Source organism: Vulpes lagopus, chromosome 20, assembly GCF_018345385.1.
Source record: "Vulpes lagopus strain Blue_001 chromosome 20, ASM1834538v1, whole genome shotgun sequence".
Taxonomy (NCBI): Eukaryota; Metazoa; Chordata; class Mammalia; order Carnivora; family Canidae; genus Vulpes; species Vulpes lagopus.
In genome coordinates this window covers 18,980,230-19,052,318 of record NC_054843.1, presented here as the reverse complement: position 1 = coordinate 19,052,318, position 72,089 = coordinate 18,980,230, and the positions used below count along the sequence as shown (strand labels likewise).

Here is a 72,089-nt window from a genome sequence, read left to right as displayed (position 1 = left end):
TGAGTCTCTTGACGAGGAGGGTTGTTTTGCTAGGGGATCTTACCTGAAGAAGCAGAATAAGAGGAAATCTTTCCAGTAGGCCAGTTTGGGGCAACATGTAATATTGAATCTTTCTTTGAGGTCTTTCTGACACCACATTATCAGTCGACATAAACTGCTAAACATCATGAACAGTTTCACCATATATGTTGAAGCAGAGGCTGTCGGTGGAACCAGATTACTCAAGTCATAAAAGGTATCCAGGATTCATCTGCTTTTCTCATCGTAAGCAAGATTGTTTTACAGTGTTGCTGACAATTCAGTCCTCTCTTCTAAATAGTTATTTTATTACTAATGTTTGATATCCACTATAGAGAAGATGTGGGACAATTCTAAAGTTTCCTAATTAATGTGATCAGTTAAAATTGTCAAAAGTTGTAAATGTCCCCTGTCTAGCTTTAAAACTGCTATGTTCTCTATTCCTGCAATGCATCTACTTCAGTTACACACTCACAAATACATATCTCTTCTGATTTTTCAAATGTTCTTTTTATCATAATTCTATTACCTTCCATTACACAATCATCGTACCCTTTAAATTTTACCTTCAATCTTCTATTACTGTTCTTTTATCCTCAGCTAAGGATTACAATTCACTGTGTGCCAGTTTCGAATAACCCAAAGGACTCTGTTTATCTGCCCTCAGCCATTCAATTTTATTTATTATAGATGCAACTGGGCTACTCTGCTGAGGATCAGTTGTTGTCTTATCCAAATTCCACTTTTAATATTTAGCTCCAGGAATCATTGATGGAACTTTCACCACATCAAACCAACAATAGTTTATCAAATACCCTTTCATCAAAGTTTTGTCTGAACTTCTCTCTCCAAAACTTTCACTTATTCAAAGCTGCCTTTGACGTATTGATACGAGGATGTAACAAGCATTCCTGCTTGTGACCCTACTCTGTATCATGCTCTCACTCTATAAGCACCAACGGTCTTTAGATCAAACTGACAATCAAACTGTCTAGACAAAAGAGGCCTCACACAGTGCTACTTTAAAAAAAATAAGATTTATTTGTTTATTTGAGAGAGAGAAAGTGAGAGAGAAAGCACTTGAGCTTCTCTCCCTGCTGAGCATGGAGTCTCACTCGGGGCATGATGCTGGGGTCAGTCTCACAACCCCAATATCATGATCTGAGCTGATATCAAGAGTGGGTCATTCAACCAACTGAGCCACCCAGGTGTCCCAACTCTTTCTTAATGGTATGAAAGCATATAGAACAGGAAAAAATGCTGCATTCACAGCAACAGTATATTGGATCTTGTAATGTCCAAAGAGAGCTTCCACAAGTCCTCAAGTCACTGAGGTTGGGACACACATGGTCACGAGAGAAACCTGAGCGCATACCAAGAGCACCAATACAGAGAGGAAGCCATAAACTCAGGGAACCTCTTGGATCTCAAACCCAGCTAGTGATGAAGCCTCTCAGAAATACCAATTAGAGCCAATTTTTTGGCACAGCCTGAATCTTATTACTTTCAATGCATTTCTTGATTTAAAAAAATCTCATTAATGGGCACAAGTTCACAGGTACATGAGCCAAATTCTCACTGATCTTGAATTCCTTAAGAATCATAAGAAATATTCTGTTAAGGACTTGATCCTTAGGCAACTCTAAGAAGGATACATAATTACTAGAATCAGTGGTTAACCAGTTCCCGCCACTAACTTGCTTGACAATTTTATTTATTTATTTATTATTATTTTTTTGCTTGACAATTTTAAATATCATCTTTGTTGTATAGGAATTTGCTAAATGAGATTAAATATATTTTTTTCTAAGCAATTCTGCCTAAACCTCCGTAAATCCTTTCACTCTGCATACTTAAGCATATTCTTCCCCTCAGAGAATAATTCTAGTATTTAAAAAAATTAATTCACCATCTCTTTCCATCTTACACTTCTTCATCTTTCATTACTCACATCACACATCACACCTTTAATATTTCTCCTCTAAGTTTTTGGTTTTTTCCCCCAGTAATTGCCAGTCATTGTATATTTACTCCAAATCATTTCTTTTGCTTGACTCCCATTCTCCTTATCCATGTCTCAATATTGAACATCTCCCTAGGTCAACTAAATAATTTTCCTTTGGGCAGCCCGGGTGGCTCAGCTGCTTAGCACCGTCTTCAGCCCAGGGCATGATCCTGGAGACCCGGGATTGAGTCCCACGTCGGGCTCCCTGCATGGAGCCTGCTTCTCCCTCTGCCTGTCTCTCTGCCTCTCTCTCTCTGTCTCTGTGTCTCTCATGAATAAATAAATAAAATATTTTTTAAAATAATAATTTTCCTTTAATGATTTATTAACTTTATCTTAACAAAGGTGATGTTTTTCAAAAGCACACTCAAGCAGACGGCATCCACCCATAATTCTGAGGTACTTATTTCTGGAGTCCTGTAGCAATTCGAGGTCTCTCTGGTGCCTTCCTCAGAACTTTCTGACACATCTTCCTACCTTCTCCTCTGATGCAGAGAAGAAAATTTCTATATTGATCTTCTTCTTCCTGACCAAAGCAGAACTTAGAGTACCTCCCACTCCAGGATGCGGAAACTGCGAAGCTAAAGGATATACATAGATTAGATTGGAATTGGGGAGAAATGACATTGCCATATTCCTTGCCATATTGCTGTAGTCCTAGCTATATATTTGCTTCTTTGATCCTTAGAAAAATGTCAGAGTCCTGTGCAAGTCGAGCATCTATTAGAATGCCTGGGTAGTGTAGTTGCTGAGGTGACTGACTTTTGGTTTGTTTCAGGTTGTAATCTCAGGGTCCTGAGATCGAGCCCACCTGAGGCTCCATGCTCAGGAGGGAGTCTATTTGGATTCTTTCTCCCTCTCCCTCTGCTCCTCTCCCCTGCACTTGCACTCTCTCTCTCTCTCTCTCTCTCTCAAAAGAATAAATAAATAAATCTTTTTAACAATATTGAGCATCTATTTCTTACACAAATATGAAAAATCTATAATTTTATTTAAATCCCCATAAGCTTTAATGAGTCAAGATATTTTGCTGTGCAACTGAACATGACCATATTTGATGTGTAGATCATTCATTTTTCAATGAAATATTTAAATTATGGTAAATAATTTGTAAAGCAAAGCAGAAGAAAAAGATCTTTGAATCTTTTTCTTTAAAAATTGAAACACTCAAGTGAAACATTTAAATAGTTAGGCTTATGGGGTGCCTGGGTGGCTCAGTCAGTTAAGCATGGGACTCTTGATTTCAGCTCAGGTTATGATCTCAGAGTCCTGGAATCTAGCCCTGGATCCAGCTCCATATTCACTGGGGAGTCTGCTTGGATTCTTTCTTGGATCTTGTTTTAAATGAAATATCCTTCAGAAATATTAAGGCTTTAAATACTTAAAGAGAAATTTAAAATATGGTCTAAGTTAATCAGGTAATAACATTGTACAATAAAATATTAGTTAAGCTAATTAGATAATATTAAAATATATATTTTGTCTAAATAATTTTTAAAAAATATTTGAAATAATAATATACACTTATCAGTAGCATGGCTTTGGAATCAGAGAGATCTATGTTTCAATGCCAGGTTTATTTCTATTTTTGTGCCCTTAGACAAGTACTTCCTTCATATGGCCCCAATATTCTTACATATAAATTAGAGGTAATGATTCTACATTAAATGGTAGCCCCTCCTTCTTTGTCCCTAATCCTTCTCTCTTCTCCATATCACTAAAAGAAAGAAAGAAAAAAGAAAAAAAGAAAGAAAGAAAGAAAGAAAGAAAGAAAGAAAGAAAGAAAGAAAGAAAAAGAAATAGCTATTCGGTTGTAACAAATCCTTCTTCTTCTTCTTCTTCTTCTTCTTCTTCTTCTTCTCCTTCTCCTTCTCCTTCTCCTTCTCCTTCTCCTTCTCCTTCTCCTTCTCTTTCTTCTTTCTTCTTTCTTCTTCTTCTTCTTTTCTTTTTTTAGATTTTTAAATTTATTTATTCATGAGAGACACAGAGAGAGAGGCAGAGACTTAAGACAGAGGGAGAAGCAGGCTCCTGGCCTGGATTGGGATCATACCCTGAGCAGAATGCAGACGCTCAACCACTGAGCTATCCAGGCATCTGGTAGCAGATTCTTAAAAACACAACTGTTCCTTTCATACAGAGAAAAAAGTAAGTAATGTGACCCTTTATTGTTTTCCTTTATCATGTAAATGGTTTGAAACCAGGCAACAGATAGTATTGGAACATGATATTTAATTTAAGGAATACAAAAATCATCTCCACCAAAATCCAGATCACTGATTGCTCTAATGGATACAATTATCTTAAGAAACTAACTAGGCCGATGATTGAACCATATCACTAACTTAGGTAGATAGCTAGAGTATGGCACTTTTAATAATTAGTCAGAAAGCATACATATGAACCCATATCTTAATTTGGGACTAAACCTAGATTTAAATCTCAAGGGTCTGTCTTTTTTTTACGTATAGGAGAGATTTTTTGAAGGAAAATTGCAACACGTTGAACTATATAAAACCTTAATTTTCACTTATACAGTATAGAGTTGATATAACACAGACAAAACATTTTTTTTTAAATCTAGAATGAACAAAGTACTGCACAATTTGATCACTAAGTCATTAGTTGATAAGCAAACCTCACAAAACAACTTCATATTGGCCAAGGCCAACAACACCATGTACAACATATTTGAACTGATGAATTTCAAGATGCTGAAAATAAAACACACATGTACTTTGGGAATCCCTAGTCCCAGAAAAAGGGTGATGTGAAGTCAAATTGAGTCTAAAGAAAGACTATTGAAAATAATGAAATGTCAAATTAGCACAATGTGACTACTTACACAGACATTACAAACTATAATGATCAAACACAGTGAAATGAACTTTAACAATTGGATTAAAGAATAAACTATATGAATTTCTAGCTAAAAGAAATATATGGTTCTTAAAGTCAGAAGTATCCCCAAATTTTTCATACAAAATAGGAATATCTCTTTTCATGAAAAAAATATAATTTATTTTCTGACGAATACCAAAGCAGCATAATATATTCCCACAGAATTAAAACAAAGAATAAAGCTGCATTGACCTAAGAGAACATCTATTCCTGACCAATAAGCTTGTGCAGTGTGCATCTTCCAGGGCATATTGAAAGATAGTAATTGTTCCAGTATGTGGAGACTTTATAGATTTGTGCCATTTACTACAATATATGTAGATTTTACACTTTCTGTATGTCCATCTTCTAACATACATTTTGGAACATTGCATTAATTCTGAATTTTAAAATCATATAGCACAGCAATGGATAAGCCCTACAACAGTAATTAATATTTATATCATCAATATATAGTTCCTCTTTTATAATTATTAGTAACATAACAATAATGAATTAGTAAAAATGTATCATTTGTTTAACTGGTTGGAGAGAGGGAGAGAGAATATGCCATGTGGGTATGTACTTACTGTTTGAAATGCATTAGCCAAATTTCTCACAAGTTTACAGTTTCCATATAAATAACTTTATTTGATTAATTATGCTGTACCACTACAGAGTAATAGTATTTATTCTCAAATTATTACATGATACACCAGAATTTTCAGCTATAACTGATGTGATTTAAAACAGTTCTCATTCTTCCATTTGAACAAATTTAGATGAATTTTAAAGAAAGCAATACACTAATGTGCAAGATGTATTATTTTTTATGTTTCTTTTTATTTAAATATGTTGTATCTTGTTCTGCTGTACAATCACAAATAGGATCCCACCCTCTATTTTCTTTAAAACCTCCAATTTAGATCCCATCTCAAAGGACTCATGAAAGCATATCCTTTCAAGATTTTTTCCTTTTCCATTGGCTCACCTGTGAAACTCTATGCTTAAATTCATTTAAGTAGGGGAAAATGTATATAACAACAAACAGATATAAAATCCTTTCTTTTGAGATTAGAAAAATATTCTGCCAATTTACTGGTCATAATTCTTGTTTTATTTTCTGTTTACACACAGGAAGGCACTTTGAAATAAGAGTCTGTATTTTCCTTGAAAATGAATATTAGCTGTACTTCATACCATATCTTGGCAGTCGGTAGACAATTTACAAATGGTCTGTTTCTGAGCATGAGAGATAACAGGAATCCCACTGGGACCATTGTACTATTGGCCAAGCTGATTTGCTCACAGCCAAGGGAGACGAGGAAAGACAAGTAATGCAGTAAAATTTCAAAAAGTCACACAACCGAATAGATAATCTTCTATGATTTTATGCATTTAGAAAGGTATCTTTGTTATAAATGTAATAATCGTTTATTATAAGTATATTGATGTGAATATGAAAATGTATGCAAGTATGTACACATAAGCAATCTTCACGCTCTAATCCAACACGTCCCACCACAAAACTCAAGAAATAATCACTTTTTAAAGTTTAGCGAACATTTGTGCCAACTTTGTAGCTTGTCACTGAAGGCGCTAGGGAGAGGGATAGTGGGGTTACTAGACAGATTTAAGACAGAGATCACACATAGGCAAAAAAATATACAATACAGATCCTCTCCTCACAGGATTTAGGTACCTGACTAATAAGGTTGCCATGAGGACTGGAGTTGGCACATGTGAACTCCAAGCATGTAATGAATACTATGTAGGTGTTTCACTAAAAAACAAAAAAATGAAAAACAAGGAACTAATTAATTTATTACATAAAGAGTATTTAGTGTACAATCTTAAACAAAAATTAAAAAACTGCTTGGAGTGGCAGCCTAAGCTCAGATTTCAGATCTCCCATTTACTGACCATGTGACTGACCTAGGGACATTCAACCACTGAACCACACAGGCACCCATAAATTATTTTCCTTATATTAAAATGTCTATTGCTCTGTGGCTCCTTCTGCTTTAATTCTTTCTGCTTGTGCCATAGAATTTTTTATGTGCTCAATTGTTAAATGAGGTTTTAGTTTGGTCAGTATCTGCAGCATGTGGAACATACATTAATATTGTATAAGTCACCGAAATCAGTTCAAATCTCTCTCTCTTTCCCAGCATTGTCATAGTGTAGTAGAAAGCTTTGACGATCCTTGGGAAGGCTTCACCCTTCATGAAATGGCCAGTCGCAAATGGATGAACTTGCAGGCTTCTCTTTGTGCCGTAAGAAACCTACAAGATTCAGGGCAGGAGTGGGCAGCCAGTGCAACATGTCCTGCCAACATCACCACCATCAATTCTTCACCAAGAGCATCATGATCGTTAATGTTCCAGTTATATTATTTATGGAGTGGACCCTTAGTTCCAAATGTCCAGTGTTCTCTGTCTGCCCTTGTCCATAATATGCTCACTTGGCCAGAACATGCTAGTGAGATTTCAGAATACCTGTGCCTTGTTAGAACACAATCACCTGTGGGGAAACAGGAAAGCAGTTATTCAAGCAGGGACTATCAGAGGCATGTGCTTGCTCTAACTCTGTTTACCCGGATTTTCTATTTGCCTGTTTGCCATCTGTTCATCACAAGGCCGACTGTATCAACTTTATTTTCTTATTTTCTCTATTTTTGATGTTCTGAGATTTGGGAGAATACAGATCCAAGGAAAAACAGTCCTTCCCAGGGATGATTCCTAAAGATAAGATCATTACAATTTGCCTATGAGCAAATCTTTCCTATACAAACCTCTTTGTGTCAACTTCACACAGCAAACCGTATTTCCCCTGTCTCCAACATGTGACGCCAGGTATCAGACAGCTAGGGAAAGCCCTATGTCCCAAAGACCTATTTGATTTTCCCATGGAAACCCCGATAAAGGCTCTGACTCAGATTTTCCTCTTGCTCATGTCCTCTGTCTTTGACCATCTGGCCTTTGCCCCTATGTCCCTGTGTGGTGTGGCATGTCTTCTCTTAAGAAATGCAAGAAATACATTCTCCTTTCTTTTTTTCTTCAGTTTTATTGGGATATAGTTGGCATACACCGCCATATAAGCTTACAGAGTACAGCATAATGATTTCACTTACATATATTGTGAAACGATTACCACAATAAATTAACATCCACCATCGCACATAGGTAAAAAATATAAATTTTAATAATTTTTCCTTGTGATGAGTTCTCTTAGGATCTAATCTCTTAATATTTTTAAAGTCTTTAGTTATACATCTGAGAGAGGGAGAGAGCATGCAGAGGGGCAAAGGGAGAGGAAGAAGGAGAGAATCTCAAGCAAACCCCCTGTTAAGCATGAAGCCCAAAGTGGGCTCGATCCCACAACCCATGAGATCATGTGCGAGTGGAAATTAAGAGTCGGTCACTTATCTGACTGAGCCACCTGGCACCCTTCTCTTAATATCTTTCAAATATGTCATACAACACCAATAAATCCTTTCAATGACCGGTGACATTGGCTTCTGCGTGTCATCAATCAATCATATCTCCATAAATTAAACCCTGGGTACAATTTGAGAACAATTCCATTGTGCCACTCCATTGTCCCTCTGCCTGCACTGACAGCTTACAAGTGGCTTTCTCACTACATACTCTCTGTATAATATATTTGTTCGGTTTAAGCAATATAATACAATTTCTGGCATTCTCTTGATTTGGATGATTCTAAATTGTGTTACAGTTAATACTGTATCACATTCTCCTGGAGAGATGACTGAGGCTAGATTGGTCTCATTTCCCCTAAAATTTCATACTAATAAAGATTTCTGGTTGGAAAAGAGTTTCTATATTCTAATATTGAAGTGAATTCAGACATCATATGCCTCATACCAAAATGCTCTCAAGAAACCACTACCTGCTCAGGGATCCCTGGCTATTCCCAGGTTGCAGTAATGTAGCCCACCTCCCCATGCACTCATATTTCTCCTTTAAAAAAATAAAGATTTTATTTATTTATTCATGAGAGACATAGAGAGAGAGGCAGAGACATAGGCAGAGGGAGAAGCAGGATCCCTGTGGGAAGCCCAATGCAGGATTCGATCCTTAAACCCCGGGATCACGCCCTGAGCTGAAGGCAAATTCTCAACTGCTGAGCCACCCAGGCGTCCCCACATTTCTCCTTTGAAGCAGACCCAGCTTTCCCACCTCCCCTGGCCCCCCAGTGTGCTCTCTCTGTTCTCCCAGGGAGTTCTATTGCACACAGCTCCTTGCCTGAATGACAGCCCATGGAGTGCACAGCTTGGGCAGCAGTACCCGATGACGTGCCACAGACACCAGACTTGACAGCAGGAGTGCAATGAAGTGCAAGTAGAGAATGACACTGAAATAAAAATGCAGGAGAAATAAGATCAAGGGCAGACAGATGGGAGCCTGTGGCTGCCCAGGTAATACGACTGGACCTAGTTTCAGGATGAAAGGAAACTTCTAGTCCCAGTGAGAAGAGAATTTTAGGGTAAGGTGAGGTAACAGAGAAGATTGGGATTGAAATTAATGTTCTTAAATCAGACTTGTTACTGAGAGCCCTCCTCGTACCCAGGATAGCAGAGTTTTTTGCGGGCATTAAAGACAGTAACTTGAATTGTATTTTTAAATGTTAGGAAAGCACATTTGCCTCATTTCATTTTCTTTGAAGTTCATCGTCATTGAAAATGCCTACTGAGACCCTGTTAAATGCATGTTTGATTAAACAGCACTAAAATTAAAATCAAGAAAAATCTTCCTCCCCAGCTAATATTTTGTTGGCTAAGCAAAGTCAGTTATTGTCTATCATTCTAATTCGGTTTTTGCCAAGCTTATTTTTGTTTCTTTCAGTTTTAATTATGCTTCCAATCCATCCACTTTTATTTACACTTATATTTTAAATCAATGTTGTAGATCATTTAAAATTACATGTTTTAAAACATCTGGTTTAATTATGCTTTCTCTCTTATTACCCATCTTGGCTGCAGCTGTTTTGCTCATTGACTGCTATCACAAGTTTATGCTGCCTTATTTTTCAATTTTGTTTTCCTCTTTCATGCAAGAAGATTTTTGGCCCTCCCCCACATACATGAGAGCAACTATTTTCTTCATTATTTTCTAATAGTTGATTATGTGTTGTACAAGGAAGAAATAAGTCATAGGGGAAAACCAACAGTAAGTGAACTCTATTAGGGGGAATGACTGTATGCTCAGCTGTGTGGTGTGGCTGTAGCTTTTACCCTCCCTGCGGGACACCACTGTGGAGGGAGCTTTAATGCAGAGAGCCTGGACCTGGGGGCACAAAAGATTGAGATGATCTCATTTGTATCTGACACTACCCAGTCACCCTCACTGAGACATAGAGTAATACAAAGAAATACTTGTAAAATAGATCCATCCAGAAATTTCCATCTTTAGAGGTACAGTTTTCTAGCTCCCTGAGCTGGCAATCTGGTACCTAAGAAGAAGCAAAGAGGTAAGAGTTGGCCATTACCTCTTCTAGCTGAGGTAGGATACATTGTTTCTGTCTTCCCAATAGACTGTTGAGTCCTAAACTCAGATGGTCAATAAGAACTTTGAGACTAAATATAGATCATATGTTGTACCCTTACATGGATACATATAAAACTAATATATTACTTAATGAGACAGGTAGCAGTACCTCCCTATTTGTAACTTTATATTAGAAACAACTCCAGTAAAAAAAAAAAAAGTCCATGATATTGAAATAACTGATACTTAGTAGTACTAAAACAGTTCAGAAAGCAAATATATAGATAGATACATATATATAATATATTAATATTTTATTTATTTATTCATGAGACACACACACACACACACACACACAGAGGCAGAGACATAGGCAGAGAGAGAAGCAGGCTCCATGCAGGAAGCCAGATATGGGACTTGATCCAGGACTCTGAGATCGTGCCCTGAGCCAAAGACAGATGCTCAATTGCTGAGCCACCCAGGCATCCCAATTTTATATATAATACTTGATCTCCATGACCACTGCTAAATTATTATAGGTTCCACAAAGTAGATAAGAAAGGTGAAATTTGAAAATATGAAGGACATGCCCAAAGTCAAAATAGATTAAGAAACAGAATCGGTACCAGAATCTGAGTCCATTGGCTTCACTTGTAGGTTTCTTTCCTCCTACGTGGCAGTCATGAAATGTCACCAGTTTAAGAGTCAGGAGGCGATTGAGATATTAATTCCAGCTCCAGCATTGGAAAATGATTTGACAATTAGAAAGTTATTTTTGTTTCTGCGATGGGATCCAAGGATTTCAATGTAAGGCAAAAACACTGGAGTCAAAAATGCCATTTCACTCATTAATACATATGTATATACATACACACATATAGGCAGACACGTATCAATACACACATACATATACATGACTGCTTTTGTATTACACATTAATATAAATAAGTTCCAGTGTTTTCATTGTTAACAGTAATAGTAAATAATCTCATAATATGATCATGCAACAAAAAGTCCACAGGGCCATGGGGATCATATTCTTATAATATTGGTGGCAAAATCACAAATATTATAATTATATAGCAATGAAATTCAAAATGTATTGATTTCATCTTACCTGCAATAGGAGAATAGGCCAAAATTTTACTTTATCTAAAAAAAAAATATTTAACATTAAGAAGAGTGAAATATTTAACTACAGAGACCAAAATTTCCAAACTTCACTGATATTATTCTGTTCATTCCTTTTTTTTAAACTAAGTCAGTTGAGGGGGCACCAGGGTGGCTGTCTGATTTCGGCTCAGGTCATGTTTTGGGGGTTCTGATATTAGCCCCGTATCAAGCTAAATCTCAGAACCCCAAAAACATGACGTAAGCCGAAAGGCTTCTGCTTGTCCCTCTCCTTCTGCCCATCCCCCCACTTGTTCTCTCTCTCTCTCTCAAATAAATACAAAAAATTGTATTTGTGTATATATATCAGTGGGGAAAATGCTGATGAATTTCTTGACCTATGTAACCAAGGGTAGGAAGTGGTATCCTACAATGTATTTTTCTATTAATAAAAATGGTGTCCAAATCATCAACAATTTCTTAACTAATTACATACCCCTTCAATTTTCAAGCCTTCTTGGGGCACCTGAGTGGCTCAGTTGGTTAAGCCTCTGCCTTCCACCAAGGTCATGATCCTGGGGTCCTGGGATTGAGTTCTGCAGCAGGCTCCCAGCTGAGCGACTGAACCTGATCCTGAGCTTCTCCTTCTTCCCCTGCCTGCCACTCTGCTTGTGTGTGCACTATTTTTCTCTCTCTCATCTCCGTCAAATAGATAAACTCTTTAAAAATATATATATTTTTCAAGCTTTCTTGTAGCTTTATCACTTCAGTGTCTTAAGTATTCACATTATAAAGTCTTTTCTGCATCCTCTGCTTTGTGGTGAGTCTTGAACACAGCTTCATTTGGAAAAATGGCCCACTTTCCCTCTAGAAACGCATCTAGATATTTTTATTTTATTTTTTAAAAATATTTATTTATTTATATATTTGTTTGTTTGTTTGTTTATTTATTATTTATTTATTTTAGAGAGAGAGCAGGGGAGGGGGAAAGGGAGAAGAAAAAAGAGACTCTCCAGTAGACTTCCTGCTGAGCATAGAACCTATGCAGGGCTTGATCCCAGGACCCTAAGATCATGAGTTGAGCTGAAATCAAGAGTCTGACGCTTAACTGACTGAGCCACTTAGGCCCCCCCTAGTACTGAATGTTCTTATTTGATATGATTATCATCATTTGGACATTAGGGGAAGACCAGTGGAGAACTGGTGTATGTGCTCCTGAAAAGCTGTAACCGAGAAGTCTTCGTACTCTCTGACATCATTAAATACATATTTTGAGGGTTCATTCAGTCTGCTTAGTGCACATCTACTGCATCTTAGTTTGGGAGATAGAATAAAAATCCATTTTCCCTTTGTATTTACCATTACAAGGTAACTAACACTAAGTCAGGGTTATTTTTCAGGCAGAAATATGATGCTTTCTCAGATAATCAGGTATATTATCAGTATTTATTGTAAATACTTATTAACATCCAAGATTTGTGTGTTCCAATGTGAAATAAACATTACAAAAATTTTAGCATATGTTAATGGCATAAATATATGTCATCAAATTACACTTAAGATGATGATACAGTATAGTGAGGCATTTCCAAATGCTGGAGAGTATTAAGCTAAGCTCCCAAACTAGGGAATTCAAATAGCAATAACAACAAAACAGCACAGTATATACAAATTAAGGAAAAGGAAGAAAATAAAGGTGAGAGCAAAAATTAATGAAGTAGGCAAAAAAATTTTAATAGCAAAAAATGCCCTGCTAAAAATTTATTCATTTTTATAAAACTAACTAATTAAGCAAACCTCTAATTACTAATGAGAAAACAGAATAATAAAAAGCATGATTGGAATGGAAAGGACACATAAAATGAGCTGTTGCAAGCATAAACTGTTAAAACATGGATTCAATGAATAACTGTATGTCAATAGCTTTGAAAATTCAGATAAATTGATAAATTCCTAGAAGAATAAAATATATCAAAATTGAAGAAATCTTTATTACAGGAGATATTGAACACCTAAATAGTTCCAAAACTTTAAAAAAATGGGCCAGCAATTAATTTTTCCTGAAAGCTAGTATATATCACATAATAAAATGTATTATATAAATATAAAATAATCTTGATACAAAAAGCAAACAAAAAAGTGGAAGAAAAGATGACTATATTTATCTCAGTCATTACAATGGATTCAAGTGTCTTAACTTAAGTATTAGTAAACTAAGTTCAGTTTATTGAACAATGAAAAAAAATGTTGATACAGAAAGATCCATGAGTGAATATCATGAGTGTAGGATTAATTTGGTATCAACCAATTGATTAAGGTAATTTCCATAATAAGAGAGATTAACAGAGGGAAATAGGATTGTCATTGAAATTAGCATATAAAGTCATATAATATTTAATAGCTCTGATCACTGTAGATGATCTTATAAGAGCCAGGGTGGCTCAGTGGTTAAGTATCTGCCTTTGGCTCATTCGTGATCCCGGGGTCCTGGGATCAAGTCCCTCATCGGGCTCCCTGCATGGAGCCTACTTCTCCCTCTGCCTGTGTCTCTGCTTCTCTCTCTCTCTCTGCCTCTCTCATGAATAAATAAAATCTTCAAAAAAAAAAATGTGGGATGCCTGATGCCTGGGTGGCTTAGCAGTTAAGTGTGTCTGCCTTTGGCTCCGGGTATGATCCTGGAGACCCAGGATCGAGCCCCACATCCAGTTCCCTGCATGGAGCTTGCTTCTCCCTCTGCCTATGTCTCTGCCTCTCTCTCTCTGTGTCTCTCATGAATAAATAAATAAAATCTTTAAAAAAAAGTTGATCTTATAAGAGATGTCTTTTAAGAGACATTTGCATAAAAGCTTAAGGTAAAATTGGACTAAGTGGTCAAAATTCCAATATTTGTTCAAAGACATTAAAAATGCCTAAATAAATGCAGAGAGAAAGAAAGATATAACATGTTCTTGTAGAGAAAAGATTTAATAGAAAGACTGACAGTTCTTTTCTAAATGACCATTAGGTTAAAGCCAGTGAAAGAAATATCACAGAGGTTCCTAGTGGCTCAGTTAAACTGCTACCTTTGATTCCCAGAATAGCGACCCAGTCTGGCTCCCTGCTCAGTGGGGAGTCTACTTCTCCCTCTCCTCCCTCTCTTTCTCTCTCTTTCTCACTTGCTCACTCTTTTTCAAATAAATAAATAATCTTTTAAAAAGAAAAAAAGAAAAATCACAGCAGGATGTTTGTGGTATGCAAAAAATGCAGGAGAAAATGACCAAGAATTAATGACATTATGCAAAAAAAAAAAAAAATAAGGCAGTCATAATTCCTCTATCACCTGTTCACATAGATTATAGAAATGTTAGGAAATTTTATTATTATTTAGAATTTTCAGTAGTTTCTGTGGTAGATATGTGGGAATAGGCAAATGGATCATTGGTTTTAAAGAGTGAGCCCAGCATCACATTAAAGAACATGTGGGAAACAGCGTTTTCCAGAACAGGTATTTCCGATAATATGGAAATGCTTAATTATCTATGAAGTTATACGAGTATGACACTAACAGTTAATTATGTAATTTGGAAATTATGTTGTTTACTGTACAAAAATAATATAAAGACAATAAGTGCTGTTGGGACGATTAGTTCTCCATATGGTAAAGACTAAAACCAGATAGTACCTCACAGTTTGTACAAAACCCAGTTCATTTACATAAAATAATTAAAAAGCTAAAACTACGAAACTCTTAGAAGATAATGCAGAAGAAGACTTATATTCTTCATAGGCAAGGATTGCAAGAAAGGAAGGAGATGGCAAAAGATAATGGAAATGTTTAATAACATGAGCCATATTAATCTTCAAAGGAAGTATGCATTAAAGAGAAAAACTTTGGGACACCTGGGTGGCTCAGTGGTTGAACGCTTGCCTTCAGTTCAGGTCGTGATCCCTGGGTCCTGGGATCGAGTCCTGCATTGGGCTCCCGATGGGGAGCCTGCTTATCCCTCTGCCTATGTCTCTGCCTCTCTCTCTCTCTGTGTCTCTCATGAATAAATAAATAATATCTTTTAACAAAGAGAGAGAGAGAAACTTCATACGTCAGGAAAATACTGTACACAAACAATTTTTACTCTGAATATAAAGAATCCTATCAGTCATTATGATAGTTCAAATAATCAGAGGTTGAGAAGAGGAGAAAGTATGAAGAGGTATTTTACAGAGTAGGAAAACAAATTGTCCATAAACATATGGAAATGTGTTCAAACTCATTAAAATCAAGAAAATAATCCAGGCCAAAATTTTGTATTTAAAATAGGTACAAATATACTAAATTAAAATATATTTACAGCAAACATTGCTAAGGATGTGTAGAAACTAGGATTTTTATCCATCACTGGTGACAATGTAGTTGATATCATTGCTCTGGATTATTTGGGAACCTCTAGAGTGTTGAACATGTACACCGGGTGTTGCACATGAAGACAACATGTCATGAGGCAAGACAAGGGAAAGGTTTCCTAGTCTCGGGGGAGGGAGCATAAACCTTCATTTATCTTTCATCGTTTAATCTGAATAGACCATAAAGAAGAAATATATAAATAATTTTATTTCTTACGGTAAAAAGATTGTAAGCAAATACGTGCAAAAGTAGATTAATGATGCACGAGTGTTGCTAGCATGTAGCACATTTTCAGTGATGCATGTATGTATTTCTTTATGGTTACATATTTTAATTCACCAGATTTTAAAAAAAAAGACCTCAAATAATTAAATATCATTTAACAACTTCAATTTATTTCAAGTCATACTCTTAGATCACTGAGTGTAACTCACTGTATATATATCATGAGCTAATAGTCTCCTGTCATACTTTATAAAAACTCACATGACAAGGCCACACATCCACAGTAATTTAATGTGGTGATATGGAATATAAATGAACCAAACAAAAGGCATTAAAAGCCCCATAATGTCTAAATTATCACAGGTGTGGTAATCTTTTCATTTTTTTAACTGTCAGAATTTTTTATGAGATCATTAAATATATGATTATCTTTCCACAATGACCAGGAGGAAATTTTAAAATTAAAAAAGAAGAATATTGTAATGAAGTATAAACAAACACAAGTAAAAGTATATCTGGTATTTAACCAACACAACATGATATAGGTCCTATCATTATTCTCATTTTATAGATAAGGACATTAAAATATGCAGAGAAGTCTAATATCTTCCTAAGTGGTAAAACTGGGCAATGTTTCTCCAGTATCCGTGGTCTAAATCTCTGTGCTGTGACACACCAGCAGGAAAAGGTAGAGAGAGCCCAAGTCCATGCTGAAAACATCCGCTAAGGTAGCAGAGTATTTCAGCTTTTAACTACCAGTGACAAGATGTAAGCCCAGATCTGTCTAATCACAAAGTCTAAGTTCTTTGCCAACATCCTCAAATGAAAGTCAAAAAAGGGATCTAAGGATGTTTGTGATCCGAACCAGTTTGGAACCCATCCAAGCACACCTTTCTTGGGCTCCCTTCAATTTGTCTGTCACTGTTGAAACTTCTATTTCACTCCAGTTGTTGCTTTCCTCCTGTCCATGTAGATACCGACTTTGGAACTCTTTGCTTCTCAAATCTGTGCTTTCTGGGACTCACACTCTATTTGTACCTTTGTCCATTCCTGGGTCACAGGCAGCCCACTCTCTTCTAGAAGCTTTTGTGGGAAGAGGCGACTCCAGGTGAAACTGTTTCTTCTGAACAAAGGTGCTTTACGATACAATAGTAATAATATATTCATTTCTCTTTTCTCTCTTTATCTCTGTATTTGTGCAACCTCTCTTCATTTAAAAGCAAAAACAAAATTTTAGGGGCTTTCTGGACGTTCTTTTTGTATGTGGCTTTTCCCATCATGTACATGCACACCACATATGCCTACCATAACTCCACTTTTCCACATTTTTGCAAAGATTATTGTTTTAATGAAAACATGTGCATCTTATATCTCTGCTTTAAACACTTCATGGTTCTCTATGTTCTACAGGGTTAATTCAAAATCTTTTTTTTATGGAAAACAAGGACATCATGAAATTCCTTACACGGATATGTTGAAGAGTAATATTATTTTAAGATTGCTGCTGACATCATCATTTGCCTACCCAATAAGCATTCATGCCATTCGCTCATAGAATTCCTAATAGACTCTAATTTATTTATTTATTTTTAAAGATTTTATTTATTCATTTGACAAAGAGAGAGAGGGCACAAGCGGGAAGAGCAGCAGGCAGAGGCAGAGGGAGAAGTGGGCAGGGAGCCCGATGTGGGGATTGATTCCAGGACTCTGGGATCATGACTTGAGCCAAAAGCAGAGGCCTAACTTACTGAGCCACCCAGGCGCCTCTAATAGGCCCCAATTTATTGCAAATAAATAGCTGTGCCTTTCTGCTTGATACCTCAGGGGAAGCTGAATCCAGTGGCTTAATTGGTTGTAGGATAATCTCCAATATTTTGCCAGAGACTATTACAGGAGTGGACTACCATCCTCCTATCATAACTAGTGGCAGTGGACTCAGAAACGTCAGGAAATATTTTCTCACATCAAGAGAGATACAAGAAGAGGTAGGATTTTAATTTTCTCAGGATATGTTTGTATCTGGGGATGTGACAACTGGAGTGAATACAGCCATCGCAGCACCAGCTGAGAATGAACTAACAGAATAGAGGCAGGTAGAAAGATGTGGTCCTTACGATGCTGATGAACTATTGGCAGAATCAATCCTGAAGTCTATCCCAGCTTAGATTCCTTCATTTAGGTGCATATGTATTATTATTAATTATGACAATTTGAGACAAAATTATTGTTACATGTAGGCAAAAACACACAAAAAAATGTATATAATAACTGAAAATAGTATATCCTGAAATTCTCAAGTTTTCTGGTGTCTCTCAAATGAATCGATCAGTGGCATGTGTTGCTTCAGGGAGAACAGCAGATTTCTAAATAGATTTTTTTCATGTTTAACAGAAATATTAGTCTTAAAGCAGATACAGTTTTATTATGAAAGCTAGGCTGTTTGGAGATTAATTTTAGCACAACAGCACTATGATCCTGGAAGACTTACAGTCTAGAGTGTATACTATAAGTCATAGAATGGGAAACAATAGAGGATTATGTGAAAACTAGGTTTTTCTCCCACTAGGAAAAGAGATAAATGAACAACTACAGAGGGGAAGAAATTTTACAGAAAAAAAAAAAAAAGAAAGAAAGAAGAAGTAATCTATAAAACCTGAGTCCCTGAGAAGGGTGATAGAAACCTGACTCCTTCTGCCTATGTCTCTGCCTCCCCTCCCCGCCCCCTCTCTGTGTGTCTCTCATGAATAAATAAATCTTTAAAAAAATAAAACTGCATAGGTGTTGTGAATGAGGTTGGCTCACAATTGAAGATATCGAAGAAAGAGCCTCCAACATCTTCATTCTGGTGATGATCACTTTTTGAAAAAGGAACAATTGAAACAAGAAAGCAGCGTAGCAAAAGTGGATGAAAAGAAATAGAAAGTTGAGGATTCCAAGGAATCTGAAGCTATTTCTGAAAGACATACTCAGCCATTGAGAGCGAGGGAGGAAAAAATAAGAAAATAGAACTCGTTGCTAAGATTCTAGCTTACTAAACTAAATGATAGGTGACAAGAAGAAATGCTTTTTAAGGGATATTGATGAGGTTGAGTGTAGTTTAGAACCTGTAAAATTGGAGGGAGAGAGACAGAGAGAGAGAGCTTTGGAGAGCAAGAAAGTTAGGTTTGGCTTCCTGACTCACAGTATAAAGTACATGCCCTATTCCTCTGAATAAGGGGTAAACTTTCATATTAATCAACGTACTTTTCTGACACCTAAGGCACCAATGTAGCTAAAGTGCACTTTTACCCAAATTGGTCAAACTAACTCAAAGCTTAAAAACATTGTTTATTCACTTGGCATAAATTCATCTGAAGTATCTAAAGATTTATTTTAATTCCTAAACATTGATATGATGACCAGTAATGACAGTGTGCATGTTTTGAAGATTTTGTTTCTTTAAACATTCTGTAATAAAAATTTGAATTTATCTGTTAAAAATTAATGACTTGGTTGTCTTTACACTCCAAACTGTATCCTTCCATTTCACCCAGTGAACTATTTTTGTCACTTTTTAAAGTAAATGTCCTTGTTATATGTCTTCTAATGATAGCCAAGAAGCAGTGATATGTAAACAGCAACGGATGCCATCTCAGATGAAACAAATGTGTGAAAGCATTTGCGCAGAGGAGACATAAAGGCCCCTTATCAGCTGCTTCGGGCAATCCTTTCCACAGGACTAATCGAGAGATAAGGCAGCAAAATAGCCACAAATAAATGCAAGAGCATGTTAAGGTGGCCTCTTGTGGTCCAATTATTTCACATTCTGTAATTGAACTCACTTAAAGACAGCTATTAGGAACTGTGATTAGAGTTTTTCTTTTGAAATGTAAATAAAGGATTGCTAACCTACTGGAATTAAATACATTTTTCTTCTTATCATAGAATGAATGTGTGTATATAGCAGCCAAACCAGTCTGAAGGAAACATTTTTTTTTTTTTCAGATTTCCGTAGAGGTGACATTTATAAATGGCCCACCAGACCTTTGTCATATGTGGCACTGTAGCCTGTGCCCATGTGGATCATGGATGAGGGGAACCAAGGCAGTGTACTATGAGAAAGAACTCAGACCACAGGAGGTCACACAGTCCAGAATTGCTAAGGATGGAGGCCAGCAGGAATGTAACCGATAGGCAGGAGAGACAGGAAAATCCACAGCCTTATTAGCATTACGCTGGGCAAACTCTGAAAGCAAAGGTAGGGAGAGGATTATACCTGTGGTCATGATGAAGCAGCAGGTCAACTTTCTAGAAAATATGTATGAGAAAAGCTATTTTCTTCTCAAAACCTGAAGAACTTATGGCATGTTGACTATAAAAAATTACATACATATATATACATATATACATATGTACATATATAATGATTAGTATGATAACTTTATTGGCTTTACTTTATTTATTTTTATTGGCTTTACTTTAAAACCATAATAATAAAAAAACCCTCTGTAATTAATTGAGTATAAAATGCAAGGCAGATTTTTTACACATATTTTCTGTAGGATTTAAAAAATACCTTTTTAAAAAGATTTTATTCATTTATCCATGAGAGATACAGAGAGGCAGAAACATAGGCAGAGGGAGAAGCAGGCTCCCTGAGGGGAACCCAATGTGGAACTCAATTCCAGAACCCTGGGACCACAACCTGAGCCAAAGGAAGATACTCACCCACTGAGTCACCCAGGTGTCCCTGAAAAAAGCCCCCCCCCTTTTTTTTTTGAAAAAAGCCCTTTGAAGGTAACTCTTATTGTTCCTATATTACCAAGGAAACGCTAAATCCAAACCGCAGATCCACAACTTTGCTCAACAACAAAAAATAAGTAATTGGCATAATACCACTTCAAACTTGGAGAAAGAACCAAAGTTTCCAAAAGTTGAAGCTCAATCACAATACACCCTATCACCCTCCTTCTCCCAGTAACAGACATAGATGTAATCATGTATGATTTTGTCCAAATTACGTTGTATTATTTATCTCACAAGATCTTGTTGCCATCTGGATCATTTACATAGCAGAAAAAATTGAGACCGTTGCTCAAAGAAATGACAATAGCTCTGAATTAATTTGTATGGATTCAGAGCTATGCTTTGGATGACCATATAAAAGAAGTCTGAGGTCACTAACCAGTGAGATGGAAATGGAACACTAAGATGTCATTTTGACAGGAAATTATGATCTTAAAATAATCAGTCCCTGCTTTGCCCTGTCTCATGAAAATATATTTAACTGTAAAATAAGCAAACCAAATAAAGAATGCTACAATGTCTTTTAAGAGAGGAGTAAATTTTGTGCTACAGATATGCTATTGAATTCCATTTAAACCACGCAGATATAAAGACACAGGTGATACAGAGATCGGTATGGATATTAATGGCAGCGCTAAAATTTTAAGACTCAGATCCACTGCAGTCAGGCTTTTTGGGCACCACTTTATCATCACTATTGTCATCCATGCAAAGTTTATGACATTAAGATAGGATCAGTAACAAGACTTAGAACAGAATCAACCTGCCACTGTCACATACTAATCACATATGCTAATACTGACCTCATAGCTCAGTAAACTCAATTGAGATGACATATAAAAGCAGCTTTTTAGAAAGTGGAGCCAAAGTATTTAGCAGGAACATTCCAAGGTACTCTGAATTACAATGTAAAACAATGCAGCACATGTTTAGCCTGCCAGGACTCTATCCATTAAATGCACAGAAGTTATTGTCAGATTAAGGTGACCTCTTTAGCAAAAGCTCTCAAAGTGATTCTATTTTTTGCAGTCCCCAGCTACCTAACAGAGTGCGGAGGATGGGAACGGAGCAGTCTTTCTTGCTCCAGAGGCTACTGAAGCACGCATTCTACGTATTGTACACATTATGTTCAAGGCAACACTCAGAACATACATACTTATTATAAAATAACATATTTTTTCACTTAATCAACTGGAAATCTAAGAAAAACAATTGTTAATATATATTTATTTTATCAAATATAATATGCATTTTATTGTATATTAAATATTTAGATACCAGCAGCATTAGCCTTACCTGGAAGCCTGTTAAAAATGCAGTTTCAGGGATCCCTGGGTGGCGCAGCGGTTTGGCGCCTGTCTTTGGCCCAGGGCGCGATCCTGGAGACCCGGGATCGAATCCCACATCGGGCTCCCGGTGCATGGAGCCTGCTTCTCCCTCTGCCTGTGTCTCTCTGCCTCTCTCTCTCTCTCTGTGACTATCATAAATAAATAAAAATTAAAAAAATTTTAAAAAAAAATGCAGTTTCATTCCCCATCCAGACCTCTTGAGCCAGAATCTGTATCTTAAACGAGAGCCTCAGATGAACCACATACATTCTATAGTTTGAAAGGCACTGGTCCATACTATATAATAGTGTGCATGTTTATACTTTCATGAACCTATTTTTCCCATCTGTATTTCCTAAGTGACCTTGTGAATAAGAAAATATTTATGGAATTTTAAAAGTTAAAAAAAAAAAGAAAGAGGGTTCCTGACTATTCATCTCCAAAGTTTATGAGGAATGACAAATTTTTGATCCACTTCTAAAAATATCCTTTGTAGAAATATAATATTACGAATTGCATTTTATATATTATTTGTTACTAATTTCTAAATTGTGCATTTTTTAAAGATTTATTCATTCCAGAAAGAAAGAGAGAGCATATATGCAGAAGGGGCAAGGGAGAGGGGGAGAGAATCTAAAACAGATTCTTCATTGAATGTGAAGCCCCACGTGGAGCTCGAGCCCACAACCCTGAGAACACAACCAGAACCAAAACAAGAGTCAGAGGCTTAACCATTTGTGTCACCCAAGCAACCCTAAATAGTGGTTTTAAATGGGACTGTAACCCTGAGAATGCACGCATTACTCAGATTAAGCATAACAGAAAAGAGAACAGGGGCACCTGGGCGGCTCAGTGGTTGAACATCTGCCTTTGGCTCAGGTCGTGATCTCAGGGTCCGGGATCAAGTCTCACATCAGGTTGTCCACAGGGAGCCTATACTTCTCCTTTTGCCTATGTCTGCCTCTCTCTGTGTGTCTCTCACAAATAAATGAATAAAATCCAAAAAAAAAAAAAAATTAAAGAAAAAGACAAGATTTTTCTCCCTTGTAAAGAAGATACCATTACTATTGCAGGGGGAAAAACTGGGCTAATGCGTGTAAAATTACAGAAACGTATTTGTGCACAACATGGTGTTTATTAAACTCTTAGTTACCTATCAATCAGATAACTCAGAGTTTTCTTTATGGTGCAGGGGATGATTTGTATAAGGATATTTTCTCTAAGGAAGCTGGAGAAGATGATTACGTAAGACAACTAGGACTTGCCGGCATCTAATTTCACTGGGCTAAATAATATGTTTCATTTGTTGTTCAAGCTTTAAAGCAACAAAATATCAGTTTGCAGAACTGGAAAAGGCCTCAGAGAGCAATAGAAGATATGAAATCATCATTCCATGTGCACTAAAGAAATTTGCCCTGATACAGTCCCTACTTCCTGATACTCATTCATATCCTAAAAGTAGTCTAAAAATTGGTTCATGATGAACATAAACATTACTGGTAAAATGGAAAATGTTCTTTTAAAATTGCATATCAGCATGTGAATTTTATTCGATTATTAGGAATACATTCTTTTTAAAATTACTTAGTTTAAAAACACCAAAAATATAATTGCAACCATTGCGTTTTATCCAATAATGTAAATTTGTGACATAATATACTATATTTTCCCACTGTGTAAACTACACCAGGGAGGCTAAGAAGCATTTTTGCGCTCTCTTAGACCACTTGGATATTATATAGGATATTAGCACTTGTTATACTGACTAATACACTGGGGACTTAGGTCAATATAGCTTTCAAAAATTCTAACTTGTGAGATTATGGCTTTAAAGGGGTCATGTTGCTTTAACTACATATTTTTAGTTATTTTCAAATAAAAACCTTACTGAATAATAATCAAATGAATATATGCTTGGACACAGATAGCTACCTCAATTTCTGGAAATAAGATGAGATATATATTTATGTAAATAAGATAAATATAATGTTACTTTTTACAAAAACATATCTCTCTATGTAGGATGGAAGCAAATTTAGGAACTCATTGCTGTGAGATGCCTATATATGTTTAATGGAGAGAAATAATCCAGATCCATTATCATGAGTTCTATTAGGAGTCCAATACTTCAGACATTTCATAGACTCAGGAACTTATTGAATATTTGAATTCTTAGAAATTTATGTGTATTTTCTACCACTCTGTGCCAACATGCTAATACATACCTAGTTTATGTGTGATTCTAATCCTTATAAAAACTTTAATGCAAATTCTGTCATTTTTATTTGATAATGCAAGAAAATTGGCTTTGGAATCAGAAATTCCTTCTTTATGTCTACTCCTAATGTGAATTCACTGCTTTGCCCATTCTGGTGATTATTTTACACGGCAACCTGCCAGAGCTTTGGGGTTTTCAGACATTTGGTCTAAAATTATTCGAGTATGCCTGCGAGAGTCTTTCTGAATGAGATTAATGCCTAAATCAATCAGTACACAGAATAAAGCACATTGCCCTCCTTCATGAGCAGGCCTCACCCAATCAAATGAAGAATTGAATAAAACAGAAGGGCTAAGAGGACCTTACCTCTTGCCTGCCATGAGCTGGCACATTTATTCTTTTCCTGCCTTCAGACTTGAGCTGAAGCATCAATTCAGTTCTCAGGCCTTGAACTTGTGGCTTTCAGATTGTACCTTCCAGCTCTTCTGGTTCTCAGGCCTTCAGACTCAGATTGAAACAACACTTATTGTTGGTTCCTCAGGGTCTCCAGCCTGGTCAACGGCAGATCTTGGGACTTCTCAATCCACACAAATCATATGAATGATATCTACAATACATGCAGCACAGAGGGGTGACCTCATCCAGTCTTCACCGTCACAGCCGTGCACCTGCAGAAAGGAGCTATATGACCATAAAGGTACTAAATAGGCTATGAATGGATGCTCTTCCTTAGGCTTGTGATAAAACATGCACTCCTCATAAGCACATAGAAAATATTCTGAGAGCACTGTTCTACAGTTGGCTTTTTGTTGTTTGTTTGTTTGTCCTGAGATTCTCATACCCAACTTCACTTTAAGTAACACTAAAGCAGGTAAAGGGTTTACTGAATGGTTAATACAGTAGATTTCAGCAATGGAACAAATAATATTCATTAACAATAGGCTTCTGATGTTTAGGTGAATATTTATAAGGAACTACAAAAATAGTTTTTATTCTCTCCACTTGTTTTATTATTATAAATTTTCTGATTCCCTATTTTAAGGTAATTATTAACTTGAGACTGTGTAATGTAATAGCCAGAGGAAACTATTTATGGCATTCACTAGCTCTAGAGAGCATGTAAAGTTTATCAATCTAAGTTTTTGATGCCTATATAAAGTTCATAAAGCAAACTATGATCTTTTCAACAAATGGTACTGGAACACCTGGACATACATATACAAAAACACATAAACAGTTTAAACAAGGAAAAAAGAACCTAGACATAGACTTTATGCCTTTCAGAAAAATATTAATGCAAAATGGATGATAGACCTACACGTAAAATTCCTAGAAGAAATCGAAGGAAATCTAGATGTCCTTGAGTTTGGTGATGACTTTTCAGATTCAATGCCAAATCATGATCCATGAAAAAAATAATGATATGTAGATTTCATTAAAATTTAAATTATCTGGAGTACCTTGGTGGCTCAGTCAGTTGAACATCTGACTCTTGGTTTTAGCTTAGACATCCGGCTCTGTGCTGGATGTGGAGCCTACTTAAGATTCTCTCTCTACTTCTCCCTCTGCTCCTCCCCCTGATCACTCTCTCTCTTTCAAATAAATAAATATATATTTTTTAATTTCTTTTTTTTTTCAAATAATAAATATTTTTAAAAATTATAAATTAAATTAATTTAAAACATTTGCTCAGAGGGGATCCCTGGGTGGCTCAGCAGTTTGGCGCCTGCCTTCGGCCCAGGGTATGATCCTGGAGTCCTGGGATCAAGTCCCACGTCAGGATCCCAGGATGGAGCCTGCTTCTCCCTCTGCCTGTGTCTCTGCCACTCTCTCTCCCTGTGTCTCTCATGAATAAATAAATAAAATCTAAAAAAAAAATCTGCTCTGGAAAGGCACTGTCAAGAGAATGAGAAAGCAAGCCACAGACTAGAAGCGAATATTTTTAAAATATCTTTTCTGATAGACAACTGTTATCCAAAATATCCAAAAAATTCTTAAAACTCAATAAGAAAATGAACAACTCCATTAAAAAAATAAGAAAATACCCCAACTGGCATCTCATCAAAGAACATCTACAGATGGCAAGGAAGCATAAAAAGATGCTCAACATCACATGCCATTAATGAATTGTAAATTAAAGCAACCATCACTACATATCGATAGCAACAAAAATGTGACACACTGACAAATGCTAGGAGGGACCTGGAGCAATAGGAACTCTGCTTCATCACTGGTGAGAATGCAAATGAGTATAGCCACTTTGGAAGACAATTCAACGGTTCTTAGAAAACTAAACCTACTCTTTCATATGATCTAGTTCTCATGATTTTTGTACTTACACAAATCAATTAAAACATGCTCAAACAAAACCTGCACATGGATCTTTACAGGATCTTTACTCATCATCACCAAATCTCAGAAGCAATGAAGACTCACTTCAACAGGTGAGTGGATAAACTGTGGTAAATTCATAAGAAGGAATAGTGATCACAAAAAGAATTGAGCTATGAGGCCACAAAAAGACAAGATGAAACCTTGAAAACATATGGTTAAGTGACAGAAGCCTATCTGAAAAAGCTACCTATGGTCTGATTCTGTGTAACATATTGAAAAAGTCAAAACTATGAAGAAAGTAAAGACATCTGTGTTTGCCAGGGGTTTGTGAGGAGGGAAGAAGAGACAAATAGGTGGAGCACCAGAGATTTTTAGGGGATTGAAACTATTTCGTGTGTTATTATAATGGTGGATACATGTTATCCAACATTTTTAAAACCCATAGAATGTACAACACAAATGCAATGCAAACTATCAACTTGAATGAATGGCAATTTATCAATGTTGGCTCATTAATTGTAAGAAATGCAGTACACTAACGTGATGTATAAATAATAAGGGGGCCAAGGGAAGGGTGAGGAGGTATACAAGAATTCCATGTACTCTCCATTTAAGTTTTATTTGACCTAAACAGCTCTAAAAATCAGTACATAATTTTTTAAAAATCTATAAATTACATGTTTATGGATTTTTCTCAATATACATTTTGTTTTCAAAATTATACTGCCACCAGAAGCACCTGGATGGCTCAGTTGGATAAGTGTCTGACTCTCTCTTTTTTTTTTTTATTTTAAGATTTTATTTATTAACTCATGAGAGACACAGAGAGAGAGGCAGAGATACAGAGGGAAAATCAAGCTCCCTGTGGGGAGCCCGATGCGGGACTCATCCCTGGACCCAGGATCACAACCTGAGCAGAAGGCAGATGCTCAACCACTGAGCCACCCAGGGGTCACAGCGTCCGACTTGATTTCAATTCAGGTGTGTGAGATGGAGCTCCACATGGGGCTCTTCACTGGGTGTGGAGCCTGCTTGGGATTCTCTCCCCTCTTCAATGAGTGAGTAACCATAATTAACCTTACATAAAAAATGTATTTTTTTAATAGAGATAACAGCACTTATTGAGGTATAAAACAGCCCTAATAACCCAGTTAGAAGAATTAGTGGATTTTTGTTACTTTCATGTTTTTTAATTGGAAGCTTCATATATATTGCTTTATATTTTTATCTCTGAAGTCTAGGTACAGAAAATTGAAAAGTAATACTAATAACTCAGCTGCTGTGTGACCATTTAATTCAATACAGATTTATCCTTTCAGTAAGAAATTATCTTAATTTCCTAATCATGACTTACTTCTTATTACATAAAAAAATAATGTATGCATGATTAAACTAATGCCCCCAGGGTTTACCTCTCTAAATTATTTTTAAACATTTACCTTGATTATGCATCTTGGCTAGGAAAATGAGAATCAATGTCACTTCCTGCAAGCCATGAAAATCAGAGTAAATAAACTTATTTCTGGGAACAGCTTACTTTCGTTTTTCATCTCAACCAGCATTTTATATTTACAAATTTTAATTTATATTATCTTTAAATTGCCTTTTATTTCCCCCATTTTATAATTAAAGTAGCTCAATTGCATTGCTATCTAAAACTGAACAGGAATTAGTAGTTTAAACAAACATATATATTATATATATTATATTGTTATATACATTATTTTATATATTTACATGAGTTTATTTATTTTATATATATTTATATATGTGTGTGTGTATATATATATATATTCACATTTGTATAATGTTCTCCTGGGGACATGGATCTGATTTTTAAAATATATATTAAATATTCATATATATGATGTATTGTATATTTATTTATTTAAAATTTAGATATAAAGTGATAGGTTGGATTCCATACCAGACTTTGAATATATTAGCATCATTACTTCTAAGCAGTTTGCTAATTACTCATAATTTTAAAATAATCCAGCTATGATGTATGCACAGACACACACACATACAAAATACATATACACACAGAAACCCTGGGCACCAGTTGCAAAAGACACTGCTGAGACTAGTTTGAAGTGTGTACTCAAAGCAGAGCAAAGAAACAAACAGAGAAAAATAATTTAGCCCTTTTATAAAATAAGAAATGCAATTTAGCAGTCATAAGGTAATCTGTTAAACTTTTCTAAATCAGTAAGGAAGTCAAGATAAGATCATAATTGGGATAATTGGGATGGCAAAAAAGAGCCAACACACATCCTTTGAAATGTGACTTTGAAGATCATCCCATTAAGAATTAGTCCACTTCCTCACCAATAGAAACTTGGCTGCTTTGATAGTTTCTTGGCCAATATGTGCCTGACATAAGTGATAATATACCAGTTTTGATCATAGTGATCAACCATTCTTACTGGCTACTGCTTTCTCTTTTAAATTCTGTTGTTGCCATGTGAACAAGCTTGGTCTTCGTTATATGAACAAGTGAGATTGTCCAGCAGACAGTCAGGATATACTCAGAAGCAGAGCCAACTAGAGGCCTTCAGCTTAGTGCAAACACATGAAGGAGATCTGCTGTGAACAGAAGTATAAGCCATTGGAGATCAGTCTAAAGTTGAAATCTGAAGAATTGTGAAGTAAAATTTATCTTATGATGATAAATCATAAGATTTTATGTATTGATTATTAGCTTGCTAGGCATCAATAACAGAAACAAAAATATAACAAAAATAACAATATGAACACAAAATACTCCAACTCGAATGCATATTATTATATTTTTGAAATAATTCACATTTTCTAAAAGTCATCTAAATAGAAGATCCATGCATTACAGGGGTAGACAGATAGAGTGGTGTATGGCTGAACGCATGGACAGATAAATGTGTGAATGGTAGGTTGATGGATGAAATAAAAAGACAAGCAGACAGAGATGATAGATACACAGGTGACAGGTAGATATAGATTTACAGTTATTTTACATTAAAAATACATACATATATACTAGAAAAATGAATCTAAAATATGATTGGTAGCTAAATCATATATAGTTTATTTTACAAAATTTAAATTGTCTTCTAATGAAATATTAACATAAAATTAATTGAATTTTTCAGTTCTGGAATCTCCCTGGATAGATATTTGCTGTCTTCTTTATCTCATATCTTCTTTATATTTTTACATTTTGTTCAAGATTCAAGATGAGTATCTCAAATTTATCTTTAAGCTTTTCTTTTATTTTGATACTATAATTTTTGAAAAATTCTTCTTGTTTTCTATTGCCTTTTGAGAGAAGTAATATCTTTTTGAAAATCTTTGAAGATATCTGTATGTCCCTTTTCTTCCTATGCAATGGACCTATTTCTTCTGAGGCCATCTTTTATTTTGCTCCTTTGCATCCCCTATAGGTCAGGTGACAGATGATTATGCATAATTAGGATTTACTGAAAAATATGAATATATATACATATAAAATAATGCATATATATGCAGACATACATAAACACATAAAAATATATGTAATAAGAATGCCCACTAAAACAGTATAATAATAAAAAAAAAAAAATAAAATAAAAAAAAAAAAATAAAAAAAAAAAAATAAAACAGTATAATATATAGATGTGTGAATTCAATTAACCTGTAATGTAAGGGCAGATTTCAAAATCTGAACTGTTAGAATCAGAAACTTACACATTTACAACTGCATGTTCATTTTGTTTAAACATTCTCACACTGGGAGGGGCATCTGTGTGGCTCAGTGGGTGAAGGCATGCAACTCTTAATTTCAGCTCCAGTTATGATCTTGGGATTGTACGATCAAGCCTGGCATCTGGCTCCCTTCTGGGTGTGGAGCCTGCTGATGATTCCTGCTCTGCCTCTTCCCCTCCCTGTGCCTTTCTCCCTCTCTCTCTCTCAAAAAAAAAAAAAAAAAAAAAAAAAGGTTCTCACATTTGGAATCCACATTCAGATGTGGCTACAGGACCTTAGTAAATTGTATCCTAAATGTGCATTACACGTTTCATTAACTAGATTAACAGGTTTTTAAAATAATTTTTCATTACTAAAAATAGCAATGTTTAAGAAATACTAAAAAGAACTGTCAGGTTGCACAATCCTTGCATGAACAGATGAACAGGGACAGGGAGTACCTAATATGAATACCTTGCATGAACTGTATAAGGATCTAACAAACTGCATATTCAAAATTTACAAAAGAACATTCCAGGTTGAGAGTCCTACTTAATCCAATTAATGGAGTATCTCAGCTACACACTCAATAAAAGGTTAACTTATCCTGCCAATAAAACTGTGTGGAAGCTACCTCAGGAGAATTAAAGCAAGTCATCACCTAATTATATGCCTTACCACAGTGTAAAGGCTTAAGAATTATGTTTCTAAAAATGGGACAATTTTTAATATTATTTTGCTAGGAGGAAAAAAATTATGAATTAAATTCTATTAAGCATCTGTTGCAAACACAGAATTGTTGATCTTGGAGTCCCAGCTAGCACTGTGCTATAGAAAACAAAATGATTAACTCCACTGCCCTGCCTGCCTTCTAGGAGATAAAAGATAAGTCAATGAAATGAAAAAAAAAAAATCACACAAGTCACATAACATTACTTCTAAGATAAACATAAAAGACACATCAAACATGAAAGGACAAATAGAAACCAACACAGATTGTTCGGGTCTTTGAAGATATGTCTTTGCAAGAACGGGAAAGTGCCTGATCTAATTGGGGACTCCTTGAGCCTCCATTAGAGCCTGAGACAAATCACTTCTCCAGGTAGATGTGATGACCCCCAACAAATCATGCACATGTAACTTCTGTGAGGAGCTTGGCAGGGGTGAGACTGCCAGCAGAGTACCCATTTGTTATAGAGCATTCTTTTCCTTCTTCTTTTTCTTCTTCTTTTACAATATAAAACATCCTAAGAGGGATTGTATTTTAAGCCCTTATTACATATTATTTTTATTATATGTTTTATCAAATTTGTGTTTGTCAGGCAGGAATAATATTTCAGATAGATCCCACTTTGCATCAGAATGAAGAATATTGCCTACAAAGCAAGGGTGTGAGAGATTGGAACAAATGCCAGCAAAGAGGACCAAGATCCTTAAAGATGAGGCTGGAATCATTAGAATCCAAGAATATTAGATAGAAATCATAATCATAATACCAAACTAATGCAGAGCATGTACCATCTGCCCAGTGCTGCCATATATACTTCACATATATTACCTGCTTTATGTTCAAAATAATCCTTTAAGGTATTAGGTCCACTGTGATTATTGTATAGATGAAAAAATAAAATCTTGAGAAGTTAAATACCTTGTTGAAATTTACGTAACAAGTACTGGGGAGTCTGAGATTGTGTCCCAGGTATTTTAAGTTTATTCTGCACTGATGATCCCAGAGTTCATGTTTAGTATATGAGCTGGACTCTGTTGGCCTCTGTGTTTTGATATCAACAGAAGATAGTTTAGAATTAGAGCTCTGACCTGACCTCATATAGTTGGTGTGTGGATTAAAGCAAACACAGAAGACAGAGTTATTCACATTATTGTTTTCGTAAAAATAAATGTTTTGAGTTCTTTGTCCCATCCCATGCTTACCTTAAGAAACAAAATTGTAGTGATTTGGTGACCTATTGTTAAGTTTTTAATAAAATCTGTAGTGCATTTAATATAAAATATTTGAAATTCTAATTTACTTTTGTTTTTGTATCAATGTAAATTTCATTTGTACATTAAACAAACATATGAGCTAGAGAAATTCATTTTAAGAACACTGGTTATTGAATTCTCTATAATTGAATAATTATAGAATTATTCTAATTCTATAAATTTTATAAAGTCTTTAAAATGATTTATTAGTACTTTCATTAAACAAAGTTAAATTCTGAGGATTATTGAAAGCTGATTTTTCTCCTGTTTTTAATGTTTTAGAAAGCTGATTTTTAAATAAGAATTTTTATAAATGCCAAATAATCTGTTTTGACATCTATTTCTACTAAAATGTTTTGTTGTATTCAAACAATGAGATAATCAGGGATAATTTTATTGTATACGCCCTAGTCATTTATTCCTTCATTCACATGAGAAAGGTCCATTAAAGACTTATGATGAAGAAGATTTACTTAATTTTATTCCTTATTTAAGATTTGCAACATTGTTATATTACAAAATAGACTCTGAACCTGGTGTTCACACCAGGCCTGTGTTTACAGTTGTAAATCACATTCCTTAGCCTTATATAAATTTCCTCCCATCTGTTTTACTTATGTAGATAATTTGTGAAATGACATTAAAACTAATAATAATGATAATAATGCTTTTATTTTGCCACCTCAAAAGCTTATTTTGATTAATGAGTCATAAGGATAAAATAATTAGTATAATACATGGGACAGGGAGAAGTTAATGTTAGAAAATTAAACTGCCTATAGCATTCTTGGGGATAACATTCTTTTCAAACCAGATCTGGTGAACTCAAATCCATATCTAACAGAACTCATCCAAATACAAATTTCCCATCCTTAGGCCAAGTTATAAAACAAAGGGCAATTTATTTTATGCATTGCAAGATGTTGCCCACAAAAGAGACAGTTAAGCCAGCATCTCGATATAGGTGTATACTACACCTGTGAATTGAAGATTTATCTGATTTTCCCTCCATGAGGCTGCTACTGATAATGAATATTCATTCTGGTTAATTACTTCCTCTAGTGCATTAAATATACTCAATCTATGGTTTCTTAAAGTACGCTATCACAATCCTAGGTTTAATAATGTTTGTTTTCAAGGTTATCAAAATTATCCAAATAAGTTTAGTCTATTTAATAAATAAAACCAATTTTCCACAAAAGCATAATCATCTTCTATACATTGTCATATGTACAAATCCAGAGAAAAAGAATTTCAGTATGATAGAATTGGTAAATATTAAGCTAAATTTAACTTTCTGTTGCTATAAATGTAGAGCATCCAATAATCCCCCAAAACTTGTCAAAAACATATCAAAATATCAGAGGCACAAATAAAAGAAGAGCATCGTTCCAAAGCTCAGAGCATTGGTCACACCTTTCAGAGAAGTGGAGATTGCTTGGGACGAACTCAATGTTTCTTTTATTTTTTATTTTTTATTTTATTGGAGTTTAATTTGCCAACATAAAGCATAACACCCAGTGCTCATCCCGCCAAGTGCCCCCGTCGGTGCCCATAACCTAGTTACCCCAACCCCTCGCCCACCTCCACTACCACTACCTCTTATTCATTTCCCAGAGTTAGGTGTCTCTTGTGTTTTATCACCCTCACTGATATTTTCACTCATTTTCTCTTTTCTCTCCTTTCTCTTTATTCCCTTTCACTAATTTTTATAGTGAAATGAATGAGACCATATGATGTTTTGTCCTTTTCCGATTGACTTATTCCACTCAGCATAATACTCTCCAGGTCCATCCACGTCAAAGCAAAACTCAAGGTTTCTGAGGTCTCCCCTGGACCTTCTCCTCCAAGATATTTCTTGATCCTTGCATCTCGACAAGCATCTAGCCCCCAAAAGGAAATACTTTAACCTTCTCACTTTTTCCCGTCATTTTATACTATCCTTTCCTTAAAGTTTGCATTAGATATTTTAATGGATTGAGCTTTAGTTTTAGATAATATATCAATAGAAAAGGTTGGTTGTTATTTCAAAGAGAAAGCAGCCACATGGTGCGTGTTGGGGGAAAGTGAAGGGGATTTGATAGACTGATCCTAGTGAAACTCTTCAGTGGATTTTCATTGTTCTGACATAAAGATCAAAAGCTTTAATATTCTCCACCAGTTGCCACTTGATCTGGCAAATGAAGACTTTTCTAGCTCCATCTGATAACTCTTTATTTTTTTTTGTAATATGCTTTGAGAGGTTTCCATTGGGTTGAAATATTATTCAGTGCATATCTTTTTTTTTCCCCTCCATTATAGGCTTACAACTTTTCTACACAGTAATCTAAACAACCTCTACTGATTGTACAGAAATGATTTAGATTAAGCTTCCTGATCATCCAAAATATGAAATGACATCAAGTGGTAAAAATACCCTGGAATAGTTGATAGTTATTAAGAACTGAATAGGGATTTAAAAATTTCAAACTTTCTCAGAACATCTGGAAAGAATGGCATGTTAATAGCTCTCTTCCAAATACTCATTATAAAAACTAAATGAAATGATTGAAAGTAAATACACATAGGAAAATATTAATTAATATGGAGAGAATGATATCAACAACCAGAAACTACTAAAATATGTGAAATTATAAAGATTAGATTTTTGCACACAGGAGAAAACTGAAATACTGTATTAGAGGCAAGTCAATATAATCTCTCCTGGGGGGGGAAATGCAGTTTTTAAATACAAACTTAAAATTGTCTGCTAGTATTCCCAAATTTGAAAGCTAGAATAAGCACAAACAATAAAAAGGGAATGCCCTTCATGTGAATTCTTTCATCAGCTGCAGATCATCAATATCTGGCATCTATATGGGGGCAGAGGGTCAACCCACAGGCCACATTATGAAGAAAGTCTGTGAAGTTATGCATTACTAGTACCTACCAATGTATAGTACCCTTTTTCCTGGAGAATTGAATCTGGGAAGGGTACATTTACCCTCCCACTTGTTAGAGTCATGTGACTCTAGAGTCATATTCCAGTCTTTGGCCCTTCACTATGTCACTTTGGTTTAAAGAATAAAAAGTCAGGTGTGACTTCTGTATTTAGCCAGAATTTCCTAGACAGCTGTAATAGAGGCCTATGTTCTAAATAATACAGCAGGTGGGAGCATCAAAACTGTAATTTTACCTTATTTGCAAACTAACAAATTAACTTGCTACAATGCCATTGATGCTAGGTGAACACATGGCACTTCTGGGTCAGAGTCAAATGACTTTATTTCTCACAGTACAGCAAACAGCAGGAGTTTCACGTTCACATTGGTTCTCCTTGCCTCAAGTCCCATGAAGAATGACCCAGGTGACTGTGGCACTCGGTGAGTTCTGGCACAACTGAGGAATCCAGAATTGAGGAAATCCCCAAAGGGGTTGTTAACATATCTGCCCAAACCTTATTCCAGAAGATGATATTTCTATTATCTGAGTCAGAAAATAACTCTGCTTTTTTTTTCAGAAGGATCATGTTATCTATTTTCAAGACTGTTTACTATTCACATGACTTTGAAAATAGAATTCAGAATTAAAATTGCTAATACCTCTTCAGAAGACATGCAGAAACAAGTAATCCATGGAGAATTGTCTCCCAACAGAGAATGTTTCTAATAGCCAGAGTATCAGAACTAAGATTGATTCCTACCTGATATATAACTTGATAAAGAAATGAAACTTGGTTGTTCCAAGCTCCTGACATGTGGGAGTTGATCGAATGCTATACTATTAACTAGTCTAGATAAACTGGACTGTAAAGGATGAGACTTTGTAACAATATGGGATAATACTTATATTGCTGTTAATTTTGTTTTTCAAGGTTATCCACTCTGGATTTGTCTTCAGTCACTGCCTTCACTGTTGAAACTGCAAGCACATAGAATTCTAAGAATGGATGAAATCTTGCTTCTGTTAATGATCTAATTGTATATACCAATCATAAAACAACGGAATTTTAAAAACATATTTATTTTGGTTCCGTGTGGACACTCAAATTTAATGCAGTGATTCCATTTCTACTACTTGCACAATTATATTGGATTGTAGTTCTAGTAGAAATTATACTGAAAATGGGGACCCCTGGGTATCTCAGTGGTTGAGCATCTGCCTTCAGCTCAAGGCGTGATCCCAGGGTCTCAGGATCGAGTCCTACATCAGGATCCCTTTGGGGATCCTGCTTCTCCCTCTGCATATGTCTCTGCCTCTCTCTGTGTCTCAAATGAATAAATAAAATCTCAAAAAAAAAATAAAGAAATTATACTGAGAATAACAATCAGTACAATACATAGATTACTCTTTCATATCATTCCTTAAATCAAGCCTGAGAGGCAACGGTGATGCTTGAACTAGACTGAATGCTGAAGTATGTACATACCTCAAGTGACAATAGGACACGGAGAGTCGTTCATCCAGTTTGCTGTTCCACAATTTCAGAGTTTCAGTCAAGTAGTAATTTCTATGTCTCCTGGTGGAACTACTTCTTGCTTTCTACTAATTCAGAGAAATCTCTACAGTCAGTGTCTTGAAATCAGAAGGGAGCCTACTGTAAGGAAACTGGAAAATTTTATCTACTGAGTTGATAAATTGAAAACAAAATAATCCTAAAACCAAAATTATTTTAATCTCCTATTATACTTGATGTTTATACAGCAACTAGAAACTAGATATATGGCAGAAAATCAGGAGATTAAAAAAAAGAAAGAAAAAGAAAATCAGGGGATTGCCATGCTTTCAAGAGAATTCTCCTTCTGGCAAAAAGACAGTGCTTGGTTGTAAAAGGTTACCTATATCCCAAGAGCTTAGTGGTTCCAGAATATTTATAGAGCCTGAAGTGGCAATCTAGCTCATAATTTAAATACTATGAAAATTCATAACTCTGTAAGGATTCTAAGGTTTCAGATAGGAAATAGGAATGTGTTCCAGGAAAAACAGGGGTCTTTTTTTTTGTTTTACTTAAATAGTTCTAAAGATATATCCCTACATTAAAAAAAGTATTTAGCCAAAATAACTAGAAAGACTTGATTAAAATTAACAATCCCTGCCTATTTCATACATGTTTCTTGGGAAGCTTCATCTTTAACATACCTTTTGGCAAATATGAGTAAATCATTAGACACTTACTTTAAATCTTAAAGGCTGCTATTCCAATTTCAAATGATGCTATTGAAACATTTATATTTTTGGAAAACAAAAGGAAAAACTTCTTTAAATGGGTTCTAAAAACTTCTCTTGTCAATTGTATGCTCACAAGGAAGACAATGGGAATTAATGTGCAGAAATGCAACATCAAGGAGAGCTACCCAGACAAATGCCATAGAAGGATTTCTACGTAGATTCAAGCAGCACTGAAGCAACATATAAAAGTTGTGTAGGGATCCCTGGATGGCGCAGCAGTTTGGCGCCTGCCTTTGGCCCAGGGCGCGATCCTGGAGACCCGGGATCGAATCCCACATCAGGCTCCCGGTGCATGGAGCCTGCTTCTCCCTCCGCCTGTGTCTCTGCCTCTCTCTCTCTCTCTCTGTGACTATCATAAATAAATAAAAAATTAAAAAAAAATTTAAAAGTTGTGTAAAGATAACTGAAGTGTCCCACAGCCCAGAGAAAAGAAGGCATTGCAATAGAATGATGTAAAAAAGGTGCATGTTTTCTAGGTCAGATCAAAGAACAGTGTCTACCTGGTAGTATGATGTAAAGAACCCATACCAGCATGGAAGCTCTGGAAGGGCAGAAGGGTTTGTAAATTTTGGTCCCTGCTGTAATTTGGCCGATGCTACAGAGGGAATATCTGCTCAAGATATGAATCCTCAAGAAGATATTTGCAAATGACATATCAGATAAAGGGCTAGTTTCCAAAATCTATAAAGAACTTATTAAACTCAACACCAAAGAAACAAACAATCCAATCATGAAATGGGCAAAAGACATGAAGAGAAATCTCACAGAGGAAGACATGGACATGGCCAACATGCACATGAGAAAATGCTCTGCATCACTTGCCATCAGGGAAATACAAATCAAAACCACAATGAGATACCACCTCACACCAGTGAGAATGGGGAAAATTAACAAGGCAGGAAACAACAAATGTTGGAGAGGATGTGGAGAAAGGGGAACCCTCTTACACTGTTGGTGGGAATGTGAACTGGTGCAGCCACTCTGGAAAACTGTGTGGAGGTTCCTCAAAGAGTTAAAAATAGACCTGCCCTACGGCCCAGCAATTGCACTGTTGGGGATTTACCCCAAAGATTCAGATGCAATGAAACGTCGGGACACCTGCACCCCGATGTTTCTATCAGCAATGGCCACAATAGCCAAACTGTGGAAGGAGCCTCGGTGTCCATCGAAAGATGAATGGATAAAGAAGATGTGGTTTATGTATACAATGGAATATTACTCAGCAATTAGAAACGACAAATACCCACCATTTGCTTCAACGTGGATGGAACTGGAGGGTATTATGCTGAGTGAAATAAGTCAATCGGAGAAGGACAAACAGTGTATGTTCTCATTAATTTGGGGAATATGAATAATAGTGAAAGGGAATATAAAGGAAGGGAAAAGAAATGTTGGGAAATATCAGGAAGGGAGACAGAACATAAAGACTCCTAACTCGGGGAAACGAACTAGGGGTGGTGGAAGGGGAGGAGGGCGGGTGTTGGAGGGGAATGGGTGACGGGCACTGAGGTGGACACTTGACGGGATGAGCACTGGGTGTTTTTCTGTATGTTGGTAAATTAAACACCAATAAAAAAAAAAAAAAGATATGAATCCTCAAATGAAATTGGAACAGATAAAAGAAAAGATTATAGAAAGAAAGTTGTAGCAGGGGTAAGGGCCTTGTATGTTTCTAGAAAGTTGAGAGACAGTAGTTACTTAGATACTACTAGCAACAGGGTAAGATGAGCCAAGTAATAGATTACTGTTTCCTCACTATCCAACAGAGTGCCTTATACATGAATATTTACATAGTATTTGCTTAAAGATTGAATTAAAATGTTAAAGGAACCACGCTATGGCATTATTTTGTATTACCTGTTGCTAAAAGATAAAGCAACACATATCTTTATTACTTTAACACATATCAGTATTAATCACTGACCCACAAGAAGTAGATGGTGCATGCATATAGCATAGTATCTGCAGGCTTCCATACAGGTGCTATTTACGAAACTGTAGGCAGGGTGTAGAAAAACCATGTGGAACAATGGGGCAACACAGAGTAGAATGATCAGAGCATTGCCACTCATATTCCCTAAGAAAGACAAGAGGGACGAGTGATTATTGAGACCCAAAGGAGAGAGTCTTGCAGAGAAAGGTACCTGAATGGAAGCAGCAATCCTTGATTGAAGGACACTGAGTCCCCAGGTGAGGAAATCAGGCAAATGGGTACATTGACCTCATTCTCCTTCCTTATCATGGGCCAAATTCAATTGGAATTCAGAGGGCAAGGAATTATTTTAATATGTTTTTTGTGAGTTTGTCTCCTCACATTAGGAAGAGTGGAAGGTAGCTTTTGGGATCAAGGGGATGATAGGGGAGCATAGTACCAAACACCTAACTCTGAAGGATTGGGAATTATATGCAAAATATTTTTATTTTTGATTGGCATTTCATATTTACCCAGATTAATTATTTATTAGAATACTGTATAATGGACTTATCGTGTTCTAATTGTTTCAAAATAATTTGTTTTACATAGATCTAGATCTACTAAATTTAGTTGTCTCTAGACTAATAATTAAATCAACATTTTCACAATGAACAGAACTTCATATCATATATTTTATATGTTAAAAATCAAGCTGATAGGGGATCCCTGGGTGGCTCAGAGGTTTAGCCCCTGCCTTCAGACCAGGGTATGATCCTGCAGTCCCAGGATCGAGTCTCACATCAGGCTCCTTGCATGCTTCTTCCTCTGCCTGTATCTCTGCCTCTCTCTCTCTGTCTCTCTGTCTCTTTGTCTCTCTCTCTCTCTCTCTCTCTGAGTTTCATGAATAAATAAATAAAATATTTAAAAGAAAATCAAGCTGACATACAACAACAAAATCTGAAAAATACCCCATTTTATCCTTAGAAATCCTCTGTACTTTTGTTCTTTTAATCCTCTATACAATGAATCTAGGGGAAAAAAAGAGAAGCACTAGGTGCTTACAATGGACTGGCAAATTTTAAGTCTTATAAAGATTGAAATTTCTTTTCCTGTAATAGGCCATTATGAATTCATATTTGTGAGGTACTTAGGAAATAATTCAATTAATATGTATCATAGCCATTGGCCATTCATCTGTTTCATTCCAGTCATTCATTTTTATGATCACAGAAAGTCACAGGGGTTCTATATGCAATTCAAAATTGCTTTAAAACACAAAGGAAAAGATTGCTTGCTATTTCAAAATGTCTGAACAATAATTTATGGCTACATTTCCTCTGGAGACCTTATCATTTTGGACTTCAGAAAGACATTGATTATAAACTCTTAAGTGTTTCTATTTTTGTAAGTAATTAAATGTAGATTAAATATTGTAAATGTTTTGATTAGGGTGGAATTGAAAAGTCATCCACTTCCAACCTATCTTCAGTAGTTTATCTTAGGTTGAAAAAGCTGTAAGTTCCAGAGGCTGAAGTCACACAGTTAGCTCTATTGAAACTGTATCAGAATAATGCAGGCTTTCTAAATTTGGACTTGGGTCTTATCCACCATCTTAGTGGTTTTCAAAATGACTGAATGATTTCTTGGGAATTTTTGAGAACTCCTCGTAGAGGAAGTTATTGAGAAAGGGAGTAAAAGTATAGAGACTGTGCTTTCCTATCTTGATTCAACCAAAGTCTGGCAATGTTATTCTACTTTATATGTCAGCTTTATGGCTTTGTTCATTCTATTCTTTGGTGTAGTCACATTGCTTCAGGTATACAACATATTTTTAGTTCATACTCTGTTACTGAAATATTTAAAAAGTTATTACTAAAAAATAATTCTCGGTATAATCAATATTATTTAGCTCCTATTCCTCCCCTGTAGACATTGTAGCATTCATGGATGGGATCAGTCCTTAATAAATAATATTCCTTAATTTTAGAGATATTAAATATAATTGTGACTCTAACAGCTGCAACATTATGAGATCTCTTGTTTACCTTTGAGTTTGGAAGAAATCATGGAAACTGTTCACAGGAAAGTATATAGGAAGTATATAGGAAGTCAGAGTTGCTTAAAACCCAAAATGTATTTCCCACATTCATAAATGAATGCAGCTCTTTCAAGCTTGAGAGCAGAGTCGAAGCATATGGAGTGGAAAGAGAATTTTATTGAATAGTATTAATACTTCAATTATATGAGGGTTGAGTTGGCAAAAACATAGTGGTAAAAATTGACAAGAAACAGATTGTGGAATGCATGAGAATAGATTGAATCTAAATGATATAGGATTGTATGTTATGAAAGTGAATGGATTCAGATTACTGAAATTTGGGATCGTTCAGAGTGAGTCCTTGTAGACTTAAAATAGAAAATATCAAACTAAGGAAGACTTTGATTTTCAAAGACTCTAAATGACTCAAGACAATATTAGACTATCTATTTAATGTGAAGTAAAACCATTAGTTGATCAACATGACTCAATGCAATGAGCAGATATAGTCATACACTATACTTTCAATATTACTTCTGGGTTGCTATGTGATCTTTACTTTTGATTTTCACTTTTTTTTTTTTGCTCCCTATTACCAAATAATCCATGAGTTGGTTACCCTCACTAGTACACCCAAAGAATCCACTACTCAAACAGCTTTTGGAAATGGGTGTTTATTAGTCTAATCTGCACACTCTAAAATCCAAGTGAGGTAAATAGATAAGCAAAAAAAGTGCAAAAACTATATTTTTAAAAAATGAGAATTGTTAGTTTTAAGATAAATATATCAATTTAAAGCAAGATACAAAAGAAATATAGACTGATAGGTAGAAGAACAACATCTTTAAAAAAAAGATTTTATTTATTTATTAAAGAGAAAGAGCACATGAGAGAGAAAGAGAGAGAAAGAGCAGGGTCAGAGGGAGAGGGAAAAACAGACTCCCCACTGAGCAGAGAACCAGATGTGGGGCTTGATTCCAGGGTTCTGGAATTATAATAGCTTTGTGGACTAGGTGTGAAACTTATTAACTATATAAACTTGGTCAGTTTACTTAATATATCACAGACTGATGGTCCTCACCTATTAATTGAGAATAATACTATTTTGTAAAATACTTCTGTTGTTATATTTCATAGTTGTATAATAGGGTAAAAAATATAGGATATTAAAATTTCAAGCTCAAGCTCTCTAAAAGAGTCAATTATTTCAACCTGAAAGGTAACTAGTGATGAGAACATTTATTTCAACATGAATATTGAGGGTCAACTCATTCCACTTGGTCCGTAAAATAATGGCAAGTCATACTTCAAAAGATGGATTTTCAAAGTGTTTCAGTAATAAAACAAATATATCTATGTTAAATCACTGATGTTTCATTTACAGGTTGAACCCTACCTAAAATAGATAAACTCTATTAACATATATGTGCATATTAGTTATGTAAATCAAACTATTCTGACACTTTATGAAAATATACCTTTTTAGTGTCCTTGGTTTGGGGCCCCCAGGTGGTGCAGTGGGTTAGACGTTCAACTCTTGGTTTTGGCTAAGGTCATGATCTCAGGGTTGTGGAATCAAGCCCCACATCGACTTGAGAATCTGATTGAGATTCTCTCTGCCCCTCAACACTTTCGCTCTAAGATAAATAAATGCATCTTTTTAAAAAGTCCTATACTTTACCTTTAGTCATTAAATTTCCATACAGAGTTGTTGTTAAGTGGTTCAGAACATGATTATATTTTATATAAAGTTTTAAATAACTGTATGTACATGAAACTGGGAAAAAAATAAGCTAAGATCAAGTTCAAGGGAAAAGACTACCCTTTTGAGGGAGAAATCACACTGATATATAAACTATTCTGTAAAAATTTACTCTTTCTAAAAATGAGATTTTTTTATCACTCTGTTGTTTAATTCTTTTTTTAAAAAAAAGATTTTATTTATTTACTCATAAGAGACACAGAGAGAGAGGCACAGACATAGGGAGAAGGAGAAGCAGGCTTTCTGCAGGGACCCCGATGCGGGACTCGATTCCAGGACCCCGGGATCACAACCTGAGCCAAAGGTAGATGCTCAACCACTGAGCAAACCAGGCATCCCTATTTAATTCTATTCAAAAATGCCTAAAATTGACCCAAAGTTATTATTGCCAGTTTACAATCCATTCCTCCATCTTTTCTGCTTCCTCAATCACCTAAGGCAGTGATCTAAGTCCTCCAAATATGTCAAGTGACCCGCTACTACAATGCCTTGTACATGCTGCTTTGCCTGTTCCCAGAAGGACTCCCCTGTTTCCAAACCTTCCACTATTGTCCAAATTCTTCTGAAAGTTTTCATATCTCACATTAAGTTGCATATCTCACAGAAAGCTTTCCTCCCCAGTTCTAAATCTCAATGCTTATCTTTTCTTTGTTTTCTTATAATTTAATTTTAAATTAAATTAAATTTTACTTTAATTTTAGATTACTACTTTAATTTTAGATTAGTTTGTTTACTATATTTTTTTTCAAAACTATCTCTTCACAAAAATATAAGTTGCATAGAGTCAAGGACTGAGTATAGCTAGTTCATTGTCAATTCCCTTTTTGTTGTGTGGTAGAGGTTCAGAAAAAAAAAAAAACTACCAAATAAATGAATTAATCAAGAATAGCTCTACAGTGTAAAAACAACAATAATAAACAATGAAATTAAATATCATTTCCAAATCAGCTAATAGTTACGGTGTGTTATACATAAGGCACAGAGCATGGATAGCTGTATATTTATCACCTCATTCACAGAGTACAACACCCTATGAAAAAGGTACTATTTTCCCCATCTTTTAGGTAAGGAAATAAAGTAACAAACTTGCTCTGTATGCCATGGATAATAAGTAAATTTAGATCCATTTGATTTCAGAGCCTATTAAATTAATAAATGTATCAAATCTCTTGATTTTTCTGGTTTTACTTGTGTTTTTATAAGTTATATTTGATAGTACTTTGGCATCTATCTCAAAAAAAATTTAAAAATCATTAAGAAAATGTTCATATTGGACAGATATAAAAGTAGATTTAAATTTAGACCTAGATCTATCAGAAGACCAAGAAAATGTGTGAGATTCTACATGCTATTGAGTTTACATAGAGATGGAAGACATGGTGGCTTCAGAAGGAAGCTAAAACATTAAACCAGTAAATTTTATGTTTAAAAACTAAATTAATGGTGCGTAGTTGAAATGGAGCATACATAAGGATTTGTGGAGCAGACACTCTATCCCAAAACCCAGAGGAAATCTTACTATCATCCAAATCTGATGGCTAGACAAAGACTGTCCAAGTTAAAAGCCAGGCAGTGACTCTCCCAGGAGGTATGCACTGAGCGTGGACACTAAGTCAGATGATATGGCCACTTGAATCAATATATTGTTGAGATATGGTGCTGGAGTTGTTGTCCCGGCCAGCCAAATCTATGCATAAGCAAAAATTTGGGGAAAAAGAATCAACAAAAGAGCAAAGGGAGTGATTCTATGGAGAGAAGCCTGAGCACAGAGAAGACACACAGTATAAAAGCAAAAATTAGATAGAAGAATGGCCCCATGGGACAGAGAAAGTGATTGCTGCTTCTCCTTTTCTATTCAGATATATTTCCTGGGCTTGCAAAAACATTTAAATTATATATTCATCCAATGTGCAAATATCTGCTTTCTTGAGCTAAAAATCTATGCAAAGTTATAAGAAAAACAATGATACTTAATTAAGATAAGATAGATGTTTCAAAAATTGAGAATGTAGTAAATTTCCATGGGATTCTTAAATAAAGGAAAAAATATGTAAATACTTTCAGTAAGTAATTTCTGAGATTTACGATGTATCTTAGAAAACAGGTTTAGGATATATATATATAATTTTGAGAATATTGATCAAAAGAACTTTAGAGGAATAAAGAAATAATGTTGACTGAGGCAGTAAAAAAGGCTAATTATTTAATTAATGTATAAATAAAATAAAAGTGAGCATATTTGGTTAAGAATTATTTTTCAATCTAAATCCCTCTGTAAATCTGATTAATTGCCTACTAATTAGGACTCTTGACTTCAAGAACAGAAATCCAAATTGACTTAGTTTTAAAAAAAAAAGTGAATAACTTTGGTTCTTGGAATTCAATGTGGAATTGAACTACTCAGATGGAGAAAGGGTTGAGCTGGACCTCAGAGACCACATAAAGACAATATCAGGTGCTCTTTAAAGCTCTGGCTCTTGTCTTTAATCTCTGTGTGCTTGATTCTATCTATTGGCATATTTTCTCCACACGGCAAGAAATTTGTCCACTACCAGTTCTATAATTTAAAAATTCATAGCTTTAAGTACAGTAAGAGAGATTGACTAGGACCCAATCCCAAAGCAAAGTCCCATGGAGGTACTCTTTGATGTGGATTAAATCAGGTACATATATTTGGATGAATCATTATCACCTTTCATAGACAGAATGACCATTAACGGTACACCCATGATAAAATTTGCACGGGACAAAAACAGTGTGACAAATAGGAAAATGACCTCAGAGATGTCTCTACTCTAATCATCAGGCCTGTAAATATATTACTTTACTTGGCAAAAGAAACATTTCAGGTGTGATTAAATTAAGATGGGAATGATGAGAGGATCATGCTGGATTACACAGAGAAAGCCCAATCTAATCATAGGAGTCCTAAAAAGTGGAGAAGGACCTTTCTTAGTTATGGTCAGAAGGCAGTATGAGAAAAATGGTGTGCCCTATTGGAATGTAGGGGGCTATGTGTGAGGATCAGAGGGAAATCTTTAAAATCAGGAAAAGGCAGGGAAAATGATTCTTTTCTAGAATGTCCAGAAAGGAATAAAGCTCTCCTGACTATGATCTTAGACCAGTGAAACTATGTTGGATTTCTGACCTATAGGATCTAAAATAACAATTTTTAGTTTATATTTAAACCACTAAATTTGAAATAATTTGTTATAGCATTAATAGGAAACCAACACAGGGAAGGAGAGGCTCTACAAAAGGGATGCTGTGATGACCATTCAATAAATATCTAATATCAGCCATAGTACTGTGATTGGTTCTGTCAAACTCCATTGACATGCCCTACAGTTATAAAGTCTGATAGAAAAATAATACATAAATATGACTCAAAATAGATCCAAATTTCAGATGATCAAATTATCTGTCTTCATGGTAGTGATAATTATTGCACTTCTGGTTGTTTGCTTTAAGTGCATTAAAGTATTAGGTGCTCTGTATTATATTTATATGTAAATAAAATTAGAAAAAATAATTATATGTATTTGAAATAATTTAAATATATATAAATAAATATATATATAATATCTCTACCTCCCCACCTCATCCTGACAAAGAGATCCTAACACCCTTATAAATAGAGGTGCTAAGAAATTTTCTGTTCAAATATTAAGTCAGTGACCTCAGTTCCTGACACCAAGCCCCTAAAGCTTATAATTTCCTGAGTGATGAGAGTGCTTGACACGGAGCTTCTCAAGCCCTTGGAATTTGCTGAGTGATAGAAATGTCTTCTGTTCTAACGAGACAACTTGTTACACTCCTGAATGGGGACGGTTACCAGAAAGACCAGGCCAAGTTGGAAACATGAAATTGTCAGCCTTGCTCTTCATTCTTCAGAGAAGGGAGAGGAGTTGAAAATGGAGTTCATCATCAATCATGCCTATGTAATGAAGCCTCCATAAAAATTCTAATAGTGTGGAGTCTGGAGAGCTTCTACATGCTGGGAGGGTGGTACACACCAAATCCATGGAGACAAAAGCTCCTGCATTCAGCACCCTTCCAGACCTTCTCCTACGAACCTTTTTATCTGTATCATATATCAATCATATACTCTATTTTATGATGAAATGGCAAACGTAAGTAAATGTTTACCAACTTCTGTTACCTGTTCTAGCAAATGATCGATTCCAGTGAGGGTGTTGTGGGCACCTCCAGTATATAGCCAAGTCAATCAGAATTTGTGGATAACCTGGAGATTCCCCTTGCAATTGGCCTCTTGAGTGGGGGGCACTCTTGTGAGACTGATTACTACACCCGTGGGGTCTGTGTTAATTCTGGTTAATGTCAGAATTGAGTTCAATTGCAGAACACCCAGCTGGCATTGGATAATTGTTTGGTATGTGGAAAAATCATGCAATGGTGACCAGAAACAAGGTAGAGTACAGAGATACTCTGTGAGTAGTGAGTAAGGAGAAACAGAAGTGGTTTTCCTTAGGTAGTACTAAACGCATTGTTTGCATTATGTTTTAAAGCAGACAAAATTATTTTCTAACATGAAACAATGTTAACAGTTCCTTTTGTATGCTCAGATTTTACTATAATATAAATTATAATATAAATTAAGGGTGTAGACTTCACTTTATTTCGGATCATTATTCAAACAAAACCAATACACAGGCTTTGCCTATCTCTCAAATAATTACATGGATTTTTAAAAATATTTTATTTATTTATTCATGAGAGACACACAGAAAGAGACAGAGACATAGGCTGAGGGAGAAGCAGACTCCCTGTGAGGACTCGACTCTGGAATCATGCCCTGAGCCCAAGGCAGACACTCAACTGCTGAGCCACCCAGGCATCCCTATATGGATAGTAAAAACAAAACAAAACAAAACAAAAAAAACACCAAATAAAATATCAACTTTCAATTTTCCTTTGTCATATATTGAAAATAAATTTCTGTTTTAGAAGAAATGAGTCAAACTATCAAGCACGCTTTATGATACATGTCGCAAAGAGACTGGGAAAAAGAAAATTCTCTTCTTTGTAAAATTAATGGATTATTAGACAATTGTTAAACTGAAATAACAAAAAGACCTCAAAAAATATAGCAGGTATATAATTAACACTTAAATAAAAAGTGTTGTTACTATAAGTATTAGCAATGAAAATTCTAAATTTGTAAATTTAGATTTAGCCATGGTCTTCATCTCATGGAAAGTGGTTAAAATATTTAAATATAATAAAATAGGAATAATTTTGAGGTTTTTATTTCTAATTGCACAGGACCATAATCACCAAATGGTCCCCTAATCTTCATACTCACCTAATAGTAGACAAAGAAGTACAAATTTAGCATTAGAGAATCATATTATGAATAAAAATCACTCTTCCAAAAAGAAAATCCTGGGCTTATCATTTATGCAATATGGTTCTCCTGAATTGAATTCTATCACTCCCACTCTCATATACTGAAACTCGAAAACCTAATGTGACTGTATGTGGAAGGAGAGCTTAAGGAGGTAATTAATGTTAAATGAGGTTTGAAATATAGGACCTTACTCCGATAAGACTGATGTCCTCATAAAAAGAGCATGAGACACCAAGAACATGCACAGAGAGAAGGCCAGGTAAGAACACAGAGAGAAGGTGGCCAAGGAGAGAGCCCTCATGAGAAACTAAATCCACATATGCATTGGTGTTGGACTTCCAGGCTACAGAGCTGTGAGGAAATAGATTTCTATTGTTGAAGTCACCAAGTCTCTGGTATTTTGTTATGGCAGCTGTCACAGACTAATAAACTGTGTTGATCACTCATGTACTAAGACTAGAAGAATATATGAAGCAAAAGATGTCCCTTACTGAATCATGTGCTATGTTCCACAGTTCTGTATATTTATTATTATGGATTATTTTAAAACAATAGAACAGCAGCATACTTAAATACATTATGTATTTGCAAGATGCTCATCACAACAAAAACATTGCTAGCACTCAAAGCCTCCACTCATTGTTCAAAACAACAAAAATGAGGGATCCCTGGGTGGCGCAGCTGTTTGGCGCCTGCCTTTGGCCCGGGGCGCGATCCTGGAGACCCGGGATCGAATCCCACGTCGGGCTCCCGGTGCATGGAGCCTGCTTCTCCCTCTGCCTGTGTCTCTGCCTCTCTCTCTCTCACTGTGTGCCTATCATAAATAAATAAAATTAAAAAAACAAAACAAAACAAAAAAAAACAACAAAAATGAAACAAAAAAAAAGAAGACCTTTTATATGCATTGTGTATTTTAGGAATCAAACATTTAAGGATGATACTGACCCTTAATGGATGGGATTTATGTCTCTTTTTAAAATTTCTTCAATGTTTCACAAAAATTATAAGTTATAGACATGTTGATGAGTGTTAAGGGAGAAAATAATCATTAAATTTTATTATTCAAGGACAGTGAGCAAGATTCTGTTCCTCCCATTCTCCTTTATCCCAGGAGGCCTTGCTGATTTGTTCTACACTTTTTACTCTTTTTATTTTACTTTTTACTGAGCATTCCTTTTTTTTTAAAGTTTCCTGCTTAAATGTATATTTCAAATAAAAATGTTTTTTGTTTTGTTTTTTTATTTTTTATTGGAGTTCAATTTGCCAACATATAGCATAACACCCAGCACTCATCCCACCAAGTGCCCTCCTCAGTGCCCAACACCCAGTCACCCTACCCCCCCGCCTACCTCCCCTTCCACTACCCCTTGTTCATTTCTCAGAGTTAGGAGTCTCTCATGTTTTGTCACCCTCACTGGTATTTTCACTCATTTTCTCTCCTTTTTCTTTATTCCCTTTCACTAGTTTTTATATTCCCCAAATGAATGAGACCATATAATGTTTGTCCTTTTCCGATTGACTTACTTCACTCAGCATAATACCCTCCAGGTCCATCTTTTTGAAGAAAGGAGTTAAAGACGAGGATAATGATTTAATACACTGAAGTAACACTCTCACTAACCCAGGACTTACAAATTAAAGATATTGAAAATATCTGAATGTATAAACAAGGATCAAATATTGACTAAACTATCACAAATAACTTTCCCAAAGCATCAAACACAAATAATTTTACTGGTGATTATTTTGAAAATTATAAGGAACTACATTGATTATATATGTGTACTGTGAGTGTTTGACTGCAAAAAGACTCAAGTCACAAACTGCATATATTCGTGGAGCAACTATGTAGGAAGAAGACATGTACACCAACAGCAAAAAAAGGATATGAGTCTTTTTCTTTCCACTACTGAATCCCCTAAGATGTGTTCTGTTCAGATCTCAAACTATCAGTAGCATGTGTGTAAAGCACCTGGGTACCAGGTGTCAGGGAGGAAGCGCAAAGTCTGTTCGTGGTGGTAGTTTGTCATAATGAACTGGTCACATGGGCATTCCAGCTACCTGAACAGACTTAGAGATCAACCCTTTTGGGGGCACCTGGAAGGCTCAGTAGGTTAAGCATCTGCCTTCAGCTTGGGTCATGATCCCAGGGTCCTGCGCTTGGGCTCCCTGCTCAGAAGGGAACCTACTTCTCTCTCTCTCTCTCTGCTTCTCTCATTCTCTCTCTCTCTCTCAAATACATAAATAAAATAAATAAAATAAAATAAAATAAAATAAAATAAAATAAACCTCAAAGCTCCCGTGAAACCAAGTGCAAACCACAAATCCAATTACTTTTAGTAAATAATGTTGGGGAGATAGTATGTTATGCCTTAAAATAACTTCTGAAACTTTGATTACAGAATCCCATTTATATAGATATTATTCCATTGAGTTCCTTGGGGACAGTATAATGCTCTACTAAGTTCTGTTTAAGGAATTTTATGATATAGAAAAACATGGCCATCATAATCTTTTACTATTTGACCCATAGCCACCTCTATAACTTTGTTTGTTTTCCCTACCATTCGTCCCTTATGCTCACTCTCCTTCATAAAGCAGACCACTCTCCTAGTTTTACCTCCAATAAGTATTTTTCCATCCTCCTGTCTTTAGGGCATCTACACTCCTTGCATTACTTTCACATAATCCTTGGTGAGAACATTCCTTCTCACCAGTAATCCATACTCATTTTTTTCAGAGAGATCTTCCTGCAACATGCTACCCAAGAATTTCCCTTACAGCACTGAGCATAGTCTGACAGCATTTATTCTCTGGCTCTCCCACTTAAATGTAAGGTACATGAGGTTCAGAATATTATATTCCCAGTACCCAGAATTGTGTCCCTCACATGTTATTACGCTGGCACACATTTGCTACTTAACAACAAAATCACTTTATTTGGCTTATTTATCTCTCAGATAAACAAAATGATTTGATTTGAAATAGTTTATGTGCTGAAGCTATTCTACAGATTAGATAGATGATAGCTGATAGATACTACATACATCCATCCATACATACACACATACATACATGTGGGTAATATTCATATTCAGATTGATACATATACAGTCAATATTAGTGTTAGAGATTTGGTTCAACTAAAATCATCTAGTTATTTTTTATTTAGTGTAGATATTTAAGAATTGACAGCAAATGCACTCCACATCTCCTGGCTCCCATGCTGTCTGTGTATAATAATACAGATGGTACATATTTTGAATTTTGTATGAATGTCACAGGCACGGTACTTTTCAAATTTTTCTTTCCTAATTGCCAATAAATGTAGAAAGTCTATAGTTCCAGTTATCCTTTGTTTTGTTTTGCTTTGTTTCTATTCTTTTTTTAAGTATCAAAAATAACTTCTAAGAAACTCTGTGCTCAAAAACTGAAAAGTATCAAGGTGCCTGAGTGGTTCAGTTGGTTAAGCATCTGCCTTCGGCTCAGGTCATGATCTGAGGCTTTCTCACTCACTCTCTATCTCAAATAAATAAATAAAATCCTTAAAAAAAAAGGAAGAAAGGAAGAAAAAGAAACTGAATAGTATCAAAGGCAAAGATTTACTTCACTTTCTGAATTAATGTAGTTATAAATAAAAGGAACATTCAGAGGGATTATCATTTATCTGCAATAATATAGTTTATTATCTGCTTTCAGGAAAATAATTTGTAGAATTGTATTTTCCCCGTTTCCTCAGGTTAGCCAAGCTTAACTCCTCCTTCCTACCCACACCTCAACTTAAAAAATGGTAATGGACGTAAATGCTGCTGCTGAGTGTTTTAGGGACATGAATCACCTTTAAACCTAAAGTATCGCTCTGAACACAGGGCCACTGATCTTGGGCCTGGACTATAAGTCAAATCCTGCTAACATCAATCACTAGCTCCAGTGACAAATGGAACAGATTCTACAAACTACCTTGCACCAATAATGCTTTTGGATTGCTTGTTGTGCTCGTTTGCAGAGCTGAAAGATCTATTTGTCTTCTAACCCTTAAGGACAAAAATTCATGAGTCTTTCTACTTCTCATCCTTTCAGTGCCCATTTTTGCTCTTGAGAGTGACTGGTTGTGGGGAACATCTGTCTGTCATTTTAATCACTGTTTATGAAAGCTTCAGTATGAGTTGAAACTCTCAACTCTAACCTCTGACAGGAGGAGGGCTGACTGGATGGAAACAAACAGGTTAAATATCTCAGAATAAAGTTGCTTTTGATCTTAGCTATTCTTTCACTTCAGATAGCTCTTTAAATAATAAAATCACTGTGATCATTGCTTTATATGGAAAAGTAACAAATGACAACAATTTTTTTAAAAACATACTTTTTAAGATTTTATTTATTTATTCATGAGAAACACAGAGAGAGGGGCAGAGCGATAGGCAGAGAGAGGAGCAGGCTTCCTGTGGGGAACCCAATGTGGGACCCATCCCAGGACCCCAGGATCAAGACCCAAGCCAAAGGCAGAAGCTCAACCACTGAGCCACCCAGGTGCCACTAAAAAATTTTGTGTTTTTTAAATGCAAAATATTGTAATGACATATCAAGAAGCAGCATAACATATTGGTTGGAGCATGTACTTACAAGGCAGATTATACTTGGGTTCAAAGCTCAGCCAGAATCATTAGCCCATTGTGTGAATTTAGGCAATTCCCTTAATTATATTGTGTATAATGTTTCCTCACCTACAAAGTGTCATTAAAAAGACTAAGTATATCATTAAGGAATACAGGCACTATCTAGGTGTTTATACATACTCCAAATGTGTATCTATATTTTACCTTATGTTGATTTTAAGTTATTTGATGAAAAATAGCAAATCTGAATATGGCCAACATTGCCTTGCACAAGGTTTCTACCCAGTAAATAAGAATTAAGTGCTTGGCTGTTTGAAACAAAACAGAATGCAGAATTTCTGTTAAATATGTCATACCAACTTCATGTTAATCCCAATAGCAGTTTTGCTAGATAGGAAAATATTCATCTATATTTGCAAAGGAGATGTTTTTGGTGGCCAGCTGCTATGAACATGCTTCTTATAAACTTTGAGGCATGTGGTCACTGGAGCAACTCTATTATGACTAGTGTTTTTATTTACGTGTGTGTGTGGCAGGGGTATGGTAATAATATAAAGCTACATTGGCAAATATCCAGTACACCTTCCTCTTGGTCCCAACTTTACTAGTATCTCATAAGTAAGAATTCTCACTTTGCACCCTAGCTCAGTACCAGTCCCCTCCTTCTGAAGTACAATGATCAATACCCCAAGGGAGCAAGCTAATAAGCTATGATGTAATATAGAAAGATAATAGTTATTGATATGTCAAGTCAACAGGTTACATACAGGAAGATATATTGCATCAGACAGGAAACAGAACACACTGTCAAATGAATTTAACAGAAGAGAAAACATTAAAGAAAACTTTTCCAGAGGTCTAACTGGGGTGACTGGAATCAAGAAGGAATGAAGAGGGATGCAGAGACTAGCAACAATGGAAATCTATACTACTCTTACGCTTCAAGTGGCAAAAATGAAGTTATTTGGAACTAGAAAAACTGAAGCAAAGCCCTCCTACAAGAATTATAATCTTAGAGGGCTATAACTATTGCAAGAACCAAAACAGAGGGGATAATAATAGCATCTCCCTTTGCGAAAACCCAACAAGGCCCAAGGTAAACTGATGACCCAATGCATTGATATTCCTAGGGGCACAGAACAATGTAAGGAAAGGAGAATATAGATATGGTAGAGAAATGGCTCAGGATAATACTAATCTCTTTAACCAAAAGAAAATAGATTTAACAAATGGGGTACAAGTGCTTGGATTATTATGTATCAGCAAAATATAATAGAGTTATTAAAATTAGTCCAGAGAGGGGCACCTGGATGGCTCTGTGGGTTGAGTCTGATTTCTATTTTTGCCACAGGTGGCATTCTTGGGATGGAGGGATGAGCCCCATGCTCCACATGCTCTGTGCTCAGTGGGGAGTCTGCTTCTTCCTTTCCCCCCTTCTCTTCCCTCCCACTCATGTTTTCTAAATAAATAAATAATAAAATCTTCAAAAAATAATTACCTTATTTTAATAATTCAATAAAGCAAAATCTTTCTGGGTGCCCTTCATCAAGGCCCATGAATTATCAGGTTTTCCACTCTAGCATATGAAGACAGGTACTGATCTCTGACTTCATGGTAGCTCAAGTATTACCTCCTGCAATCCTTTGAATGGTTCTTTCCTTGACTTGGGTAGTTTTCTTATACACTTATGCTGCTCAGTTCTCAGCAGAGGTCTTGAAGAGGATCCTAAACAGATTTTCTAGAATTTTCTCTCTGTAAGGCATTCTACTCTCTGAGAGTCTGTCCTGGGAAATCCAGCCACCTTGGCCAGCTCAATCACTCTTCCTCAGTGAGATCACTGTGCTCCACATGTGTGCTTTTTCCCTGTGCTGTAACCTGGAAAACATCTCTAACTGGTAACTAAACTGGGCTTTTCGACGGAAAATCTGGAATACTATTCTGAAAACTCATCCATTTATCATTGTTTTTATTAACTCAGGATCAATTCAATCCAAGCCTCACTTAAAAATGCACAGATTGATCATTGCATCACTTTTGTATAGGAAGGAATAAAGAAACTTTTTCTAAAGGAATTCTTGAAAATAAATGAGGGCTATACATTCCAGAAAAGAAAAAATATATTATTCTAAAACCAAATGCAGTTTTTAATGGAAATGATCCAAAGAAAAATTAAAATTATTCATTTAGGTCAAAGAACTGCTAGGGCAATTTAAATGGCTGATTAATCTATTCATGGCACTAAAAGAGATTCTTGATAATCACTAAATCAAGGAGGTCTCAAACTATAAGGCCATAAAACTTAAAAAAAAGTGATATAATTTGCTGCATGGTGATTTGATTTGCTATAAGGGTACTTAATTCTCTTTACCCATCCTGGCATCTGGCCTCTACAACCATATTAAATATATTACATAAATAAATGCTGCTAGTGAAGGTCTGCTTAAACTCTTAAAGAATAATCAATCATCAGAAAATATATGCGCAGGATGCCCGGGTGGCTCAGCTGTTGAGCCTTTGGCTCAGGGCGTGATCGCGGTGCAGGGATCAAGTCCCGCATCGGGCTCCCTTTGAGGAGACTGCTTCTCCCTCTGGCTATGTCTCTGTCTCTCTCTCTATGTGTCTCTCATGAATAAATAAATAAAATCTTAAAAAAAAAAGAAAAGAAAGTACATGTGCTTACTCAATTTACTCATATGTTACTCTTGTTTTAATTTACTTCAGACTTTTGAGCTGCTATCAATTGAGTTGCCTCATATTTGAAAACTGATCTGACAAGTAGAATATCTAGAAACTAGAAGTAAATTCTGTGTGCTAATTTCTGCCAGCCCCAATTCCCAACTTAGGCTCTTTTCTTATTTTTTAGTATAAGCAAGAAATGTTTGACATTTTTAATTTTATTGATTTTAGGATAAAAACCAATATAAATCATTATGCAAAATAATACATAGTATAGTTTATGATATTACATGGTTGTGATATAGTTTATACTAAATTCATAGAGGAAATTAAATCAGAACTCTATTATTTGACAGCTATTTTTAACCTATGAGCACTTGAACTTTTTTTCTTTAGCATGCATTTAGTTAGTTATAAGTGGAGGTTTGAAAATTACTGTTATACATTTAAAGTTTTTACTACGAATTACATATTGAGAAATTGAAATTAGTAGAGGGAAAAAACAACATTTTGTATTATTCTTTCTAAATACAATATATTAACAAGAAAATATTAAATATATAGACAAAGAGGCATTAAAAGAAAGATGTATTATTTCTGTCACAACCTGGTCTAGGCAGTTGATTTATATGTGGATTTATTAATGAACAAATAAAGCAAATCTTGTTGTAGTGTTTTGTATGGATTACCAGGCCAGAGAAAACTCAGGAAAGATACAGTAAATCTGATTGATTTAACAAAACCAATTTAAATAAATTTTATGGAAAATTGCACCTAAGAAAAAATATGCATTATTTTGTGCTGACAAGAAACATTTACCAAAATTAATTGGTAAATTATAATTAATTGATCATAAAATAGGACAAGATCAATTAATTTTGAAGGGCTGTGATTATTTGTTTATGTTCTCTGACAAGAGCAGAATAAGTTATATATATCCAGAAGTTAAGTAATAAAACTCTAAATAATCTACTGGTGGTGAAAGAAGTTACAAAGAAACTTACGAAATTTATCTTCACTTGAATAATAATTAAATATAGTAAATCAAAACTTGTGGAATGCATGTTAGCAGTGCTTTAGGAATATTGCAGCCTCATCTGATGCATTAGAAAAGAAAGACTTGGTCGGGGGTCTGAACCCGCGGGAGGAAACAGGAAGATGATCCTAGTGCAGCAGCGGCGGTACAATGAGGTGAAGGAACGGCTCATGGACGTCATGGCCAAAGAGATGCTCACTAAGAAGTAAGTCCACGCTCCTGGACCAGACCAATTCTGACCACCGCACACGGGCCATGCAGGATAGGTATATGGAAGTGAGTGGGAACCTGCAGGATTTGCATGATGATAAGGATGGGTTATGAAAGGAGGAACTCAATGCCATTTCAGGACCCAATGAATTTGCTGAATTTTATAATAGACTCAAGCAAATAAAAGAATTCCATCGGAAACACCCAGATGAGATTTGTGTGCCAATGTCAGTGGAATTTGAGGAGCTTCTGAAGGCTCGAGAGAATCCAAGTGAAGAGGCACAAAACTTGGTGGAGTTCACAGATGAAGAGGGATATGGTCGTTATCTCGACCTCCATGACTGTTACCTCAGATACATTAATCTCAAGGCCTCAGAGAAACTGGATTATATTACCTATCTGCCATCTTTGACCAGTTATTTGACATTCCTAAAGAGAGGAAAAATGCTGACTATAAGAGAGACCTGGAGATGCTGCTTGATTACCTTTAAGATTACACAGATCGAGTCAAGCCCCTCCAAGATCAGAATGAACTTTTTGGGAAGATTCAGAATGAATTTGAGAAGAAGTGGGAGAACAGTACCTTTCTTGGATGGCCTAGAGACAAGCAGTGCCCTGACCCATGCTGGAGCCCATCTTGACCTGTCTGCATTCTCTTCTTGGGAGGAGTTGGCCTCCCTGGGTCTGGACAGATTGAAATCTGCACTCTTAGCTCTAGGCTTGAAGTGTGGTGGGACCCTAGAAGAGCGAGCCCAGAGGCTCTTCAGCACCAAAGGAAAGTCCCTGGAGTCACTTGACACCTCCCTGTTTGCCAAAAATCCCAAGTCAAAAGGCACCAAGCGAGACACTGAGAGGAACAAAGACATTGCCTTCCTAGAAGCCCAGATCTATGAATATGTAGAGATTCTTGGGGAACAGCAGCATCTCATGCATGAAAATGTACAACGCAAGCAGGTGAGGACAGGGGAGGAACGAGAAGAAGAAGAGGAAGAGAAGATCAGTGAGAGTGAAAGTGAAGATGAGGAGAATGAGATCATTTACAACCCCAAAAACTTGCCCCTCGGCTGGGATGGCAAACCTATTTCCCTACTGGCTGTATAAGCTTCATGGTCTAAACATCAACTATAAGTGTGAGATTTGTGGAAATTACAGGTACCGAGGTCCCAAGGCCTTCCAGCGGCACTTTGCTGAGTGGCGTCATGCCCACGGCATGAGGTGTTTGGGCATCCCAAACACTGCCCACTTGGCTAACGTGACACAGATCGAAGATGCTGTCTCCTTGTGGGCCAAGCTGAAACTGCAGAAGGCATCAGAGCGATGGCAGCCTGACACCGAGGAAGACTATGAATACTCCAGTGGGAACGTGGTGAATAAGAAGCCCTATGAGGACCTGAAGAGACAAGGACTGCTCTAGTGTTCAGGGATGTAGCTCAGCTTCTGGGCTTGCCCAGGCTTACCTGAAATCTCCTTTTTCTATTTCTCCCAACCAAGTGCTCCTTAAAGACTCTCCTACTTAGTCTTAAGGTCTAGCATGCAGAGTCTTGTGAAAACCAAAGCATGCTGGCAGGTTGCAAGGCTGAGATGTGTTTTATCTTTGTTTTATATTAAAAGATTCTGTCAGAAAATTAAAAAAAAGGAAAGAATTCTATAAATGAATGGTTCAAGAATTAAAATATGAAGTTTGACAAAATCTGATGCAATTTAAACCCATAAAAAGTAGAAGGGAAATAATAGAGATAAGAACATATATTAATGAAACAAGACAAAACAAAACATAAGGAACAAGATTGTAACTAGAAAGTCTAATCCAGGAAAAAAAAAAGAATACACTAAGATTAAGTACTAGAGATATTAAAAACATGTGATACAATTATTAACGTATTTATACCAATAAATGTGAAAAAATAGATGGAATAAAAAATTCAGGGACACAAACTTCCTATAACTGTAAAAAAAACAAAAGGGAATATAAAGGAAGGGAAAAGAAATGTTGGGAAATATCAGGAAGGGAGACAGAACATAAAGACTCCTAACTCGGGGAAACGAACTAGGGGTGGTGGAAGGGGAGGAGGGCGGGTGTTGGAGGGGCATGGGTGACGGGCACTGAGGTGGACACTTGACGGGATGAGCACTGGGTGTTTTTCTGTATGTTGGTAAATTAAACACCAATAAAAGTTAATTAAAAAAAAAAAAAAACCTGTGGGAGACCTGCATATTCTCACCTATTAAAGAAATTAAATCTGTACTTCAAAAGCTTCTCTCCTTAAACAACTTAGATAAAATGTACAAATGCCATGGGAAAACAAAACAAAACAAAACAAAAAAAACAAAAAGAAACTATGGAAGGTCACTCAAGAAGTAGATAAATCATCCTGTATTTGGTTTTTGAAAATTGAAAGCCTTATGCCCTGAAAGTGAATTCAGCCTTGAATAGCTTTATTGTTTTCTTTCTCCAAATATTTTAGGAGTAAATAATACCATTTATAAAAACTATTAGAAAAAAGAAACTATTAGAAAATAAGAGGTCGAGAAACACTTTCCAATTCACGTGTAGCTTAACTCATCCACAGACCAGATAAATATATTGTAAAGCAACAGACAAGCAAAAAATAAACAAACAAAAACTAAGAGTTTAGTTATGAACATAAATTCAAAAATTCTAAATTAAATATGAGCAAATCAAATGCAGGACTCTATAGAGAAGACAAACATTGGGTCCAATTGTAATTTATCCCAGGAAAACACGATTACTGCAAATTTTGCCATCCAAGCAATGTTATATCCCATATCAATAGGCTGAAACATAAGAAAAGAAAAACTGTGATCAGTCAATCATCTCAATAGATGCACAGACACTTGGCAAAATTTAATATCCATTTATTATAAAAACTCTCAATAAACCATATATAGAACGAAACACCCTCAATCACACTAAAAAGAAGTGAATTTTCTTATATGCAAATTTAAAATGAAAAACAGTGCCAACAAACTTTAGATCCAATTACTTTTACTTGTAAATACTTCCAAGAATTTAAGAAACAAATAGCAATAAATTTGCAGATTTTTTTCAGGTATTACAGAAAGTAGAGTAGGGAGAAACATTGTGATTTATAGGGAAAAATATCTCTAACATAAAATTTTTAAAAAGAGTATTACAAGCAGGAAAATATATTGGTATTGTTGAAAATAATCCAGTGGTATATCATAGAAAGGCTGATGGCAGATCTTCTGTACGTGGAAACTTCAGGTATGACTGCAGTGGAGGTGGAGCTGTCCATCAGTATGGAAAAGATTGATGATTTTCAACAGTTTCCCATTTTCTGAAAGAAAAAGAATGCCTACCTTTCACCAACACACACACACACAAATCAAGTCCAGTTGGATTAAATATTAAATGTGAAAGTATCCTTTACAATGGAACTCAAGAGAATATCCTTATGATCTTCAGAAGAGAGTTATGTCAATAATGTCATAAACAAGACAGAAAATGTGAAGGAATTTATTGACTGAAGCTAAATGCAAATCTATATAATCAAAAAAACAAAAGTAAAATAGGCTCCATGCCCAGTGTGGAGCCCAACAAAGGGCTTGAATGTGTGACCCCAAGATCAAGACCTGAGCTGAGATAAAAAATCAGACGCTTAACCAACAGAGCTACCCAGGTGGCCCTATAAGACATTCAACCAACAATAAGATAAATACAAACGCTGCAAAAGAAAAATGGATGCAGAATATAAAAAAAGCATTTCACAGAGTTAAAACAAATAGGCAACAAATCTAGTACTAGATGTTCAGCTTCATCAGGCAAAGCGATACAAATTAAAACACTAAAAATTAAGATTTTATTTTTTACCAGTAGGTTTAGCAAAAATTAAAATCTGACAATAATGAAATTTGGAAAATATTTGAAGCAACCAGAACTCATGAATTGCTCAAAGTAAAAGTTTTATAAATACATTAAAGAAAAATTTGGAATAATCTACTAAAGTTGAATATACATTTATCTCTTGACCTAGCAATTACACTCGTAAGTATAGTCTAAAATCTGCATTTTTCTGCCAAGAATCCCATAGATAATCTTTATGACATCATCATTTACAATATCAGAAACCCAGAAATGACTCACATGTTCACTGACAGGAAAATGAGTCTACTGTATGTGTCTGTATATACATAGTATAACATATATATTATATTATCATACATTTATTATATGTATATATGTACAAATATACATGTAGCATTATGCATATATACTAAAATACTACATAGTACTAAAAATCTTTAAGATTTATTGTGTAGTAAATTAGATAATGTTCAAAGACCAAGAAAACAAATCACTAAATATATTTTACTTGCACATGTAATTATTGTAAAATAACATATAGAAAGAAAAATATTGAACAGAACATTGAAGTATTGAGTTTTGGTTAATTCTGAAAGAAAAACTTGAGAACATATCAGTGAGAGCCATAATAGGGTTTTCAACTTTATTTCTTTAGCTGGTTAGATGAAAAAAAAAGTGCTTTTCCCCTAGTACTCTTTAAGATATTCTTCAAATGTATACTTTTTGCATATTTAAGATGTTTTAATAAGCCCCCTGATAAATATTTGCATGGCAAACAGCAGCACAGTTGAGTAAGCATTTTTTTTTTTTATTGAGCTAAACTTTACATAAAATACTGAGTAAGCTTAAGGTATACAATGTGTTGATTTGATATATTTATGTTATAATTACGACCACAGCTTTAGCTAAAACTTCTATCATGTCACATAATTAGCTATCTATCTATCTATCTATCTATCGATCAATTGATCGATCTAACCATCTATCATCTACATATCTATTTTGGTGAGAACGATTGAGACTAGTCTGTTATCAATTTTGAGGTATATTATACAGTATTATTGACTATAATCCTTATACAGAGCATTCGATCTCTAGAACTTCGTTGTATTGTAGTTGTGAATTTGTATCTTAAAACATGGTAGAGGGGCACCTGGGTGGCTCAGTTGGTGAAGCATCTGCCATCGGCTCAGGTCATCATATGGGAGTCCTGGGATCTAGCCTCACATTGGGCTGCCTGCTCAGTGGGAAGCCTGCTTCTCCCTCTCCCTCTGCCTGCTACTCCCCCTGCTTGCTCCCTCTCTCTCTCTCTCTCTCAATCTCTGTTAAATAATAATAAATAAATAAATAAATAAATAAATAAATAAATAATTCTTTAAAAAAAAAAAAACATTGTTGAGAGAGTTTTTCCTGGTATAATTTAAGATAGCAGCTCTAATGCTCAAAAGCTAAAAATCCTGTTTGTCTGATGATCTGCTAGATATAGAAGGCAGAATTAAGTATGAGAAGGTAGCAAGAACCCCTCTATTTCTACATGATAGTAAGTGGACTCTTGAACACAGACATGACTTCTGCAGTCGAATGCTAACTCGTGAAGCCCGGCCAGGGAAGATTGCTCACCCTTCACTGGCCAGATTCATGGCCCTCAAAATGGGCCTGCCTCACTAAGGAGCAAAGTAAAGAAAAAAACACGGACACAAGCACTCACTTAAACCGGGCCTACTGCATCGCCTCTGTTATACTGCTCTTTTGCCAGCACAGCTGTATATCCCACACAGGGAAACCAATCTTGCTATATCTGCACCAGTCTTCATTCTTCTTTTTTTTTTTTTTTAAATGGATTATTTTTTTTTAATTTTTATTTATTTATGATAGTCACACAGAGAGAGAGAGAGAGAGAGAGGCAGAGACACAGGCAGAGGGAGAAGCAGGCTCCATGCACCGGGAGCCTGACGTGGGATTCGATCCCGGGTCTCCAGGATCGCGCCCTGGGCCAAAGGCAGGCGCCAAACCGCTGCGCCACCCAGGGATCCCAGTCTTCATTCTTCTTAATTTCTTTAGCTTGGAACAGACATGTGATCTTGCCTAGCTAATGAGTCTAGGAGGATTTTGTTAAAGTCGCTATATATTACATTTCTATAATTTTGAAAGAAACTTTGCTGAGGAATGCCTTCTTTCCCTCATGACATTATTTCACGACAGATTCAGCAATTTCACTATTAATAAAAAGGCTACTTTATATAGTTTAATAGTTTTATAAACTAGTTTTCATAATTTAAAAATCACTTTTATGAATTTTAAAAATTGCTTAGGATTTTTATAAATCATTTCCCTATCATCGTCTATTTTCAAACAATAAGCATGGGGTGCTTTATGAATACAAATAACTTACCAAACAAAGTCTTCTATTTACTCTTTCTACATTATAGGACATTTTGAAAGAAAGTGAAATGATCTCTCTACTTGTTTCTCTGTTCTTTTAAACATTAGTTCAATGCTTTGGAAAACCATCGAATCCTTAAAATTAATAATTTCAACATATTCATTTTCCTAATGATAAGCTGCCCAAGGTGGCAGGAAAGTTCCTGCATCAGATCCCCAGAATTTTTCCTGTGTAGTCCGACTTTTATTCAGGATTTGACTGAGGCTCTTGACTTGTTCAAACTACGTCTAGTTGTTCACAAACGGCAACGGGATTTGCAGTAAGTGGGCCAGCTCTCCTAAAGGGCGATTTCTGGGATAGAATTATGTAGTATGTATAATGGTTTATTGAAAATCACAAATCCTTTTAACATTATCACTAAGAAAATGAATGGTCATTATTTGTGCAGGTTGGGTAATCGAATTGGAGACAAAAGGTAAAAGCCCCATCAAACCACAGAAAGAACTTTGATCCTGATCATTTTATGTTATCTAGTCAAATACAGAGATTTCAAAAGAAAGACTCTTTATCATGTTCTGGTTATGCTATAAAGTGTACAGAGAAACTAGGCTTGCTCTTACGTTAGTTGCTATTTGTGGTTCATGACAAAATTCCGCCATATTATGTTGAAGATTCAAAAAGGAATACTGATGACACATCACTTAAGTGTGACACTTCAATACAGCATTCTTGTCACTGAAAACCCACACAAAAATTGATAAGATTAAATGGGTACCTTCTTACTTGAGCTATTAAGTCCAATTGGTAGCTGATTCCTTTTTTTGAAAAAAAAAGGAAGCAAAGTAAAATATTTCAGTGCTTTTTTTTTTTCTTTTTTGAAAACCAGCACTCTTGCAAGAAAAATCTTGTATGACTGAAGTCAATGGATGCAGCAAAAAATATTCTTTGCCTACTTGGGTATCAAACGTTACTCCTGTAGCAGCAAAAGCTTTAAATTCAGTATGTCCGGGCCTGTAGTTCCATTTACACCCTGAAATTCTAGAAAACAATTTTAACTGGATGACCCATTACTCATTTCCTCCTTTGTTCTCTCTCTGTCTAGCTGGCTTTATGATAGCCTCATTATTACAGCTTTTCCGTCTATATCTCCTGTAGTCATCTTGTTAGTGCTGTTCAAAGATAAACCATTTAATTTTCTCTCCCGTATAAGATCTAGTTCATTCATTGAAAAATTTTCTTTAAAAATATCTCTGGACAGCAGACAGCAAGTCGTGTGAGATAGATAAATCTCATTTAACTCAGCATCAAAGCATATGTGGGAATCAAAGGGATTTTAAAGGCTAAATAGATATTATAAACGATATGTTTTGAAAACCCTTTGCAAACTCAATGAACTGAAAGAAGGATAGTAGGGCGAGTCCACAGCAGCTCACTGCCAGTTTCACGACTCTCCTGACCTTGTGGGTTAGCTCTGAAGACCAGATGTAAAAGAATGGAAACCTTTCCTGCCACACTCCTGTCGTTCTCCAGGTAACTTCCTTTATACAGAGAAGAAATGCAAATCAAAGTTGTCTATTAAAAAAAAAAAAAAAAGCAGTCTTCAAATTAACATTTCTCTCTCTCTCTCTTTTTTTTCTCCAAATTAACGTTTCTGATATCTTTATACATTGACCTATAAAACCTTAGAAAGATTTGGATGAGCAGTAAAAGTGAGCAAAAGCTTAATAACATTAAAAAATGCAACAATACTGCCATCTATTGCTTCAAATATTTGTCCTTTAATACTACAATGTGTATTTCATGTTTTAAAATAAAAATAGGTGACTTATTGTGCTGCTTTTCTCTTAAGTAATTTTTTTTAAAGATTTTACTTATTTATTCATGAGAGACACAGAGAGAGAGGCAGAGACACAGGCAGAGGGAGAAGCAGGCTCCATGCAGGGAGCCAAACGTGGGACCCAACCCGGGTCTCCAGGATCAGGCCCTGGGCTGAAGGCAGCGCTAAACCGCTGGGCCACCCGGCTGCCCAGTCTTAAGTAATTTTATACAGATCATATAATATATAGGATTTGAATATAAACAATAATTTCTTTTATGACCTTACAGATGTCATATAACATATATATGATTATCCTTCAACAGATTGAATAATTTTACCAAAGTACATTTTGCTTTCTAAAGTTTTCTTCTTTTAAATTTCTTCAGGAAAAAAAAAAGAAAAAAAAAATAAATAAATTTCTTCAGGGTGTGAGCGGAGTGTCACACTTGGCAAACCAACTATGAATATTAGCGTGAGTGAAGTTTAGGGTAGAGATAATTTTTTTTTAATAAATGAAGCAATTATCTGCCCTACATTTACACAATCATACTGCATTTTGCAGCTTTGTTGAAAGTCTTCTTGAAGAAAAGGAAAAATATAGAAAACATTTCAAAATATATTTTTTCTGTCAGAGGGAGACACCAAGAAGGTTATCACCACTCTAGTTTCCTTCTGAGTTTTTTGTCCTGCGCTTAATTCAGCCTCCTGTTAAAGTCTATGGGGAATCTGCCCTCAGGATTCTAGTGTCTGCTCAGACTTTGTTTTGAAGAGCGGGGATCAAACCTTACCACCTTTCTCAGCTTCTGGAAAGTAAGATCATAGACATTATAAAGAAACAATGCAACCAGTCTTTCATTTTAAGATTCAGCAATCTTTTCCTGTTGGTTTTAATTTAGGACTTGGAATAAGTTGCAAAGTATTGGGCATATATCTGTGTTCACAATTTTTTAGGCTTACTTGCATTATTTACATTTCTACCCAAGGATTAATGCTATTTTGCTATTTTATTTTCATTTTGTTTTTGTGGAGACCACATGCTATACCATAGTTGATTTGTTGTTGTTGTTGTTTTTAAGATTTACTTATTTTAGAGGAAGATAGAGAGAGTGCACGCAAGTGAGCAAGAGTGTGTGGGGGGTGGGGGCAAGTAGAGGAGCAGAAGGAAAGGAAGAAAAGAGAGAGAGAAAGTGAAGCAGACTCTGTGCTGAGCAAGAGGACATAGCTTGACCCATAGCTTATTCACATGACCCCAATATCATGACCCCAACATCATGACCTGAGCTGAAACCAAGAGTCAGAGTCTTAACCAACTGCATCACCCAGGTGCCCTTTTGGTTGATTTGTTTAAACAGCCTAAATCTATGGGATAGGTCAATCTGCAGTGCCCTACTGCTGTGCTGCTGCTGTCTAGTAGATGAGACTCACACAGATTTGTCTCTATAAGGTGACTTCACTGAAAAGAACTTTTGCGCTTAGATGATTCTTCTTGGAATATGGTAACTTGTATTCACATTTCTGGTTTCCATCAAAGTTTCTATTGTTCCAGTGTTGCTAAATCTGGTTACAGTTTATTTAAATTCATAAAAGATGGTAGCTTGATATTTTTTGTGTTAAGAATCATGAAAGATATTGATGTTCGTTCGTCCCTACACAGCTTTCTAATCAAACAGTCGAGAACATCCATAAGAGAAGTACAGTTTCAGTACAAAAGACCTGGAAAACTGATGAATGATCAGAACAATATGGGAAGGAAAGAAGCATCTAGATATACTACCACACACTTCTCCCTCTCAGAAGTTACTGATTCAGTAACCACGGGGCAGCTGTCACCTTGCTGTGAAAAGCCAGTCAGGCTATTTCATCTCTTTTCCTTACTCTACCATTCCTTCCCCACAGGGGTTACTATCTCTCTGAAATAGCAAGGTTAAGCAGGGCAATATGACTTTAGGAAAGAATAAGCTAAAGCAATGCTTTATTAATGCCCTACTGCTGCAGAAACAAACTATTTTGTAGCTGAGAACAACAAAAATATAAAAATATATTCTATTATGGTTCTGGAGGTCAGTAATCTAAAATGGGTGTCATGGGGTCAACACCAAGGTGTTGACAGGCATGAGTACCTTCCAGCAGCTCTAGGAGAGAATCTGTTCCCTTGACTTTTCCAGCTTCTAGAAACAACCTCCTTCTCTTAGCTCATGGTCCCTTCCTCCATACAAAGTGCATCATTTCACTCTGCTTCCTTTGTCACATATCTTCTGTCTCTGGCTCTCTTACCTCCTGTTAAAAAGATCCTTATGACTACATTGGACCCACACAGAAAATCTAGAATAATTTCCCCATCCCAAGATCCTTGATATAGTCAACTCTAAAGTCCCCTTTGCCATGTAAGGTAACATGGTGTCAGGTTCTGGGGATTAGGGAATGGACATCTTTGTGGGGAGTGGAGGTAGGTAAAAAATAAAGTCTTTTGTTTTATTTTTTAATAATCCATTGGAATTCACATTGTTGATTATTTGGCTTATATATGCTTTATTTCTAACAAGAATGTATTTTATTCCTGGTATATAACTCGCTGAGTTCTTTGTTGGAACGTATCACTTTTATTTTTCTTCTAGTATTTTAACATTTTCTTTTAATTACAATTAGACAAAAAAAGAGAAAAAGAGAAAAGACATAATTACAATTAGCCAAAAATGAAATTTTCTTTAAAAACTTTTAATGGTTAGATATATTTTACTTTTAAAGTCCATGAACTAGTTAGCAGCATTTTAATAATATATTAAATTTCTAAATTTAACACCTAGCAAAATTTTGCTTCACAAATTCACATTTTTAGAATTATAAAAAATATATACAACTTAGAATCTATATTCATACAAATTATTTTTCCCTTCCTCAAAAAACATTTTAAAATTGCAATATAAAGTTTTAGATATGAAGGCACTGCCTACTTCTGCATCATCTGGCTAATGTATGGCAGGGGTGTAACTGCCAATGAACGTTTCACACATAATAGCTTTGGATACAGTGAACACTGGAAGTTCTGGTTTTTCATTCGCTACCACAAGTCTCCAATAAGTGAGGGAAAATATCAAAACAGTGATTATGTGATGATATGACTTCCACAAACTAAGACCCACCTTTTTAATCTTATCTTAGGATGTTCCTTTTCACTTTCATTGCTTCATTCACAAGAGTTTTTTTAGTACTTGAAAATTACTAAGATGTTTCCTATCTCAGTGTCTTCACATAGGACTTTCTGTATGCCTAATACAATATACCCAAAATCACTTTTTTTTATAGAAGGTTTATTGCTTTATGAGTCTCAAGCCATTTGCATGTGTCTGACCTTGTGTCATTTGTAAAAGAGAGGCTAGGGAAGTTTTCAGGACACCTGATGAATTGCCATTTCTATACATACATACAAGAATGCATTCATGCATAACTTGTGACAGACACGAGTTCCCGCTAGAAGCTCTAGGGGACAATCTCTTCCTTGGCTTTTCCAGCTTCTAGAGGCCACCTTCTTTATTAAATAAATAAATAAATAAATAAATAAATGCAGCAAAATGTTCTAATGGTAAGCTCTGGTCTTGTTTTAAATTTGCAAAAAATTAAAATAAGGTGTGATATATATAAAACATATATATGTTTATAAAAATATTAAATAAAATGAATGTGTAATATAAATATAAAACTTCCAAACAATGTAAACATGTTTTAATAAAATGTGTAATATCAACATCAGCTCCTCCAATTTTACATCTACCCAAAGATTCACACTTTAATATTTCGGTTTGTTTGTTTTTGCCAGAATCTAATCATTGTATAAATGGATATGCCTGAAGCAACTTCTGTTTCCATGTAGAATGTAGAAGGTAACTGCAAACCACTGTAGCAATTGGGGGAAAAAAATAAAAATATAAAAAAATATAGTTTAGAAATATCAGATAGTTGTAAAAGCAAGGAGAACTACATGAATTAAAATTCCAGAAAGAAAATACTTTTTTCAGGGTACCATATACATATTAAATCAGAGACTTTGCACTGTGTCTCTCCTCGGGATGTGTCACTCCCCAGATACGCATCTGGGATCCATGGGGCAAAATCAGGAGTCACCCAATTATCCCCCTTATCTTTAAAATGATTTTGTGCTTCCTGTGTCTGCAATTTGAGGTTGTGTAGGATTGGATCTGTTGGTCACTAAAGAGAGACACAGTCTTATCCGGAAATATGAGAAAGTTCTCAATGAACTACATAATATGACTGTTCTAGGATACTTTGGACTTCTTATGGTCAGGGAATAGCCAGCCTGAAAAGGAATTGCCATGTAGTCAGGGGTAATTGATCCTAATCAAGCAGATGATGGTTAGGTTGTTTTTATGTGATGGGACAGGTAGGGATATGAAACCATGTGACCACTGGCACTTCTTAGTTCTTTATTGAGTCATTGTAACCATGAAAGGACGTGAAAAATAACCCTATCCTAAAACAAATATAACTGCCAAAGACTCAAATCCCTCTGTAATAATGGTGTCATTCATTCTGATGAGTAAGTCATCAAAAATTACTAAAGTGATTGCTGAGGTGATTATGAGGTTAAGGGAAATTTAGAATGAATAGTTCAGGAAGAGGAGGATAAGTGCCAGTTGCAACATTAGAATCTATATAGTTCATTATATTAACTTTCCTGTTCTGAATTTAACATCAGGAAGAAGCCCCCACCAACTATGCAGGAGCTATTCTCTAAACCCATCTAGGAAGTAGATCTGTGTGGTACAGGTGGTAGACTGCTCACCATGAAAACATGAACTCAGATTTACCGCTTCTGAAAGCACAGTGGATGGATGGGTCTCAGTCCTGCCCTGCTGGGAAGCAGTGCAGGGAGACAAAGACTAGAGAAGCCTTCAGCCTGTAAGACAGGTCTTCCACTCCAGACATTTGCTAGGTTATGAACCTGCATGTGCCTCAGATTTAGTGAGCTAATCTCAAAATCTCCAAAAGGTAGAATTATCAGTATGAACTGGCAAAGATCTGCCAGGCTTTGAGAGGTCTATACCTGAGGGATGGGGAGGGTAGTGGCGCTAGTCCTGAAAGGCACTGTGAAATCTACTGATCCTACCTACATAGTGGTAAGGAGTGGCCCGCAACATGTACACAGCATCACACTGTCAGCACATCAGCAGAGATGGACTATGACCTTCCCCTAAAACAGCTATTTTACTAGGCAATTGAGGGGGCATCCTACATCTTCTAGCCATTAACAGAGAAATGAGCAAACACTCCTCGGGAATAAACAATGGACTCAGCAGAGAGAAACAGTGAATATAAAGAAATGTTAACAGAAGTTGTCTTCAGGGGCACCTGGGTGGCTCAGTCGGTTAAGCATCTGCCTTCAGTTCAGGTCATGATCCTGGGGTCCTGGGTCTGAGCCCCTCATTGTGCTTCAGCCCCTCATTGGGCTCCCTGCTTAACAAGGAGTCTGCTTCTCAATCTCGCTCCTTCTCAATCTTGCTCTCTCTCAAATAAATGAATAAACTCTTTAAAAAAAAAGAAAAAGAAAAAAATTGTCTTCAGTAAAGCACTAAGAAAAATTAATAGAAGAGATCCATATATATGGTGCATAAAAAGTACAGTCAAATATGGGGTGCTTGAATGTCAGACTCTTGATTTGGGCTCAGGTCACGATCTTAGGGTTGTGAAATCGAGCACTGCCTGGGGCTCCACACCCAGTGTGGAGCCTCTTAAGACTCTCCCTCTCTGCACCCCCCTGCCTCAAAAACAAACAAACAAACAAAAACAAAGATATAGTCAAAGACTAACTGGAACCCAGTGTCAATACATGGTGAAACATTTGCATTTATACATCTACCACATTTAATCCAGTTTTGTTCCTTAATTTTTTTTATCTTGTCAGCTCTTTCTTGCTAGTATACAGTTATAGTTCACATTTAAATAGAACTAACTGAATATATTTCTATTAAAGCTATTTTAAAACTAATCAAATTAAAATATAAAGATGAAAGGTAAAATTGGAATAGTATTTATTATTTCATTTCTGCCAAGTCTATATCTTTTGGAATGGCTTAAAACATAATGTGGAGTTCCTATAAGACCACATAATATATTATAAAATAGTGTAAGATGATTAGAGTCAAATAATGGTTGCTTGATGTATGAAACTTGTTTCTACCTTGATAACTAGTCATCACATAGCTGGTCTCTGCAAGGCCAACCCCCCCCCCCACTCCTGCATACTTTTATTTATGCTTCTGAGAGGCACTGTATGCAGAAAGTCACAAAATGAGTGTAGTTAATAAGATGTTATGGAAACTGAGCCCCAAACCTGACTGAGCATAGTGAGAAGTAAATCTTAAAAAAAAAAAAAAAAAATTCTGATCACATCAACTTTATTATCAAGCACAGAAGCATATTTGCTTAACAGCAGAGCTTTGCACTTACAAAGGATAAAAGAGCCTGTTTGGGGTAATTTATTTTGGAATTGCTCTGTCAAAAGCTAATTTCATTTTGGCTTTGTGAGGCCAATTTGGCTCCTATGTTGGTGTTTTGATAAAGGCACCAGAATAGTATTAAAATTCTAGCAATTCTATGGAGATTAGAAAACTTTCTCTAGGCATAATTCGAGTCTTTGGAAAGAATGAATTATGAATAATAAATAGATGGAAAATTTTTAAATGAATTCACTCAACAAACACTTATTGAGTGAATGCTCTG

General features: G+C 35.6%; 1 pseudogene; it reads left to right on the top strand.

The window, feature by feature from the left end:
• The first annotated feature begins 57,217 nt into the window (after positions 1 to 57,217).
• On the top strand, positions 57,218 to 58,719 carry LOC121479356 (annotated as a pseudogene).
• The last annotated feature ends 13,370 nt before the right edge of the window (positions 58,720 to 72,089 follow it).